Here is a 72,089-nt window from a genome sequence, read left to right as displayed (position 1 = left end):
ATTTGATTGTTATGAGTAAAGATGAGCAAATTAATTCTATATGAATCAGAATCAACTCGCATCCGAATCCAAATTTTTGGGTGATTCAGTTCGGGCGAATTTCTGGGGAGAGAGTGAGAGAGATAGGGAGAAAAACTTATAAAAACAATAAAGAAAAATAATTAGAGACTAGAGAGAAAAAGTATAATTTTTATGAGAGCTCCCTCATTCAGGGGAGAGTCATACATAGATTTTTGATGATGTCATCAAGGGCCACACGAGATTGCTGTCAGATGCCGCAATCATCTATGCACAAAGGGGTACAATGGCGGGAAGTGGTGCAATCGCTGTTCCCTGTCATTGCACCCACTACTTACAAAGAAATACCCTTCGTGATAGAGTAATTCATCACCAAGCAAATTTTTTTATTTATTCGGCAAAGCAGCCAAATCACATTTTTTAATACTTCGCTCATCACTACTCATTATTGCTTGAAAGGAAGTTGTCACGAGTTGGAGGTCCCAGGAGAGACCACTGCATCGTCATGCAATAAACAAACGGAAATCAGGTACAGACACATAAGAGTTTATTGCACAAACAAAACAGGGAAGGCAGCACAGACAAAACAAGAGCTCTATGTACCGTCAGCACAGTGGGAGAAAACCCCCACTGCGCCACTGTCTAGTAATACTCCAGAGGGGCGTGACTAAGCAACTCCTGGTATTCACTAGAGCCCTAGATTGTAAGGTTAGACTTTGCCGCAGGAAGTTGCCAGGGTCCACTCTGGAGGGTGAACTAGACAGTGACAGCAGGAGCGAATGGACACACAAGGGAGCAGGAGTGGCAATGAGCAGAGAAGGACTTGCTCCACCAGTAGTAAACTGCATGGCCTTGTCATGCCACTCTGCTGCAAAGGCTTGCTGAACACAGACATCAGAATAAACACAAAGTAACTAAAACATAACAGGCAGAACAGATAACAGACAGACGACGTTAATGAACAAGTAGGGAAACTCACAGAGCACAGACAGACAGACACAGATCCCATGGGTCAGCAGCATGGGAGAGAGAGTACAAACCAGGAGCAGGACAGACAACACACACCAGGAGAGCTGACACAGAACTGAGGAAACCTCAGCCTTATATACAGGTTCCATGGGTGCAGCAGAGAAGCCACACCCATGGAGCAGACAGAGGAGTAACTCCTAATAGGCACACAGGGGAGTTAACCCATACAGAACCACAAATAACACAAAGGAACAGAACTTCAGCGAGGAGCGCCAAACGAGCAAGAACGGAAGGTCACAGCCAGAGATAGTGGCTGTGACAGAAGTAGCACTGTAGTAACGGGGCATGGCCACCACAAAATGTATAGAACAGTGTAGCTCCAGTGCCTGTTTCCAGTGCCTCAGCTAGTGAAAATAGCTAGGTTATCAATAGGTAAGTTTTGGAAAACTTCTCTAACACTTTAATGCAAAATCACATATATCATTTGCAAGGGATGAGCCTGCTCCATACACAGTGGTTGACAGCTATATTATACAACTCACACTAGAAGTGACTGGGATCAGAGATGACTCTGATCCCAATCATGTAACCTCTCACAGCATCAGAGACATTAGACAGACATTAGACAGAGGGAAGGGGCCTTCTCGGTCCTCAGCCTGGGGTTCACTGAAGGTTCTGAGGCCTGCCATGGCAGACATTGCATGAGTGGCCTAACAAGAAGACTTTCCGAATCCCATTAGACTTCCATAATAATCTATTGAAGTCTATGGTACAAGCAAACAAAATGAAGATTGCATATTCAAGTCCCCTAAGGAGGCTACAAATTACAGTAACAAAATGGTTTTAAAAATATAAAAAAAACTCAAACATATTACAAATTAAAATCACCCCCTTTATCAATTTTACATCTAAAAAACCCCAATAAAAAAACAATATAATTGGTATTGCTGCATCCGAAAATGGCCAAACGGTTAAAATATTGAAAATATTTATCATGCACTCTGAACACATAAAGGTAAAAAATGGCTGATTTGCTTTTTTGCAACTTTGCCCTCAACCGAAAAAAAAATTAAATTCATGAGCTTATTCAAAAGTTTGCATATACCCACAAAATGAATTAATAAAAACTACAGCTCACCCCACAAAAAAAGTAGCACTCACACAGTCCTATAGAGGGAATTATTAAAAAGCCATGGCTGTCAGGGCAATGCAAACAATAAAAAATAGTAAAACGGAACAGAAACCAGGTAAACTGGTAAATGTTTTTGCTATAATCGTACTAATCAGCAGAACAAGGTTGTCATGTAAATTTTAGCGCACAGAGAATGCCGTAAGAACAAAACCCAGAAAACCATGGCAGAACTGTATATATAAAAAAAAAAATATTCACCTTTGAAAGAATTTGTTTCTCATTTTCCAATACAAAATACAACTTGTACCACAAAAAATTAATTGTCATATGGCTGGAATCCTCATCTGAATGAAAAATGTAAAAATGTATGGTCCTTGAAAGGCAGAAAGGAAAAGAAAAAAAAAAAGTGCAAAAATGAAAATTGGTCCAGTCCTGAAAAAGTGGCATGTTCCACTGCATGTTGAATTACAGAAGTGTCATATGGTGCACATGGAAAGACTACAGGTGGGTAATATGGACCTGTAGGGACCCTGCAGGGCCGTCTTTAATATTCATTGGACCCTGGGCAAAAATTTACTTGGGCCCCCTGGATCCCGCTTTCCCACACCTTAGCAGGCAATCACGCCTTCCACCACAACACACACACAAAAAATCCACACACCTGGTAGAGTCCAGTGAATGACTGTAAATACTTCCAGTTCTGAAGACTCCAGCGGCTCAGGGTCAGTGCTCTGGGCAGCTGGGCTCAGGCTGGAAGTGGGCACCGCTCTGCAGGAAGGAGACCGGGGCTCGGCTCACCCTAGTGTTCCAGTGCACCCAGCACCCCACAGTATGCAGTATAGCACCCTATAGTATACAGCAACCCACAGTATGCAGTATAGCACCCTATAGTATACAGCACCACACAGTATACAGTTTAGCACCCCACACTATACAGTACCCCACAGTATATAGTAGAGTAGTATAGCAGCCCACAGTATACAGCACCCCACAGTATACAACACCTCACAGTATACAGCACCCCAAACAATACACGATACAGCCCCCCACACTATACAGTACAGCAGTATAGCCCCCCCACACTATACAGGCCCCCACACTATACAGCCCCCCACACTATACAGGCCCCCCCACACTATACAGCCCCCCACATAGTATACAGCCCCCCCCCCCATAGTATACAGGCCCCCCCCATAGTATACAGGCCCCCCCCATAGTATACAGGCCCCCACACAGTATACAGGCCCCCACACAGTATACAGCCCACCACACAGTATACAGCCCACCACACAGTATACAGTTCCACACAGTATACAGGCCCCCACAGTATACAGCCCCCCCCATAGTATACAGGCCCCCCATAGTATACAGGCCCCCCCATAGTATACAGGCCCCATCCCCAATGGTATACAGGCCCCCACACATAATACAGGCCCCCACACAGTATACAGGCCCCCACACAGTATACAGCCCACCACACAGTATACAGCCCACCACACAGTATACAGCCCCCACACAGTATACAGTCCCACACAGTATACAGGCCCCCCACACAGTATACAGGCCCCCCACACAGTATACAGCCCACCACACAGTATACAGTCCCACACAGTATACAGGCCCCCCACACAGTATACAGGCCCCCCACACAGTATACAGGCCCACCACACAGTATACAGCCCACCACACAGTATACAGCCCACCACACAGTATACAGGCCCCCACACAGTATACAGCCCACCACACAGTATACAGCACCCCACTATACAGTAGTTTACAGTATATTAACATAACAGCCCCTGTCACCTTTTTCTGATGTAATCTTCACACAAAAAAGCTCCACAGTTAACTTCTGCAACAATCCACAGGACCTGTGATGACCTCATAGCCATGTGACCAGTAATTGCTAGGTTACTGGTCACATGGTGATGATGTCATTAAGGTCCTAAATGACAACTTTAACACAGTACGATCATGATGCCTGGAATCCTGGTAGAGCTGACAGCCTGACACCCGGGGCAGTGGCTAGCAGGGCTCAAGATGCAGCTGCCTTGGGCCCCCCAGGAGCAACTGGGCCCGGGGCAGCTGCCCCTTTTGCCCCTAGGTAAAGACGGCCCTGGGACCCTGTGGACCGCTATATGGGATCCATGCACATTCTACTGCCTGCATTCCTGAGCTCAAGCAAAGTCCCAACATATTTAATAGACTGAAAATGTGGAAAAAGCAATACTGGAGAATATTTCCACTACACTAAAATGAATATACCAGACTGTTGGTAGGACCCACTTATCATTTTACCTTCCAAATTCTGATTGGAAAATATAAGAAAAGATCCCAGTAGAGGAGGATTTTTTTTATTATGTATTTTTATATTTACATTTTAATAATTTATGTTTTCTTTATTAAGGGAGACGGCTCCTTGTCTTCATACTGGGATCCATTTTGCAAAAATTTAAAGGGGGTTTCCAGTATTACTATCATGTACATATTCCCTTGATCTTTTGTTCCAATCTGGCCTCACCATGTAAACCAATCCCTCTGGTTTGCTTACATCCTGTATGTAGCACTTCCTGTTGCTATATCCAACCAAACCCATGATGTACCTTCACTAGACTGGTGCATATCTGCTCAGCACAGTAATTCCAATCACACTACCTAACACACTGCACTGGATCAGCTACACTATATCACTATCTAACCTACACTGACTATCTCCCTCTAACTATCTAATGTAATTGGATAAGGAATAGGATCCAGATGAAAACACAGAGCAAAGCAATGTCACTGCTCTCTCTCTCAGAACTGCAAAAAAACAGCAGAAAATGGCTTCTGGGGAGTTTCCTATAAAGTAAGGGGTAGGCAACTTTCCTATTGGTTGCTAGGGATGCTGCTAAGCTCAGACAAAGACATTGCAGCCTTCTCATTGGCCCACAAGCAAGAACCAGGAGGTTATTGAGGAAAACAAATCTAGAATGTTCGCGATTCCGAAGATATAGAACTGTATTCTAGATCTTCGCAAATTCTCGAAGTGCCGATATTTGCGATAAAAATTTGCAATTAGAATATTCGCGATAAACACTACTCTGGACACAGAATCACAGTAAAACTTTACAAAAGTTAATAAGAAAATCTTTTTTCTCATAATGTAACATTCTGTTAAAATTACCGAGACTGGAGTTATTATTGGCATTTAGTAATGAGGCCGTACGGAGCAGAGAGGCCGCTTCTAGTCTATAAAGCTGTTTTGCTGACCTTAAATTACTGTAGTTTCAGTTATATCGATACCATCTAGGTTTCTAAAACCCGCTGGCAGAATCTTTTCAGCTTTATTAATGATTCACATGGCAGTTTTTGAAGAGACAAGCCCCACAGAGAAGGAGCATTTGATTAATGACCTGGAAGCACTTTTCCTTTTCAGCTGATTAAATAAAATTGACTGGATTTTTACATTTTTATAATAAAATGACCTATGGGGCCGGGATGACACAGTGAAAGCAGCATGTTCACTCTTCAGCAGAATTTTATTTTGTCACTTGTAAAAATGAAAGGGCTACCCACCCAAGCAGAAAAATGCACTTTATCACCGTCCATTGGCAACACGCAGGCAATTGCTGCATACAAATCAGATCAACATGGAGGACTCTATTTACATTTACATTATGTTCTCACATTATGTTGTACTAAAAGGGAAAGTACCCCGGAAGGCATCGTTCCCTCTTACTTTGTTATTTTAACCCTTAACGATTCAATGAAGCTAGCTATATTCACAGCTATGTGTATAAGGAATCCAAACACCCTTTATTACACGCACATCAAATTTAAAGGAGAAATACTTCTCAAGAAAATCTGTTCAAAAGTATACAAAATAAAAGTTACTTTATGTGGTAATGTGTTTGGAATGCTTCTACTTAGACTACTTTCACACTCGCGTTTGGTGCGGATCCGCCATGGATCTGCACAGACGGATCCGTTCAGATAATACAACCGTCTGCATCCGTTCAGAACGGATCCATTTGTATTATCTTTAACATAGCCAAGACGAATCCGTCTTGAACATCATTGAAAGTCAATTGGAGACGGATCCGTTTTCTATTGTGCCAGATTGTGTCATAGAAAATAGATCCGTCCATATTGATTTACATTGTGTGTCAGAACGGATCCGTTTGGCTCAGTTTCGTAAGACGGACACCAAAATGCTGCAAGCAGCTTTTAGGAGTACGCCTCCGAAGCGGAATGGAGACAGAACGGAGGCAAACTGATGCATTCTGAGCGGATTATATTCCATTCAGAATGCATTAGGGCAAAACTGATCCGTTTTGGACCGCTTGTGAGAGCCCTGAACGGATCTCACAAACGGAAAGCCAAAACGCCAGTGTGAAAGTAGCCTTATCCAAGTCATTCTGATATTTTTTTTCTCGTGGCATAGTGTACTTGATGTTAGGGGTAAATTTGAATCAATATGTTTTACCTTTATTTAAGAAAAAAAAATTCTCAGCTTTTAAGATGGTTTGTGATACCTCATAAAATAGATGTTAATTGACATTCACCATACTATATTCCTACTGTTTGCATCATTTTGTAAATGTCATTTGATGTTTTGGACGTGACAAGGCTTAATATTTTAGAATATTTTTTTATTTTTTTTAAGAAAATTTCCAAAACCGACTTTTCTAAAGACAATTCAGTTATGGAGCCTCACTTTGTGGGCCTTCCGTAGAAGAAAACACCTAGTTTTTAGAAAGTACTCCCCTCAAATATTCAAAACTGATTTTACAAAGTTTGTTAACCTTTTACATGTTTCACAAGAATTAAAGAAAAATGGAAGCGAAATTTAAAACATTTTTGCAGATTTTACATTTTAATCCATTTATCCTTTAAGGCAGCAAGGGTTAACAGCAAAACAAACCTCAATATTTATTAGGCTACTTTCACACCTGCGTTTAGGTCGGATCCGTCTGGTATGTGCCCAGACGGATCCGCACCTATAATGCAAACGCTTAGATCCGTTCAGAACGGATCCGTTTGCATTACCATGAACACGGATCCGTTTTGACTTTACATTGAAAGTCAATGGGAGACGGATCCGTTTGAAAATTGAGCCATACTGTGTCAAATTCAAACGGATCCGTCCCCATTGACTTACATTGTAAGTCTGGACGGATCCGTTTGCCTCCGCACGGCCAGGCGGACACCCGAACGCTGCAAGCTGCGTTCAGGTGTCCGCCTGCTGAGCGGAGCGGAGGACAAACGGAGCCAGACTGATGCATTCTGAGCGGATCCGCATCCATTCAGAATGCATTAGGGCTGGACGGATCCGTTCGGGGCCGCTTGTGAGCCCCTTCAAACGGAACTCACAAGCGGAGCCCCGAACGCTAGTGTGAAAGTAGCCTTACCGATCCTAAAGTTTTCAGAAGCACTCCTGTATGGGCACACTGCAGAGCTTAGGATGCAGGGAGCGCCATATGGTTTTTGCAGGCAGATTTTACTGGAATAGCAGTAGAAACCTCTTAGAAGTGACCCTATTTTGGACACTACACCCCTTAAGAAATTTATTGAGGGGTGTACAGACCTCTTTGACCCCATAGGCATTTTATAAAATTTAGAGACACTTGGCTGTGAAAATGAAAAATTACATTTCTTTCAATAATATTTTGCATAAGCCTCCCATTTTCACAAGGGGTAACAGGAGAAAAAGCACCCTAAATTGTATTAAGCATGATCGCCTGAACACGGAAACACCACATGTGTGGGCATAAACTTCTTTTTGGGTTCATGGCAAGGATCAGAATGGAAGTAGTGTCATATGGTTTTTGGAAGGCAGATTTTGATGGAATGGTTTTTGGGTGCCATGTCACATTTGAAGAGACCCTAAAGTACGACTACAGTGGAAAACCCCAAAAAGTAACTCCATTTTCGAAACTACACCTTTCTAAAAATGTATTAAAGGGTGTACTGACCGCTTTGATCCCATAGGCATTTCATAGAATTTTGAAAAGATTGGCTGTGAAAATAAAAAATTTAATTTCTTTTAATAAAATGTTGCATAAGCCTGCATTTTTCATTTGCACAAGGGGTAACCGGAGAAAAAGTACCCCAAAGAAATTTCTACTGAACACGACAACACCCTATGTGTGGTTGTAAACTGCTGTTTGGGCACATCAAAGGGATCAGAAGGGAAGGAGTGCCATATGGTTTTTAGGGCAGATTTTGGTGGAATTATTTTCGCGTGCCATGTCCCTTTCAAAGTGACCCTGAGGTACCCATAGAGTGGAAACCCCCAAAAAGTGAGCTCAAGGAATCTATTTAAACAAAAAGTGAGTGCTTTGACCCCACGGGTGTTTCATAGAATTTAGAAACACTTGGCTGTTAAAATGAAAAATTTCATTTTTTTCCAATAAAATGTTTGCAGTGATGCAGTTGGATACAGCAGGGGCCCCTGCTGCTGGTCAAGTGGGCACAGTTTGTGCACCCACCCGATTAGCGAGCTCTACATGTATGGCACGTGTTGGGAAGGGGTTCGGAAAAAATTATTACTGCAATAATTTATTAGAGCAAAAGAAACACACAATGCAATAGCATTAAATACATGAACAATTGCTATACAGGGAGTGCAGAATTATTAGGCAAGTTGTATTTTTGAGGATTAATTTTATTATTGAACAACAACCATGTTCTCAATGAACCCAAAAAACTCATTAATATCAAAGCTGAATATTTTTGGAAGTAGTTTTTAGTTTGTTTTTAGTTTTAGCTATTTTAGGGGGATATCTGTGTGTGCAGGTGACTATTACTGTGCATCATTATTAGGCAACTTAACAAAAAACAAATATATACCCATTTCAATTATTTATTTTTACCAGTGAAACCAATATAACATCTCAACATTCACAAATATACATTTCTGACATTCAAAAACAAAACAAAAACAAATCAGTGACCAATATAGCCACCTTTCTTTGCAATGAGACTCAAAAGCCTGCCATCCATGGATTCTGTCAGTGTTTTCCCTCCTTGTAAATCTCACATTTGATGATGGACCACAGGTTCTCTATGGGGTTCAGATCAGGTGAACAAGGAGGCCATGTCATTAGATTTTCTTCTTTTATACCCTTTTTTGCCAGCCACGCTGTGGAGTACTTGGACGCGTGTGATGGAGCATTGTCCTGCATGAAAATCATGTTTTTCTTAAAGGATGCAGACTTCTTCCTGTACCACTGCTTGAAGAAGGTGTCTTCCAGAAACTGGCAGTAGGACTGGGAGTTGAGCTTGACTCCATCCTCAACCCAAAAAGGCCCCACAAGCTCATCTTTGATGATACCAGCCCAAACCAGTACTCCACCTCCACCTTGCTGGCGTCTGAGTCAGACTGGAGCTCTCTGCCCTTTACCAATCCAGCCACGGGCCCATCCATCTGGCCCATCAAGACTCACTCTCATTTCATCAGTCCATAAAACCTTAGAAAAATCAGTCTTGAGATATTTCTTGGCCCAGTCTTGACGTTTCAGCTTGTGTGTCTTGTTCAGTGGTGGTCGTCTTTCAGCCTTTCTTACCTTGGCCATGTCTCGGAGTATTGCACACCTTGTGCTTTTGGGCACTCCAGTGATGTTGCAGCTCTGAAATATGGCCAAACTGGTGGCAAGTGGCATCTTGGCCGCTGCACGCTTGACTTTTCTCAGTTCATGGGCAGTTATTTTGCGCCTTGGTTTTTCCACACGCTTCTTGCGACCCTGTTGACTATTTTGAATGAAACGCTTGATTGTTCGATGATCACGCTTCAGAAGCTTTGCAATTTTAAGAGTGCTGCATCCCTCTGCAAGATATCTATTTTTGACTTTTCTGAGCCTGTCAAGTCCTTCTTTTGACCAATTTTGCCAAAGGAAAGGAAGTTGCCTAATAATTATGCACACCTAATATAAGGTGTTGATGTCATTAGACCACACCCCTTCTCATTACAGAGATGCACATCACCTAATATGCTTAATTGGTAGTAGGCTTTCGAGCCTATACAGCTTGGAGTAAGACAACATGCATAAAGAGGATGATGTGGTCAAAATACTCATTTGCCTAATAATTCTGCACACAGTGTATTCAGTATATAAATGAATATGAGATCCTTGGCAAATATATGTTGATCAAAAAAATCATTTGTGTCCATCTACTATGGCAAGGAGACTTCTTTAGATTAGATCCTACTATATAATGGTACCTCACTTTGTGCTAAAAGGCCTCAATGAATTTAGGGAGAGTGGGCTCCAGCTATATAATGCACTGCATTAAAAAGAGCCCATGGGAAAGATGGGTTTGTTAGGAGTGCACAACTAAAAATGGAGGAATCTACATCGCCAAATGCAAACTGTTCTCACTGTTTACCAGCTTGCCATGTAGTGAGCAGTTGTAATTAAAGCCCCACTGTGCTTGTTCACTTCAATAGAGCTGCTTCTTCCTAGGTATCTAAGGATAGGTTATAAGTACAACAAAAGCAGACAACCACTTTAAGAATGAGCAATTCCATTTTGGAATTAACTTCAGATGAACCAGAGAGACCTCTAAAGTAAGTAACTGAAAGATAAGAAAACTAGGACATTCAACCAACTGTAACTCTTCTCTAAATAAATCATACAAGCTTCTTTGAAGAACAAGAGAGCCAAAAAGTCTGACAAGAAACTTGTTTTGCTTGGTTCGCGGTGCTCTTTATCATTAGGAAGACCGAAAAAAATGTGCATGAGTGTTGTATGCCAGGCAACGCTACTCTTGGTTTCTAGGAAGAGTATATGCAACTTTGCATATTTAAATTTAGCTGGCATGAGAAAAAAGATTATCATTCTTGTCTGTTTTGGAAGAAAAGCTAAATCTTTCCCAGAAAGCCAAAAAGTATGCAGATTAGCTTGCCTAACAATAACAAAAGAGGGGGTATCCTATCTAATGCCAGAAGAATTATGAATTATGAATGTAAATTAACATATGTTCCTCCCAGAAAGCATATTGTTGATTGGCATGCATTTTGGTCTCCTTAATTATAAAGAGCACCCCAAAGAGTACCCCACAAGGATAGCCAACCAAAGCAAGGCAAATTTATCTCTCTTTTTTCTGTCTGCAATTTGACTGAAAAAAAATCATAAGAATCTTGGTTTCATGTCAATTTCAACTTTTGGACAAATTTAGAACAAATCTTGAACTTGTAGAATCATGTTGTTTCTACTTACTTTATACAATATTTATGTATGAGCAATTTGTATTATTGCGGATGTAGCAGAGTTAATAACACGTCAATTAGATGTGATAATTCACTGAGTGTGTATGCTACATCTGCTGAGTTTGCATTTGCATATATTTATAAGAGGTACATACGTAGATATATTACTATATACAATTTAAACTAACACTTCCATCAGAAAGGGAATTTTTTTTTAATTGTTGTTCTTAGAAAACAACTCATTTTAGATTGTTTGGTTGTTTTGTTGTGTTGTTTAAGGAGCACTGTGCCATTGAAAATTAATTACAATTTTGGAGAGAGAAGAGAGCAAAATTATCTCAGTTTATGACACTGCTGCCATTGGAAGAGTATCTGAAAGCTCTATTGGTCATTTGATAGGCTTAGATAATCATGCAATCTGAGCAATGCATTAGCAAGTGTGCCATTAGAAGCCCTGATCAGCCATACTATTGGAATACCCTAGATGACCCCTCACTCCACCCTGGTCTGACTGATGGTCTAAGAGAGAAAGTTAAGTCAGACTCTATGCTGTGCTAAAATTCCAGATGCAAGAAGGAATTGGAAAACCAAGGGAAGTTAAAGACTCTAAACAGGAACTAGTATACATGGAGTAAATATAAAATATTCACATGCATTCAAGATGAATGGAACTGATCTTTAGTTTCTGCATGGAACCAAAGTTGTTTGGTGTTTACAAAGGATATGGAATATTCTCAACACTGAGGTCAAATATGGTCTCTAAGCATCATCTAGATCAGGATTTCTCCAGTCCTCGGGACCCACCTACCAGTCAGGATTTGAGAATATCCCAAAGAATGAATACCTGTGGTAAGTTCTGATGCATGGACTAATTATATCACCTGCTCAATACTAAAGAAATTCTGAAAACATGACTGGTAGGTAGGTCCCGAGGACCAGAGTTGAGAAACCCTGGTCTAGATCAATAAGGATCCAAGTCAGGAAAACAAGTATTTACCTGTGATAGAGATTCACTATTGGACATTATAATTATACAAAACACATTCTACTCTTTTTGAATGTTATAAAATTGAATGCAAAGATTTTTTTTTTCTATGCCATTTTCCTTCACTAGCTCTCTAAGTCTTCAAGTTATATCCTTTTTAGACTTCACAAGCACACGTATCCATTACAGTACTTCTAGCACTCATTATTTGTAGATTTTTGCCATCTAAGTTAATGAAAACCATATTATACATGCTTATATAACATTAAAGTACAGAGTGACTAGCCAAACCAACAATGGCTTTTATTGAGTATATGTATAAACAATAAAGACGACGCTTGAAGGAAAGAAGTCAGGCTGTTGTGAAGAGCCTTGTACAGTGCATACTGGCAGCATGATTACACCCATTTAGTTGCTGTAATCGTACATCTTTGTGTGACCTTCCAAGGAGAAGTGAAATGGGCACTGACCTATTTTTCAGTCATACATTGTCTTTAATAATAGAAAATTTTCAGTTGGAAGGAACTGCCATATCAAATAAGATGCAATTGTAACAGAAGAAGATCGCAAGGCTACAGATGAAAATAATACAGTTCAACTCCAGTATAAAGTACTCACTATTGAAAGAGTTTCACAATATAAAAAAATATATTTATAAAACAGAGATGCAATTATGATTTTTCACTTTTTTTTAAAAAAATAAGGAAATTCAAGGTAGGGAATTCTAATCTATTTCTTTGGATTTGAAATCATATTGATTATTAGATTTATCATAAACATCATCATCAGAACCATTATCAGACCAATAATTTCTAGACCATTATAGGACCAGACACTGTATATCATCGTATATGACAATCAGAACTGCACTAGACCTTCATGTTTCTTCCAGCGTTGAGCCAATTGTTGATAGTTACAAATTGTCTCCTATATTTTACCAATCTTTGAGATGCTGCCGCAATCCCAGTGGTTGTCATTGTGGACATCAATGTCTTTAAAGGGGTTATGCAGTAATAAGTAATCAGGATAGGTCATCAATATCAGATTGTTGGGGTCCAACTCGCTGCAGCCTCTTTATAGCCTACAAAGCACAGTGCTATGCATTGTATAGTGGCTGTGCTTGGTAATGCAGCTCAGCCAAATTAACTTGAAGGGAACTGAGCTGCTTCTAGGCCACTTCACCAATGTTCGGTGACGTCACTGGCCTAGGAAGAGGCCTACATGCTCACGTAGTGCTGGAGACTCTTCCAACAGTTGATCGGTGGTTGTCACAGGAGTCTGACCCCCGCCGTTCTGATGTTGATGACATATTCTGAGGATAGTTCAAAAAAGCAATAGCTTACTTGAAAAAGACTCAGGAGAGTTGAAACGTCTCCCTGTATTGATGCCTAATGAATAAATAATCACATTGCTTTGAATTGAAGGAGTGCTACAGTTTTACTTTTTTACGTCGTCTGGGACCATAGGCCAGGGTGCACCCCTTTTTCCCTAAAAAACAAAGAGGTTGATTCCAGCTTTTAACGTATAAAAGGTATTCTTTATTCGGCTTGCAGTATTAAGATCCAACAAATGTTACATGGAGAGACACAAATTGATTGTGACGCGTTTCGGGCTATGGTATTGAGCCCTTCATCAAGACAATACAAAGTGTACTAAAAACAAATGCTTTATATACAACACAAATGGGTTCCTCCTCCTCTAATTGGATGAAGGTTGCGTCCCAGACCCAGGTGCTCCCAGATTAGGAAATCCTCCCAGGAATACGTGGGTGGGGACGCAGCAATTCAAAGAATTACACATTCAGAAACATATACTGGTGCACTACATATACTGCAAGGTTAAATCATGCTTTCTGTTCAAACCCTTCGGTATACAAGTATCTAAAATGAACATCCAATTTTTCCCTGGATGATTACTTTTCTGGACAACACCCATTCCGGTAAATGTAGTGCTGCTCTCCCCTGGACTTTCTACATTCTGAGGCTAGATCATTAATACCAAATTCCTGGATAATTCATCTAATATTATGCTTCCCTACTGTGACAACTGGGGAAGCTTTAGACTGAGGTGGTCCCTACATTTTATGGACTCGAAATTAGAGGTGAACACAGTGTAAATAAAATAAAGGTAGGGCACAGTTGATGTTATTAAGATGATGATGTCACTCTCTTCTTTGATGATAGGGAGCTGTGGGGAGTTACTTTTTCTTTTTTAATTGCTTAGTCTAGTCTATACAGGTGTGCCTGTGTAGAAAGTCTAGTCCAGAGGTGGGACAGTTCATTTAATAATTCAGCCATTTTAATAACAGGGTCATCTTGTTCCTATGAAATGCAATGAGGCTGAAAATGTTGAGGGTCTATACCAATAAGTGCAACCAATTTTTCTGCCCTATAGCATGGAGGTCGAAAGATGTCAGTAGCTGATGGGGCAAAATGTATTTTTCTGGTAAAATGCTTTTATTTGGAAAGATAAAGGTATGTTCACACACAACTTATTGCAGATATTTTTGGGACTTAGAATCTGAGTAGGATATTATATCTACAGCATGTGTATGGATATTTGTAAGCCCCATGCAGATGACTGGGAAAACCATAGAAATTTCTACAATAACATGCCCTAAATGTCTGCATGGTAAATAATTACAAACCAGAGAGACATTGCCTTAATCAGCAGGCTATTTTCTGTATGAACAGCCATACAGTTTTTTATTTTATTTTGTAAAACAGTTTCTAAAGTTCATAGAGTTATTGACAACACCCCAATAGCTTACAGTACAGTAAATTCTGACTCAAATAAGTTGTATATTACTAAAAGATAACAGGTAGTTACAGCAAAAGCAATACTGCAATAATGCCATTGTTAAACCCATGTTATTGAATGCATTTTTATTTTTACTCTCTTCTTATACCTGTGTTATTTAACGTATTCTATTACTGCAACATGCCATGCAGTTCAAACACATTTTACTGCAAAAACTGCATTCTTATACCCAAATTAGTGAATGTATTCTATCAATGCAACATACCGCTTAGTTCAAACACATTTACTGCAACAACTGCCTTGTTATAGAAACATAGAAGATTGACAGCAGAAAAAGACCACATGGTCCATCTAGTCTGTCCTTATATTATTACTTATCATAGGATAGACATGTATTTATCCCAGGCAGGTTTAAAGGAAATCTGTCACCAGGATAATCGCTATTAAAGTAAAGCCATAGCCTAATAGCACTTAGTACCTTATTTCCAGATGTGCCTTTGTTTCAGCAATAGATGTTTTCTATCTTCTGAGATAGAAATCCAGTTTATTTGGTATGCAAATGAGCCAGTAAGGTGCCTAGATGGGCGTCACTCTTGCAGAAAGGGGCCCAGGCACGCCTCCTGCTATTGCCCAAGCCTTCCCTCATGCTGGGAGCAGGGAAAAGGGGGGCAGAGTTATGGCTTAAATGTGATGTAGGAGGGGTGCCTGGGCTTTCAGATTATGAGCAGATCATAATTTAGTAAAAATTATATGTGTTATTTTATGTGGTAGTAACTTGAAATGAAAATGTGTTTACTTATCTAACCGATTCTCATAGGGGGGAATTTATCATGAGGAGAACATTTCAAGTCAGTTTTGCTTCAGTCTGTGTTGTCATATTTATCAAATGTCACAGGCTGTTTGATAAATTTGGCTTGTCCTTAAACCTAACACTTCTGTCTAAAGAAGCTACTCCAGTTTTCCTACTCCACCCTCCTCCTAGAGTGAGATCGCTACTTATTTGTGACTTTTTTATATAGTCGCAATGAGAAATCTGGAGTGAAACTCATTAACATAGCTAACCACACCTACTTTTCCACCCATATTACAAAACTGGAGTAAGTTGCAAATGTTTTCACAATCGCTTACATTTTGCACAAGTGAATGCAAAAAAAATTGCAAAAGCCCTATATTTTGCGACCTTTCGATGCCAGAATTCTGGAGTAAAGTTATGATAAATCAGGGCCATAGTGTTTTCTCAAAGCATATTGTACTTTATGTTAGCAGTAAATTTAGTCAATATGTTTTACTTTTATTTAAATAAAAAAAATCAAAATTTACCAAAAATTTTTAAAATTTGCAATTTTCTAAATTCTAATTTCTATGCTTTTAAGACATACCACAAGCATAGTCATTCATTAACATTCAACATATGTCTACATTATGCTGGTATCATTTTGCAAATGCCATTTATTGTTTTAGAATGTTAGAAAGCTTAGAATTTTAGAAGCAATTTTATAAATTTTCAAAACCCACTTTTTTAAGGACCAGTTCAGTTTTTTTTTAACAAATATCTGTTTATTGGTTTTTCAATATAAACATGTATATCAAATTACATCAAGTCTGTAAAAAATATGAGCAAGCATTACAGCATTTGTAGAGCACAGTTGCATATATCCAGAGAACATAAATGCATGTTTTTTGTTCTCCTAAGTACTTCTGATTGCGTTTTATATAGCAAAAAGAAAACTTAAGAACATACTCTATACATTAGGTTTGATCCTGTTGCTTAGTTAAGACGGTGAGATAAATCACAATAAGGTTTAATCAAGCTGTCTTTGGTGAAGAGCTTTAGATCACAGATATCCTAACAAACAAGTGGAGGTTAAGAACATCCTCCGAACATTACTAAGTTCGCAAGTCCTTTTTAGGTCTTTTGTCTCATCCAGACGGGATGAGAGTTGAATGTGATTGAAGATTAGCCACATCATTAGAGTAGGGAGTAGGGAGTTCCACCACCAAGGCAACCACTTTATCGTAAGGGTCAGATATAAATATCTTATATCCCTCCAACATCATCTCGATATTGTCCGAAAATGTAGTGAAATTAAGCGATGCTAGCAAGTAGAGCTCTCTTGTTGACTCAGGTGTTCATTAAATATGGATATGTAGTTAAAAGAGTAAATGAGTTAGTAAGTTGTTCTATCATGTGAAGTGAAGTAAACTAGATTGGAAAAAACCTGTGGCATGGTTAGGGATTTCTACTTATCTCTACCTGTTTTCCAGGGGTGCCATAGTTTTAGAAACTTGGAGTGGGACCTATTAGCCCAGCTGCTGAGTTCTTCCATGAGATATAATTGGTCCACTTTAGCTTTCCACTGGGAAATGGATGGAGGATCTGGGCTAAGCCATAGTAGTGGGATTAGTGATCTAGCTGCCTGGACAAGCCATGTGGGCAGATCATATGATTTAGGGGACCAACCTTTAGAGGGCAACCACAAGAGAACTGATGTTGCAGAAAGCCGAAGGGAGGAATTGCATATCTTGTTGATCATTTTCTCAATTTGAGTCCAGTAGCTGGTAATTAACGGGCAAGACCAGAATATGTGACCAAGCGTGCCTTTACCCTGAAAACAACGCTAACAGACATCCGAGTCTGATAAACCCATTCTATGAAGTTTATTGGGGTCTTTGTACCATCTGACCATCGTTTTGTATGAATGTTCTTGGATTTTTACACATCTAGAGAAGCCATGTGATCTTAGATGTATGAGGTCTATATCTGCTGGGCTAAAAGATATTCCTAAGTCATCTTCCCACTGGATAATGTAATCCGGTTTATTTATTTTCAATGAACCTATCAGATTTTTATAGATATCAGAGGTTATGTGTTTGAGTGATGTACGCTTAAGGAACAGCTGTTCGAACCAGGTAGATTCGTCTAGAGTTGCATATTTATCCTGGAGTCTGAGGCAGACATCTTTGAAGATTTTTATATCTAGGAAGGTAGCTTGTTTCATACGTTGAGAAAAGAATGCTTCGAGTTCAGTTACTGTTTTTGTGTGGGTCAATAGGTCTCTAACTTTTAAATCTTTAAATGTGTTCCAAAAATCGGAGGGGTTGGTGATATTAGGGAATATCAGGAATGGGCTGAGTGAGGAAGGCATGAGTTCAGAGGGTACTGATATAAGATGTGAGTGACTCGACAAGGTGTTGAATACTGAGTATATCCCTTTTGTTAAACCTCCTATGGGAGGATGAGGTTTACGAACTCCCCACAATCCCGCAAGTTGACAGTTAGTTAGTGTGTCTAGTTCTATATCTGTGCCTGAAGTGTTGAAGTGCGGAATGCATAACTGCAACCATCTTTTCAGTTTAATTGCTTTGTAGTATGTCTGGGCGTCAGGAAGTCCCATACCACCATGAGTGCGGTTTCTTGTTAGTTTATTGTATGCTATACGCGATTTTTTACCCTTCCACAGGAAAGATGAAAAAAGTGATCTGGTGGTTCTAAAGAAGGAATTTGGTAAATGGATAGGAACCATTTGAAGGAGGTATAGGAATTGGGGCATAATGTAGGTTTGTAGAAGGTTTTTTCTGCCTAGCCATGAAACATATGGAAGGGACAGAGAGTTCAATTGGTCTCTGACTTTTTTCAATAGAGGGGCAAAGTTTATGGAGTATAACTTCCTTGGTGAATTTGTAAGATAAATGCCTAGGTATTTGATTTTTTCTTGTTGCCAAGTGAAGGGGTAAGAGATGCGTAGCTTGTTAAGCAGGGGCAGTGATGTTAAGAGCTTCTGATTTAGAGTAATTAATTTTGAAGTTCGAGAGTTTTCCAAATTGTTCAAACAGGGCCATTAAAGGAGGGAACGCTTACGTGGGGTTCGAGATCATGAGTAGCAGGTCGTCCGTTTTGAAGTGACTTTAAGGGGCTTACATAATAGAAACCATCCACAAAAATTTTTGAAACTTAACCACTCAATTTATTCAATACTGATTTTAGAAAACTCCGAAAACCCTTTAGATGTTCCACAAGAATGAAAGTAAAAGGGAGATGGCATAAAAAAAAAATCCTTTTCGTGCAGATATTACAATCTAATCCAAAATTAGTTATACATTTTCTTTTGAATATGGCAACAACCCATGCGGTTGTAAGTTGCTGTATGGGCACACTGTAGGTCTCAGAAGTGAAGGAGCACCATTCTTAGGTGCCATGTCACATTTGCAGAGACCCTAAAGTGCAGTGCAAAACCCACCAAAAGTTGCTCCATTTTGGAAATTAAGGAATTCACCTAGGTGGTATAGTGATTGCCTTGACCCCACAGCTGCTTTATACAGCCCTGGGCAACAACTGCAGAGGCTCTGAGGTAAAATAAAAAAAGAAACTCCCAAGAAGTGACCCGATTTTAGAAACCTCACAGAATTTACCAAGAGCAAAAAGTAATGCACATCAGATGGTGCAAAGTGAAAATTGCATTTTCTTTCCACAGCTATCTATTTCTGTGCACAAAATTGTGTGTCCAGCATTCAAAACATGGTTTTGAAACCACCCTACATGTGGCCTTAACCATTTGTGTAAACATTTGGGGCCCAATGTTATGATTACCCCGCTTATACTGACAACTAGTGTTGGGTGAAGTGAAGTTTTCAAAGTGGAAATCGGTCCGAAGTTTAGGAAAACTAATCCAAATTTCCTCGCGTTTCATGGTAACGAATCAGTTTTTCTTAAAAGAGTGGGTGCACATGTTATAAACTGAAAGTAAGAATCCCAGGAAAGAGAGATCCCCCATAATGCCATGCAGACAGACAAACCGCAGGTAGCCATCCCCTATTTTGTCAAAGCCCTATAAATCCTTCATCCCATGCGGTCCCAGCCATTGTCCTGTGAGCTCAGCATAGGGACAGATGTGGCAAGCGCTCATGCGCTAGGGATAGTGTTTCTGCAAAGTGTTTTATAAATAATATTGGAGAGGGAGAGTGTATCGTCGTGTGCATCACATTCTAGTGCACCGACATTCACAGTTAATCCATTATTTTAGTTATACTGTTACTGTGCTTCAGTATTAAAGGCAGTTGAAATATATCACCATGTGGATCACATTCTATCTAGTGCAATGACATTTAGAGTAAATCCATTATTTTAGTGATACAGTTATTGTGGCTCAGTATTAAAAGCAGATGTAATATATCACTGTGTGCATTATGTTCTAGCGCGCCGACATTCAGAGTTAATCCGTTATTTTAGTGATACAGTGACTTTGCCTCAGAAGTGCCACATGCCATGTGCATCACGTTCTAGTGCACTGACATTCAGAGTTATTCTGTTATTTTAGTGATTCCGTTTTTATACACTGTGGTCTACTGACTGGGGCCTCCAAAGGAAGTCAGTGGCAAAAATGATGCTATAGCCAGCACAACTAGCAGCAGAAGAAGGGGGGGGGGTTAGCGGCCGCAGCAACAGGCCAGAGCTGCCGATGTCGACTATGATCATGACTCACTCTTCACAATCATCTCAAGCAACGAAAGATACAAACAGCCAGGAATTTGTGGATTCCTCTGACACCATGCTTAGTTGACATGGCCCAGGAACTGCCTCTGTGCCCTCACCTGTCCTGAACCTGCCTCTTGCTTCTGCTGCTCATTCTGCTAGCCAATTAATGTATGCCACCAGCTCTGCAAAGCTTTTGAGAGAGGATGAGTTTTGTGAGGACAGTCAGCAGTTACAGGCTAGCCTAGACTTGGACTACAAGTCCACTGCTGACTCCTCTAGAAGTGCAACTACTGATGATAACAGTTGGTTGGGAGCACATGTTGTTAAAAGTCAGGGACGTACGAAAGATACAGGTGAGGGTGACACCAGTGACAAGCAAACATATGTAGATGATGATGAAGCCCATCGTATGTGGGAGCCGGGTGAAGAGGGTGCATCTCCATCATCAGGGGGAAAGGGTTGCAGCGTGGGAGATCTGAAGCCAAACACAGGAGGGGTACATTATTTTCTACTCGGAAGACTACCTGTGAAGAACATACTGTGCTAGCAGTGCACTGGTTCATAAAAGTAGCAAGCAGGCATCAAGCAGTCGTGGATGGAAAATATGATACTTGGTAGTGTGGGAATTTTTCACCAAGTCTCTGGGGGATGTTAGCATGGCAGTATGCAGGATGTGTGGACAGAAGGTGAGGTGTGGCCAGGGTGCTAACGTTGGCATGACAGCTCTGCATCAACACATGAAGCATCACCATAAAGTGGTGTGGGAAAACTGTGGCACTAATATAGTGTCACAGCCTGACACAGAAACCGCTGAATCTCCCAGCAGCCTGCACGCCTTCTCCAGCAATCAATGCTTCTCACCCTTAGCAGAAGGAAGCTATCGTTCCTTCCCATCAACTTCAATGTCGTCTATTGCTCCTGATGCTCCTCCTCCTCCTTGTCACTTATTTTGACAGCAATTGATCACAAAGGTGATTTCAAAAACACAACAGAATGCAAGCACTCATCCAGTGGTGTAGAAGCTGAACATGCCGGTATGCAGGATGTGTGGGCGGAAGGTGAGACGTGGCCAGGGTGCCAAGGTTGGCCCTGCGTTAACACATTGAGCATCACCATTAAGTGGTGTGGGAAAACCTTGTCACTAATTTATTGTTACAGCATGATCCAGCAACCACCCCCTCTCCAGCAGTCAGGGCTCAACATCATCAGCAGAAGCAAGCTATTGTTCAATCCCATTGATTTCAATGTAGTCTTTTGCTCCTTCTCCTACTCCCTCTACTTCTTGTCACTTGTTTCTACAGCAATTTATCACCTAGGCAATTGCAAAGAAACAACAGTAGGCATGTACTCATCCAATGGCGCAGAACTGAAAGTGCACCTGGCCAAGTTTCTGGTACTACAATCTCTCCCTTTCCATGTAGTAGACTGTGCACATTTCAGAGAACTGATGGCTTGTGCCCACCCAAGGTGGAGAGTCCCAAGCCGACATTACTTTTCCAAAAAAGCTGTACCAGCCCTGCACACGTACGTTGAGCAGAAAGTGGGCCAGTCCTTGGGCCTCTCTGCGTCTGGTAGAGTTCACACCAGATCTGACATATGGAGTTGTAACTATGGTCAAGGAATATATATGTAATTCACAGCCCACTGGGTAAATGTTGTTATGAGCCAGACACACCAGCTACTTGGCCAGGTGATGACAATGCCGCCTCCGTGTTTTAATAGTGGGATTTCTGTGCTTATGTCCTCCTTTGCCTTCACATCCTCCATCTTTTCCTCATCCTCCCCTCCAGTTCACAGTGATCTTCCATCATTCCACCTATGCAAAACTAGGCATTGTCACGCAGCTCTGCACCTCGTTAGCCTGGCCGAACGGAGCCACACCATGGAGGAACTGCTTGGCATCATCAATAAAGAAAAAGAAATCAATCACTGGCTGTATCCTCGCCAACTGGAGATAGGAACTATGATTACTGATAACGGGAAGAACATTTTGTCTGCGCTGCATCACTGAAGAGTGAACCATGCGCCCTGCATGGCACGTGTCTTCAAACTTGTTTTCACCCGGTTCCTCAAGTCTTCCACTGAACTGCAAGAGCTGTTAAAAATGTCCTGGAAACTGTGCATACATTTCAGCCACTATTACTGTGAAAAGCACACCCTCTTTGAGCTGCAAACGCAAAATGCTCCATATTTTACACTGGTAGGATGAGCCGAAGAAGGCAGTTAACGATTTCTTAATGCTGCAGATAGACAGGTCTACTCCCCAGGGTAACTTCAACGTTAACCAGTGGTAGCTCATGAGTGACATGTGCTATTTGCTCAGGCTCTTTGAGGAGGTCACTTTATTTGTCATTCTGGAGGTCTAATGGGGTTCTGATTGGGGGTCTGGAGGTCTAATTGGGGTCTGATTGGGGGTCTGGAGGTCTGACTGGGAGGTCTGGAGGTCTAATGAGGGTCTAATTGGGGGTCTGCAGGTCTGACTAGGGGGTCCGGAGGTCTAATGGGGGTCTGATTGGGGGTCAGACCCCCACTGTGTGGTACCTATATTTTCAGGGGGACTGTTTCTGCAGAAAAGTATTGGGGAGCACAGTGGACACAGTATTGGAGGTGGCAGGATGGGGTGCAGAGAAGGTGGGAGGATGATGGAAAAGTAAGATGTCTGTTTGTTAAACTCTGCAGAGACGAGGCGCGGCTGAAAGAAGTCACCATTGTGGTCTGGTCTAACAGAAAAGAGGAGAGAGAATATCTACATCAGAGAAGAGAAGTCACTGGATGTAAGAGGTATGTGGTGCTGTATGACCCTGTATGTTCTGTAGCGCTGTATGCAATTTTTCCAAGTATGTCTTTAAAGGGGTTGTCCGCTTTTTTTTTGTATGAGCACTGCCTTCTCTGCTCTGTTTGCCTGCTCATCACTGCAAATGCTACGGCGAGCAGGTGAACAGAACACAGAAAGCAGCTCTCATATGAGCGCTGCCCTCCCTTCAAACAGCTGGGGGCACACAGGGCATTACTACTATGGAGGGGGCACAGAGGGCATTACTAATGTGAAGGGGGCACAATGGGCATTTCTACTATGTAGGGGGCACAGAGCCAGAGGGCATTACTACAATGAAGGGGGCACAGTGGGCATTATTACTGTGAAGGGGGCACAGTGGGCATTATTACTGTGAAGGGGGCACAGTGGGCATTATTACTGTGAAGGGGCCACAATGGGGAGTTCTACTATGGAGGGGGCACATAGGGTATTACTAGCACAGTGGGCATTATTACTGTGAAGGGGGCACAATGGGCATTATTACTGTGAAGGGAGCACAGTGGGAATTATTACTGGGAAGAGGGCACAGTGGGCATTATTACTGTGAAAGGGGCACAGAGAGGGCATAACTACTGTGAGGGGGCACAATTTGGGCATAACTACTGTGAGAGGGCACAATGTGGGCATAACTACTGTGAGGGGTCACACATCTGTACAAAACTACTGTGAAGGTTGTACAATGAGGGCAATACTACTGTGAGGGGGTACGATTTTTTTAAAGTATTGTGGGGGTGCCAGAGAAAGGACCCGCCCTGGGTGCCAAACACCCTAGGCACACCACTGGCGAAGACCTTTGTATCTGCAATCAAATCACACGATTCCCACAGGCTCCACACTACGCCAGCCATAACAAAGGCTTTTCAGTTCTATTATGCCAAATTATATGACCTTTCAACATCTGAGATCATCGGCAGTGAACAAAATGAACCACAAACACCAACAATAACCTCCTTCCTACACTATCAAGTCCCCCAGCTTGACCCCTACAGAACAAGAAGCACTCATAACACCCTTCACACTTCCAGAACTGTAAAAAGTGCTTAACTCAATCACATCGGGGAAAAGTCCAGGCCCAGATGGGCTACCAATTGTATACTATAAAAAACTCAAAAAACATTTGATGCCACATTTCTTAGAGGTGTGTAATTCCCTCCTTAAGGGAGCATCCTTACCGCCACAAGCCTTGAGGGCACATATTACAATCCTCCATAAGGAAGACAAGGATCCAGAATATTGTGAGACTATAGACCAATATCACTATTAAACTGTGACCTTAAATGGTGGTCAAAATTACTAGCTCACAGAATAGCCCCTGTTCCACATAAACGTATAAACCTGGAGCAGGTGGGATTCGTGCCAGGAAGGGAAGGCAAACATAACTTATGGAGGGTTGTACATGTAATTCACGCTGCAAAGCAGAAGAAACTACCCCTTGTACTTCTCGGTACTGACGCTGAGAAGGCCTTTGATAGAGTAAGTAGGGATTTTATGACTGAAACTTTGCTGAAACGTAACTTACCCCAACAGTTTATCGCAGCTATACTCTCACTATACTCTGAGCCCACAGCATAGGTCTTGGTAAATGGCTCTCTTTCAGATGAGTTCCCTATTAAGAATGGGACTAGGCAGGCGTGTCCCCTTTTCCCCTCTTTGTTTATATTATGTTTAGAGATGCTCTTACTTAAGATTTGACAGACGGAGGAGATATAGGGCTTTTCCATAGGCCAATACACGCATAAAACAGCTGCTTTCGCAGATGATCTTCTGCTACTAGTTTCAAACCTAATTGAGGCCTTTCCAGTGATCATGAAGATATGGAAGTTAACTTCACTAAGTCTGAAGCATTGAAAATATCCCTAGCCCCACTCCTCCTAACTGACCTTAAGTCCTCCTCACCTTTCAGATGGCCATCCACGACCTTAAAATACTTAGGCCTCCAAATACCTGCAGATACAACACACCTCTTTAGCTTAAATTATACCCCTCTCATGTCAAAGATTAAGTCTTACCTAAATAATATCAATGTCCCATTCATGTCATGGTTTGGTAGAAAAAATTTATTATCGACTTATGTCTTCCCATATATTCTGTATGTAATGCAGTCATTACCAATATATGTACCTTCCATCTACTTCTCCCAATTTAGAAGCCTTTTCATCTCCTTCTTGTGGAGAGGAAGAAGACCTAGGCTAGCATACTCGCTACTCACCCAAAAAAAAAGAAATGGAGGAATTTCTATCCCTGACTTGGCTCTTTATCATAAGGCCATTCACTTGGCAAGATGGTCGTCACTGGCCAATGTTAGTCTTGACATTCCATATCTAGATATAGAGTGAAGTCTGATGGGTCGTTATTTACACCCACTCCTTTGGTTGAGCCGCCCAGTACCCAGCTCACAGATTGTGCTGAGTGACATGACCAGGGGGACGATCAAAGTTTGCCTTCACACCAATATATTATCACATTCTGAAGGTAATGTTTCCAAATTAGCTCCCATGAGTATCATACCTAATTTTCTGGACCGTGGGTTGTTGAAGGTGACGAGTTGGTGGCACAAGTTGGGCAATATGAAAATAGTGAAGGGACTTCAATTTAATACTATTGTGCCATTACCAGAAGACTTCAAAAAAGTGCATCAAGGTCACCCTTCACCTATCTACTGCTTAGATTATATACATACCTGTGAAAGATTCCGTAGACAGATATCAACGCCCCTCCTAGAATAATCCTGGTTGGAAAATCTTACACTACTCCCAGAACTGCCTAAAAAATAATATCGCTGATCTATACTAAGTTGCTGCGAAACCAAGCATCAACCAAAAACTATTATTCAATGCAATGGAAGAGGGAGCTGGAGAGGAGCTTTACAGAGGCTGATGTGCAATATTTTATGGTTATTATGCTTGTGGATTCTCTAGATGCATTTGCTTCCAGGAAAATTCGTACAAAACTATCACCAGATGCTATAATACGCCCGTTTTTCTTTTTTCCTTGGGCTTATCACCTAGTGACAAATGTTGGAGATGCAATGGAGTAAGGGGCACTATGCTCCATATATGGTGGACTTGTCCAAATATCTCCAAATACTGGAAAGATATTAAGAATAATATAAACTCTATTTTCTCCACCTCTATCACATTAACCCTGGAATTGGTCCTCTTGTGGTTGCCTCTCCAGGCCTTCAAACCCTCTAAACATAATATGCCTATACAGATGATAGCTGCAGCAAAACTACTCATTCCCACTAAATGGAGAGATACTTCTGCCCCTTCCCTAGATATGTGGAAAATGAATATGAACAAAGTCAACAGAATGGAGGAATTGGCTGGATGGGAAAATAACAATAGAAAAGGATATCTCAAAGTGTGGCAGCCATGGAGAGATTTGCAGAGTTAGATAGGGAGGGAGGGCTGAGACATACCCCAACTACCCTTAATAATATTAACGAAAGTATACACCTAGCAGTGTACCACAATCAGGGCCGTCTTTAATATTGATTGAACCCTGGGCAAGAATTTACTTGGGCCCCCTGGATCTCGCCTCGCCACCCCCCCCCGCACTTTGCTGTACTTGCTATACAGCAGCACTTACCTGTCACGTCCAGGGCCTCCAGGTGACGTCTCCTCTCTGCTCTGTCATCATCTTCTCTGTAGATCTTCTCTCTCATCATCTTCTCCACTCGGTCTGGACAACTTCTCTCAGCCGCCTCATCTCTGCAGAGTGTGACACACAGACATCTTAGCTTCCTTACATTCTATCATTATCCCCCAACTAGAGTCCCCACAGTGTTATCCTGGTGCTTGCTGTACCCCCCCCCAGGGGTGTAGCTATAGGGGGTGCAGAGGTAGCAGTCGCTACCGGGCCCAGGAGCATGAAGGGGCCCAAAGACACTTGTGCCACATAAGAAGACACACAAAGCACTGAGGGAAGGGGGGCCCAAGCTGAACTCTTGCACCGGAGCCCATGAGCCTTTAGTTACGCCCCTGCCCCCCATAGTAATAGTGCTCCTCATAGTCCCACCAATAGTAATTCCCTTCTAGAATGCCCTCATTAGTAACACTGCCCCAACCGTGATAATGCTCCTCAACAATGCCCCCATTATTAGAAGAGCCCTCCCATATTAATAATACCCTCACAGAGCCCCCCAGTAGAAATAAGGCCCCCTATTGTTACCCCAGTGGTAATAAAGCTCCCTACAGACCCCTCAGTAGTAATAAGGCCCCTATAGTGCGCTTAGTAGAAAAAAGCCAAATCTATAAGACCCTCCTATAGAGCCCCCAGTAGAAATAAGACCACCTATAATGTCCCCTGGATCTGCAGTGCCCCCTGCAGTTATAATCCTCCCTCCACCATACAGTCCCATGTAAATAACATCACCTCCTCCCCAGTCGCCTCCAACGCACAATCCCATGCCCTAAAGCTACTTTCACACTTGCGTTTGTGTGGATATGTCCTGTACTTGTACAGGACGGATCCGCACCGATAATACAAACTAATGCATCCGTTCAGGACCGATTCGTTTGTATTAGATTTGAATTTCCCAATTGAAGTCCCAATACGGATCCGTATTGAAGTCCCAATACGGATCCGTCCTGACTTACATTGTAAAGTCAATGGGGGACGGATCCGTTTACAATTGCACCATTTTGTGTCAATGCAAAGGGATCCGTCCCCATTTACTTACATTGTAAGTCAGGACGGATCCGTTTGGCTGCGCACGGCCATGCGGCACAAAAACGCTGCTTGCAGCATTTTGGGGTCCGCCTCCAAAACGGAACGGGGGGCTGTACGGAGCCGAACGAATGCATTCTGAATGGATCCGCATCCATTCAGAATACATTGGCGTTAAACTGATGCATTTGGGGCTGCTTGTGAGAGCCTTGAAACGGATCTCACAAGCGGATCCCCAAACGCAAGTGTGAACGTAGCCTAAACATTAAGTCCCATGTACATAAACATCATTCCCCCCCACCATCCACTTTCAACATACAGTCCCATGTAAATAACATCACTCCCTCCCCCAGCCACCTCAAGCACACAGTTCCATGTCAATAACATCCCTCCCTTCAGCCCTAGTACATCCTAGTTAAATAACTACAACCCCCAGCATTGTTCTGCCTCTCCCTAGTCCCTTAACTTACCTCTCCTCATGTACAGACATCAGCATTAGGCTCCTTCTCCTTTTCACTCCGGTCCAATCCTGCACTGGTCACATGATGGTGACATCATCCAGGTCATCCTATCACAGCCTGTTTTGCTGATCACATGACCTGTGATGTCACCACAGGTCCTTCACCTCTTCCCAGACAGTGTATATTAGATTCAATTGTATTGCCGTTTTGTGTACGGCAATACATTTGTATCTAGCAGGCAGGCAGGACATTCGGGGCCTGGGACAAAACATCAGGGGCCCAGGCCCCGAATGTTTTAACCTAGTGACTAGTGAATGGGAGTCGGGAAATGGAGCTCCCTTGGGCCCCCAGGAGCAACTGGGCCCGGGGCAGCTGCCCCTTTTGCCCTGCGGCAAAGACGGCCCTGACCACAATAAAGGTTTCAAGATAACTTTCCACTCTCACTTCAACAAATATTATAATAAGCATTCAATCATAGGCTCTTGGTTTATGTTATTTGTTTATGTTCATATTTTATTTTTTATGATGGACATTATCTAACTCAGAGATGCCCCTGCGGCCCTTGGGGGTGATCAAAATGATGATATATTATCCTCTGATTTGCTTAGAGCAGTGGTTCTCAACCTTTCTAAAGCCGTGTCCCCTTAATACAGTTCCTCATGTTGTGGTGACCCCCAACCATTACATTTTTTTCCTTGCTACTTCATAACTAATTTTGCTACTGTTATGATGACCCACCAAAAACATGCACAGACACCAATACACCAAATGTTAATTCAAATACACAAGTATTCATTCATAACCACAGAACTTTAGCATAAATACAAAATATTTGTAAACCAAATAAATAACTTTAAAAAAATAAAAATAAACAACAAATACCCCCTAAAAAATAAATCTGTGGTGCGCACAGTACCCCTCAAATAAATAACTCAGTGGTGCTCACAGTACCCCCCCCCCAAACAAAATAAAATAAATCAGTGGTGCTCAGGGTACCCCTCAAATAAATAAATCAGTGGTGCTTCAAGTCCTCCCCAAATAAATAAATCAGAAGTGCTCAGGGTCCCCCAAATAAATAAATCAGCGGGGCTTCAGGTCTCCCCCAAATAAATAAATCAGCGGTGCTCAGGGTCCCCAAATAAATAAATCAATGGTGCTCAGGGTCCCCCAAATAAATAAATTAGAAGTGCTCAAGGTCCCCCAAATAAATAAATCAGTGGTCCTTCAGGTCCCCCCCCAAATAAATAAATCAATAGTGCTCAGGGTCCCCCAAATAAATAAATAAATCAGAAGTGCTCAGGGTTCCCCAAATAAATAAATCAGTGGTGCTTCAAGTCCCCCCCCAAATAAATAAATCAGAAGTGCTCAGGGTCCCCCAAATAAATAAATCAGCGGGGCTTAAGGTCTCCCCCAAATAAATAAATCAGCGGTGCTCAGGGTACCCCCAAATAAATAAATCAGTGGTGCATCAGGTTTCCCCCAAATAAATAAATCAATGGTGCTCAGGGTCCCCCAAATAAATAAATCAGAAGTGCTCAGGGTCCCCCAAATAAATAAATCAGCGGTGCTTCATGTCCCCCCAAATAAATTAAGCCTTGCTCAGCCAAATAATTAAAATAAAATTAGCCAGGCTCAGCCAGGCTCAATTAAATCATTGGTGGCAGTGGTGCTCAGCAGAGGTGTCATTAACGAAAAAACTCGGACCTCAGCAGACAGGCGGCCCGACTTACCCGTCCAGACGTCAGGCTCCTCCAAGCACAGGCAGTGATAGGACATCACTTCCTGTGCGCGAGGATAAGGGGCCGCTGCCGTTGTGCGGGCGACCCACAATAGGAAGCCTCAGGCGACCCCCCGGAAAGGGCCGATCGACCCCCAAAGGGGTCGCGACCCCTAGGTTGAGAACCGCTGGCTTAGAGAGACTTGCTCACAAACAGGTGATTCTGAAGACTTTACTAAAATCTCATGCTCTTCTTGGATATGACTCAGAGGTTGTTTTGCCTTAATATCCTCCTGATGATTGTTTGGGTATTGTACATTCTACCCTGTGTATGTCCTTGTTTTATTGTTATACTTATTCTTTTTCTTATAACATAAAGAGAATACATAAAAAAAAGTGTCCTATCTGACCTAGGAAGAAGTACAGCAGCGTCTTAAAAAGATTAAAATAAACAAATCGGTGAGACCAGATGGCATACATATACTTAGAGAATTAAGTAATGTCATAGGCAGACCTTTATTTCCAATATTTAAGGACTCTGAATTGACAGGGAGTGTTCCACAAGATTAGCTCTGAGTGAATGTGGTGCCAATATTCAAAAAGGGGTAAAAAAGAGAGCCGGAACTATAGGACGGTAAGTCTAACATCTGGTATGGATAAACTGTTTGAAGGTTTTCTAAGAGATGCTATCTTGACCGCGGGTCAACGCTGCGGTATCGGTGGTAGCCGTGCACTGCCGTGCCAAATTTAGAATAGGTACCCACTCATAGAGGCAACCTTGGCGTGGTGAGTGGGCTTATGCCTTTTGATCAAAATGTACACTAATGCCTCATTCAGCATGTAGCATAGGAGGCGGTACACATGCGCTGTTTTCTGCTAAGTAGCAGTTATGAGATCGAAGCATAGCATGTGGATGTGTGATCCAATTCTTTTTCTCTTTTTGTTCTTGCTGATATCATATATCTTGACTTATCCAAAGCATTTGACACTTTACCACATTAAAGGTTAGTATATAATATAAGAATGCTTGGACTGGAAGAAAATGTCTGTATGTGGGTAAGTAACTGGCTCAATGATAGAAAACAGAGGGTGGTTATTAATGGTACAGCCTGATATTGTATTTGTACATCTCCCCTGATGAGTTTGTCTTGAATGAAACGTGACACATCGAGAGTCTACCTTTATAGGGTCTACTAAGGATTCCGTCCGTTATTAGGGATAGGTATCCGGACGGGGACGCTCCTTGCGGGGCAAGTAGCCCCTACCCCTTTACCAAGGTTGATAAGGGATTCATTGCTCCCGTTTCCTGCCTTGCTGAGGTCTCTATGTTGGAATCATCTCCGTTGGTAACACATCTATACAATCCATCGTATGGGAGGCCGTATGCATTCAAGTGACTCCACCATCTACGCCAGGGCTGGCCAACCTGCGGCTCTCCAGCTGTTGTAAAACTACAACTCCCAGCATGCCCAGTCTGCCTACAGGTATCAGCCTACAGCAGGGCATGGTGGGAGTTGTAGTTTTACAACAGCTGGAGAGCCGCAGGTTGGCCAGCCCTGATCTACGCCTACAGCACCTGATGGGTGAGAACGTTTCTTTTGTGTCTGCTTTTCATCAGTGTTACCCATTTGTGTTTGTATGTCCTGGCCCCATTGGGCTGTCTTCATGTTAGTCTGTTTAGAGGCCCTTCAGGCCAATGCTTTATGTTAGTGCTTAATTTTTTTAGACATAGGAATAAATGTTAAGTTTTACCCCTCTGTCCCCTAGGGGATCAGTACATTATGTCACATATTATTGGGAGTAACCTGTCAAGTGAATTTACTTGGCGTTATAGATTCGTTATTAATGGTACACACTCAGATTGGGTCACTGTCACTAGTGGGGTACCTCAGGGGTCAGTATTGGGCCCTATTCTCTTCAATATATTTATTAATGATCTTGTAGAAGGCTTGCACAGTAAAATATCAATTTTTGCAGATGACACTAAACTGTGTAAAGTAATTGACACGGAAGAGGACAGTATACTGCTACAGATGGATCTGGATAGATTGGAGGCTTGGGCAGAGAAGTGGCAGATGAGGTTTAACATTGACAAATGTAAGGTTATGCACATGGGAAGGAATAATGTAAGTCACCCGTACATACTAAATGGTAAAACACTCGGTAACATGGACATGAAAAAGGACCTAGGAGTTTTAGTGGACAGCAAAACTGTAGAAACCAGTGTCAGGCAGCTGCTGCCAAGGCAAATAAGATAATGGGTTGCATCAAAAGGGGCATAGATGCCCGAGATGAGAACATAGTCCTACTACTTTACACATCACTAGTCAGACCACGCGCGGAGTATTGTGTACAGTTCTGGGCTCCAGTGAACAAGGCAGACATAGCAGAGCTGGGAGGGTATAGAGAAGGGCAACTAAAGTAATAACTGGAATGTGTGGACTACAGAACCGAGAAAGATTATCAACATTAAAGTTATTCAGTTTAGGAAAAAGAGGACGGAGGGGAGTTCTAATGCTTTCTCCTATAGCTTGCAAGCACGGCCACCGCTGATGGATTGCAGGGTGGTCGTAACCATGGAAACTAGCAAATTATAATGTGATGGAAAAATGAAACCAGCCAGCCAGCAATAGGGATAATACCAATACATTAGTAAGTGGCTTGTATTAACTGTTTCTACATAATAAGTGCTATTTGCTGATGTGACACAACCCCTTTAAGTATGGGTACCCCATTTTTGATAAATGTACCTCATTTTACTGCAAAAACTGAATTCTTATACCATGTTAGATAACTCATTCTATTACTGCAATATACAGTGTAGTTCAAACACATTTTACTGCAAACACTGTCTTCTTATACATGTGTTAGTAAAAGCATTCTGTTTCTGCAATATACCGTGTACTCAAACACATCTACTGCAAAAATTGCATTGTTATACCTGTGTTAGCAAGTGTATTCTATTAGGGTACGACCACCCGGTGCGGTCCTGTGGTGTTCAGGAAGCATTTGTGCCGTGATCAAGAACCACACAGCCATACAGGCCAGTGCAGCCCTTTCGGCCACATGATTCTTGATCGCAGCCCAGCTGCACCCCAAATGCTGCAAGAGTGCTCCATGTGGTCATACCCTTACTCCAATATACTGTATTGTTCAAAAACAATGTACTTTGCCTTCTTACCTGTATATCCGTGTTAGTTAGAGATGCAAAAAGATTTAAAAAAGGCTATTTCCTGGCTGCTCAGAGCCTTTATAGTGGTGTAGAACACTGTACCTTGCAGTAACACGCATAGGGAGTCTGCTGTGGTAGTGAAATAATACTGAGTCCGTATGACATGCAGATGACAGGTATCGCTCTTAGAATCACTGCACACTTTACTTATTTGGGCAGTCACGGGGCCAAAACTGACCAAATAACTCAAGTGTGAACTAAGCCTTACAGGTCGATGTTAGCGTCAAGAAGAAGCGCACTCTTTTTACACCGTCGTCAGCTGATTCCACATAGATGCCTACAGATCCTGTTCTTTTAAACACTTATACAAGCCGAGCCCCCCGACAGAGTGGAGAGGGTGTCAGCAGTAAGTTTGTGTTGACGTCACTGATTATTTTGCCCTTCCTCTGATCCATCATAACAATAACCCCAAAAAAACGGATCCTGTCTGTGGAGCATCCGCCTTCACTCGGTCAGCATTTGGTCAGTAGTCCATCAATATTTCTAATGCCAAAAAAAACAGTAGTGGATCTAAAACAGAGATGACACGTGAATGGAATATTTGCATGTCTTCTGTGTTTTGCACTGTGTTTTGTATTATTGACTCCCGAACTCCCACTACTGCCACCCTGCTGACTCCCGGCCACGCTAGCAACTTGCTCGCTCCGCTGCTTCCTCACAGGCAAGCTGCCACCCTCTTCTCCCGATGATGATGAAGCCCCTTCGTCAACCGGCTCCCAAGTGCGATCAGCTACATCATCATCATCGAATACTGTCTGCACGTCACTGATGTCCTCCTCAACCATCTCTGGGTCAGGACTCAGGAGCCCGACCGCTCACAACACAAGCTCCCACACCACTCTGCTCATCACTATTTGCCCGCCTAGTGGAGGAAGCGGCGGATGTCTCCTCCACATCTTGTCTTGCCAGTAGCTGCTGACTGTCTTCTAGTAGCTCATCCTTGCTGCATACAATACTTCTCTGGCTGAGGGAACAGGGCCTGGTTGAGGACAGGTGAGACAGGTTGAGGACAGGTGAGGGCACAGGGCCTGCTGAATGGCAAATATATTTTTATTTTGCCACTAATACACGACAAAAAGGGCTGTACTTCTTGCACTTCACCACACAACGGCTAGTAAGCCCTTTTTTCCCACTAATACAAGACAAAAAATGCTTTAGAACATATAACTGCACCTCATAATGGTAAATAAGACGTATAAATATTTCTTTGTAATAAACCCTGTAAATGGCTGCAACACCCCAATAACAAGAACAATTTGCTGGAATTACAGAGCTGTATAATGGCAATTTGGATCCCCAGTCAGTGCAGCAAGGTGTAATAGGATTGTTCCTATTACTCAGGCTGTAACCTCCCCTACTGAACCCTGTTCTACATAAATTCTGTGGAATGATTCCTCCCTATCCTTTCCCTACACCTTGAATAATCTTTCCCTGCACTTGTAAATCGTTTTTTTAGCACAATGAAGTCTTTGCTAGCACTTTCCCTAGCACCTGCTGACGTCTCTCCCTGCACTAAGTACACTGGAAAATGGCAGAATCCAAGATGGCTGAGGCTATTTATAGGGCTGTGACATCACAGGGCTGGCTGGCTGCTGATTGGCTGCATACATGGCATTATGGGTGATCCCGCCTTCCCAGAGTTCCTTGCTCTGTGCAGCAGCCATTTTTAGGACAAAAGGCGATTTGTTACCACAAAGCATGAGGAAATTCGAAGCAAATCAAATTTATCAGCTTTGATTCGCTCATCTCTAGTGTTAATAAATGAATTCTGTTACTGCAGAGTAGTTCAAAAACATTTACTTTAAAAAAATGCCTTGTCATACCCGTGCTACTAAACGCATTCTGTTGCTGCAATATACTGTATAGTTCAAACACAATTTTACTGCAAAGTCAATTATCAATACAGTGCAGTACAGTGTGTTTGCATACAGGGGGAAGGGTGGCATTTAATTGAGCTTCTCTTAAAATAAAAAGAAAATAAAAAAATAAAAAACTTGCAATTTTGCTACTACCCCTCAATAATCTGTGTACCAAACCAATAACTGAGGCCTCATAACAAAATGTCCGGAAAACGGAAGAGTGGAGGTCAATTTGTTTTATTACCAGGAAACACTGTATACACAGTTTGCTGCAGCTTTCAGGGAGCAGACCTCTGCTGCCCACATCTCTGCGGTCCATCTCTGCCCCCTGCAAAGTCACCCATCTCCTGTCTCCAGTAGCAGTCAGTTTAGTATCACCAACATTTTGGGGCAGGTGCAGTACCCCAAAACAGAGTACTTGCAAACTGTTCTTGTTCTGTAATGTTTGTGATGTTACTTAGTGTTTGTAATGTATCCAGTAAAGTTCTGTATGGATCTGTCGTGGTTATTAATCTTGACTGATTCTTTACTGCAATGAGAGGGTCATTGGTAAAACCCTTCACCTTTAGACATGGTCCTGGCCAACCATATCTTAATCCTGCCCCCCTTAATCCGTCATTGCAAGAGTAATATTGCTAGCCTTAGATTCTGCAGATAGAGACTTTGGGAAGACAGAGAGGAAGGAGAAGTACAATCCTCATCCTGGCCTATGGTCATATATTGCTATCTGGGAAGATTTGCACTGGGAATTATTTTAAACTGTGTTTAAATACTGTTGGATGCACTACAACTCTAATTCTGCACTTTAGTAAACAGAAATGTTTATTTTATCAACTGGCCTGGATACTTAATCCAGCATCATATGGTATGATGGCCACTGCACCTACATCCCCTGGTTTGCACCTGCACCAAACCCGCAACACTAAGGGGACCCCAACTAGCATCAGGCAGGAGCCCCAAAATCAGGGTGTGCCCCAAGGGAAAGATAGGGTGCCCTCCTGTCACTGCACTGGCCATAGAGACCATCGGTGTGAGAATTACCACCGTGCATAACTGTTCCCACCAAAGCCACTACCATTCCCATCCTTCACTCCTTCGGGCTTGCAGCACAAGCCACGACAGACTGATGCAAATCAGAAAACAGAGACGTACCGCCTCAACACCCAGGTTCAGTCCTACCTGTACTCTCAACTTTCTGCAGTGCCTACCGTGTCTCCTGACCCCATGAACTTCTCTGAGACAGACTAGAACAGTGGCCAGAACTGACCCAGTATGCTCTCTCTGTTCTCTACAGCCTCCAGTGTCTTCACAAAAAGGCTATTCTGCAACGCAGGGGGTGTTGTGATATCCAAACGGATGAAGTTGTCTTCTTCCAGTGTACAAAATATGACTTTTGTCAAACTGAACGAGGTAGAACCGCCGACAAGGTGACGTTTTTTTGTTATGCGCGATCTTTCTACTTTGTGTGAACAAACACCAACCTTGCAAAGAGTGTTTTTTGTTTGACCTTATGTATGAATAAACACGGACATTTGAATTACGAACTTGTACTTTGCCTCTGTACTGCACCCGCTTATCCCAACTACCAGAGCGAATCCCCACACACTACACCATTACGTTACCATTACTCTACTATCCCTAAACAGCTGCAAACACATATACTGCCTTGTCTGTTCCATGCTATGCTGTTATTGCTTCCACTATTGGTATTACCCTACCCTTTCCAAATCCACAATGTAGTGCTGCTGCTCCCGTTTAGAACAAACCACTTTTTCTTCTGACAGTTAACACTTGTGCGTGTATAAATAGAGTCAGGAATTCTGCCACCAATAAGGCATAATTTTCAGATGCTTGTGCAGAATAAGCCACTCTTTCTTCTCACTTTGTGTGTGTGTGTATAAACAGGGACAAGGATCTGCCCTCGTTTAGGCATAATTATTGGAAGCTTGGTCCCAAAAAGCAATTTTTTCGCTTAACACTGTGTGTATTTGAACATCATCTGTCCCCAAAAAGGGACAATTTTTTGAAATTTTCTAATCTGAAAAAACATAACATGCGAAGGTACAGTGTGCTTTTAAACACGCTGTTTGTCATCTGTTTGGTATAGCTATATATAACAGTAACACTCTAACATTATTTGCTATTGCTGTCATTGCATTCAAAGGCTTAAAGGGGGAGCTAAAATTTGTAAAACTATATATAACATATAACATCTTTTAATTAAAAAAAATCTGAATCCTAAGAGACTAGAGGGTGTTATATACCAATTTTCAGGGCAATTGGGACAACTTTGATTTGTGACGAATCAATTCAGGCACGAATCAAACTTTTTGAAAAATTTGGTTAAACGGACATGAAGCGAATTTCAAGAAGTTTGCTTATCTCTAGTCTGAATACTTTCTGAATGCACTGTATGTGTTTTGAACATTTCTGTCAAGATTTCAAAGTATTTCTAAAGCAGAGTGTAGTTAAAAACAAATTTTCTTTTGAATTCTTTCAATGACATAAAAGGATCTACTCATTTGAAAAATTAGCTCAGCAGGAGGGAAAATACTTGATGTTGAAGCAGCCATTTCTTTTGGAAAATGTGCGAGACTCTCATTGATACACAGAGAAGTATTTAAAGATCATTCCATAATTGCTGTGCATACCAGCTGGAAATATGCAGCAGTCATGAGGTACCAGGGGTAATGTGCAGCGCAAAACCCATTCTCAGTTTCTCAAACAGTTATACAAATTCTGTATCCACTATTTAGATGTTCACTTGAAATAAATTATGCCCTAACCTGAAAGAAGCAAAGTAGCAAAAACTAAAAAAAAGTAAAACAGAAAAAAAAAATGAATCGTAAAATCAAACTAAAAAGCACACAATAATTTTAATCTTTTTTACAAACATTATTTTGGATGTATTTAGTTTTTTTTTACCTCTCTCTCTACTATCAAACTATATTTTATGAACTATAAAGTGGTGCCTGGCCATATTGCATTCTTATTTTTTTAAATGCTGTGCATGGTGTTGCAGCGTCCCACTACGTGTGTGTGGGCACTGCTTAAAAGCATTTTTTATATTATTACAAGCATTTGGTTGTTATGTGTAACTTCGCATTTGTGTGTCTGCAAAATCCCTGTTAACAGGCCTATTAGGGACAATTTATACATCCCACCACTAGATGGGGATAAAGTGCAGGTCCTATATATATTCAGGTCAGGCCTAGTGAGACAGATTAGTCAAGGCAGATCAGATTAACTAGGATGTAGTCAGCAGAGATCAGATCTGAGGTAGTCAGATCAACTTAGTGGGAGGGAAGATAGAGTGAAGACTTCGCAACACAGATTAGTGAGTAGAGCCAACTTCGCTAGAAGGTGTTTACTCAGATGTTTAGGTGCAGAAGAGCATTTTCCTTCTGTAGCTGGACTATAGACTTGCATCCCCGACCAGTAGGAGAAGAGTTTGCCTCCCTGGAAAAGAAACAAGCATTCCTAGGAATTCATCGGTGATAAGAGCCATTATTTAGGGCCACAGACACCATTGCATGGTGGAGGTTTATAGCTTCAGCCAGCCACACCAACCTTTTGAGGGACAGTTGAGTGTAGGGGAAAGTCAAGGAATAGGATCAAAGGCATCTAAAGAAACCAGGTACACCTAACCCACTGCTCCAAAACCAATCAAGCACCTGACAAGACCTAAACAGTGGATTTGCAGTATCTTCTCTGTACCATCTAAAGACTGCATAAGTGTACCACAGCAACTGAAAATCCACTAAAGTAAAAGTTGTGAGTTACATCTTACCACTGTCTGCCTCATTATTACTACCTATGGTTGTACCACCATTAACGGTACTGGCGTCACGACAAATTTCATCAAAGGACTCAGCCGCAACAAGCACCCTAAGCACCCTTAATATCAAGGGCACCTCAACCACCATCTTGGCTGATGCTTCCTACCACAGAGCGTGCCCCGGAGGATTTCGTGCTGTCCACCTCAACACTGTGCTGCCAGCCCAGGGAGGCTTTCTGCTAACCGTGAGTAAACTGATGAACTGTGTGTTATACCATTTGACCCCTCATCGGTCTACCGTGAACCTCACGTGTACCCCCTGCGACTGGCTGGTTGCAGTGTAAAATAATAAATTAAATTATACTCTTATTACTGATTCCCTCTTCTCCTGTTCAGATGGCCATTTCTTGCTTGTTGAAAGGGAGCAGAAAGAAGAAAACAGAAAACTTCAAACTGAGAAGCAAGCAGGGAGTGTTAAAGGAGTTACCTGGGCTATAGATATTGATGGCCTATCCTTACTAAAGGTCATCAATATCAGATCTGTAGGGCCCACCATTCGTCATCACCTGTTCGTGGTAGCTGCTGGTGCCAGAACTAACATAAAAGTAAAGAGAGAACCTTTGTCACTCCAAAATAGTCTTTGCAATTTAAAATGTTATTGATATGAAGGCATTTCCAGGTTGGGATATATGAGCACTGTTTATGACCACTTGAAAATTATAGTGGTCGTTTTGGTCCACTAGAGACCTTTTTAAACAGTTTCTATGAGCGTTCAGATTTTAAATTTTTTTCCAAAGGCTGCAGAAACACTATTGAAAAAGGTCCCTATTGCACCAAAACATCATGTATAATTTACAAGTGGTCATACACAATGCTCATGTAGCCCAACCTGGACATGCTTTGATATCAATAAAATTCAAAACTAAAATGCAAAGACTAAGGGGGTCATAATACACAAATATTTGGCGTATTTCAGGTGCAGATTGCAGGGCAATCGTTAGTTGTGGCTCAATATTAGTGATGAGCGGCAGGGGCAATATTCGAATTCGCGATATTTCGTGAATATTTGGGCAAAAATTCGCCATATATTCACGAATTCGCGAATTCATAATCTCCAGGCATTATTTTCTTGATTGCAAAAATTCGCATAAAATTCGCCTAAATTATTTGCATAAAAAATTAGCATGAACTGGTATTTTTTAAAAAATCTAATATTCGTGATTACGAATATATTTTGCAATATTCTAAATATTTGCGAATTCTCGAAGTGCCTATATTCGCGATTAAAATTCGCAATTCGAATATTCGTGATCAACACTACTCAATATGCGACTTTTCCCGGCTCACGCTAGGTCTAAAAAAGTGGGCGTAGTGTGAAAGGGGAAGGGGGCGGGCTGGCAGGCCCATCTCATTCATCATTTTCTACTCCTGGTTTAGGCATAGAATATTGTCTAAATGTAAGACAGCTTGGAAGCTGACTTACATTTAGAAGTGGCGCTGGATGCACCGAAGTTGTGTAGAGGCCAGCACCTCTACATAACTTTGGCGATCCACCGCCAGAGTCTAAAATGCTGGTCTTAATAGATGACCCCTAAGTTTGGTCCAAACATTGCTATTTTTCGGACGCAGCAAAACCCAAATATTTCCAGATTTGTTTCAGACGAATCCACTATAATGACACGTAGCCACATATAAGTGCACATGTCTGCATGGAAAAAAAGCACTATGGAGAAAGAAGAAGGGTTCTCACATGACCCCGAGAGGAAGTGGGTAGGAGGCTTGCCCTGATTGGCTGCCAAGCTGCCATACAACCTGGATGAGCCAATCAGTGCTGCAGCAGGCAGGGAGGTGCCATAGCAGAACGGGCAGAACTCCATTCTGTGCTGGGCTGTGAAAGAGGTTGGGTGTTATAGTGTCTGCCAGGGGAACATTCTTAGGGAGTCAAGGACAGTGAAAAATCAATCAGGAACAGTTATTGCTAGGGACAATAAAGGGAAAGGCTAGGATTCCCAAGAAGAATTGTTTGTGTTGTGTACAATAGAGAGAAGCAGGGCAGCTGACAGACAGGGAGATGAGACAAGACCTGCGGCTGTGCCTGCTATCAGAAGTGCAGGTGCACCTAAAAAGCAGCCACTTGCAAGCAAATACTTTCATTTTGTTTCTCCCTTTTTCACACAAATACTTTTTTTGTGATGTTCAATATAATTAAGGCATATATATTGTGACACAGTGAGGGGTTGTGTCTGGCAAGGTATTTTCCTCCCAGAATGTGCGGCTGGGCTGGTTTCCAGCCAGGTGAGATCAAATACCGGAACAGAGTTTAAGTGCCGGTCTGGATTTTGGCAGCACCTGGCATTCCTTAAATAGGCAGTTGGGCTCAGCAGAGATGTCTCTGTATTTGGGATCTGAGGCTTTGTGCAGTGCTGGAGGGCTGAGAGCCGTATGCTGGGGAAATAGGCCCCCTAAGGCCTGCTGTGGACTACTGGAGGCAGAACAGCCAGCAAGGTGATGAACTTTCCATTGTGTGTGAATTAACACCAAGACTGCAAAGTTATGTGCTGTTTTGTGCAATTGCCTCAAGTGTGAATAAACACTGACGTTTTGAGTTAAGAACTTGTATTTTGCCTCTGTACTGCGCCCTATTACCCTATCTACCAGAGCGAAACCCCACAATATTATATATATTATGTATTTTCAGTTTTCACGTGGTCGCAATTTTTTTTTTGGGGGGGGGGGTAACTCTTGATTTTAATTAAGCAGCAAATATATACATGATTACTGTTGCGGTGTGGCAGCAATCTACCTGTGTGTGTCAATTTGAAATTGAGCGTTAAGCCTCAGTGGTTCTTTTATATATTTTCAGTTTCCACACTGTAACAATTTATTTTTTTTTCTGGGGGGTGCTTTTAGTTTATTAAGCAGCTCATATATTGTATTACTGCAACAATACTCACAGCATGCCAGTAATCTGCCTGTGTGTGTTAAGTTGAAATTGCAGGTCAAGCCTCAATTGTATGTTTATGTATTTTCAGTTTCCACACGATCACAATTCTTTTTTTTTTTTTTTTTTTTTAGGGGGGTCTTTAAATTTAATTAAGCAGCATATATAAGCACAAAAGCAATGCAACAGCACTCTGCAAACACAAATAACAAAGTAAATACAACAGTGCCATACTCACTATAAAAAATTTAAAATGCTAAGGTTCTGTTATAAATGTGAGATTTTTGGCAAATACACTTTGTACAAAATTATTTGTTCCTATCTGCCAGCGTCAAGGCGATCTGTTTAGGACAGGAACTTAACACTAAATACCACATTCATTGATGCCATACTGGCCTCCATTAAATTCAGTGAATGTAGGTTCCACATGCATGCTGAACCCACACTATACTGTATCTCTTTGGTGCCACACTGGCCTCCATTATGTTCAGGGAATTTTAGGTTCCACAGATATGCTAAGCCCACACTGTATTCCACCAATCCTGGTGCCAAATGACCTCCAATAAATACAGGGAGAGCAGGCTACAGCTTTATACTTGCACTAATTAAAATCAGACTATGAGGCAGACAGGTTAATCAGGAGTCCACAACAAATGGAGTCAGCCACACCTCCAATGCAAACTGCAAAAAAAATTAAATTGGGGGTTAGTCAGCAAATCCCAGTGCGCAGGTGCACATCACCATGGCTGGAAGCACAACAGCAAAAAACTAACAATGCAACAGCACTCTGTGAAAACAGATAAAAAAATTAAATACAACAGTGTCATACTCACTCTAAAAAATATAAAATGCTAATGCTGCGTCATAAATGTAAACCTGCATTCCCTGAATTTAATTGAGGCCGGTATGGCACCAGTGAATGTGGTATTTAGTGTTAAGTTCCTCTCTTAAAGAGATCGCCTTGATGCCAGCGGACAGGCACAAATAATTTTGTACAAAATGTATTTGCCAAGAATCTTACATTTATTTTGCAGCATTAGCATTCTACAATTTTGATAGTGAGTATGGCACCATTGTATCTACTTTGTTATTTGTGTTTTCAGAGCAGCAATATACCTGTGTATGTATTAACCCCTTAACCGCCTCACGTCCGCCCATAGGATATAAACGTCCTATGGGTGGACGTCTATTTCTGACAGCACGTTTTAAAACGTCCTGTCAGAAATAGCAGCTGCACGCTAATCGTGCAGCTGCTGATCGGGTTGCCCGCTGTCAGTGACAGCAGGGCAACCCTAAGACAAGGCAGGGACAGTTCCCAGGTGTCCCTGCCTTCACGATCGCTGCAGACACAGCGCTCACCGAGCGCTGTGTCTGCAGAGAAGGAAGCGCTGTGCGCTTCCTGTTCCGGCCCGGCGGTCATGTGACCGCCGTGACCGGAGAGTGCAGGAGCTGTGTGAGGTCTCTCAGAGACCTCGATCAGCCCTGCTGTGAGGCTGTACAGCACTGGATTGCTGCTGTACAGCCTCTATAGGGGTGCATTTGTCCTGTAACTGGGGCTACTATCTCAGCCCCAGTTACAGGAGAAATCAACTGTGAAAAAAAAAAGAAAAAGTGAAGTAAATGTCCCCCAGAGGTCTTGTATGACCTTATGGGGGACGAAAAGTGTAAAAAAAAATAAAAAAAATAAAGGGTTGAAAAAATAAAATAAAATAAAGTTTCACATGTAAAAAAAAAAGTTCCCAAGTTAGGAATAAAAAAAAAAAAATTAAAATAGAAAAAATAAAGTAAAATAGACATATTTAGTATTGCCGCGTCCGTAAAAACCAGCTCTATAAAAATATCACATGACCTAACCCCTCGGGTGAACACCGTAAAAAAAAAAAAAAAAACGGTGTCAAAATAAGCAATTTTTGTCACCTTGCATCACAAAAGGTGCAACACCAAGTGATCAAAAACGCGTATGTCCCACAAAATGGTACCAATAAAACCGTCACCTCATCCCGCAAAAAATGAGCGCCTACATAAGAAAATCTCTCAAAAAATAAAAAAACTATAGCTCTTAGAACATGGAGACACTAAAACATAATTTTTTTGGTTTCAAAAATGCTATTATTGTGTTAAAGTGAAACAAATAAAAAAAAGTATACATATTAGGTATTGCCGCGTCCGTAAAAACCAGCTCTATAAAAATATCACATGACCTAACCCCTCGGGTGAACACCGTAAAAAAAAAAAAAAAAAAACTGTGTCAAAACAAGCAATTTTTGTCACGTTGCATCACAAAAGGTGCAACACCAAGTGATCAAAAACGCGTATGTCCCACAAAATGGTACCAATAAAACCGTCACCTCATCCCGCAAAAAATGAGCCCCTACATAAGAAAATCTCTCAAAAAATAAAAAAACTATAGCTCTCAGAACATGGACACATTAAAACATAATTTTTTGGTTTCAAAAATGCTATTATTGTGTAAAACTTTAATAAATGAGAAAAAGTATACATATTAGGTATCGCCACGTCCGTAACAATCTGCTCTATAAAAATGTCACTTGACTGAACCCCTAAGGTGAACGCTGTAAAAATAAATAAATAGAAACTGTGCTAAAACAACCAATTTTTTGGTCACCTTGCCCCATAAAGTGTTATATTGAATGATCAAAAAATCATATGTACCCAAAAATAGTACTAATAAAACTGGCACCTTATCCCCTAGTTTCCAAAATGGGGTCACTTCTTGGGAGTTTCTACTGTAAGGGTGCATCAGGGGGCTTCAAATGGGACATGGCATCTAAAAACCATGTGGAGTTCCTTTCCTTCTGCGCCCTGCCGTGTGCCCATACAGCAGTTTACGACCACATGTGGGGTGTTTCTGTAAACCGCAGAATCTGGGTAATAAATATTGAGTTTTGTTTGGCTGTTAACCATCGATGTGTTAGAGAAAAAAATTGATTAAAATGGAAAATCTGCCAAAAAAGTGAAATTTAAAAATTTGATCTCCATTTTCCTTTAATTCTTGTGGAACGCCTAAAGGGTTAACAAAGTTTGTAAAATCGGTTTTGAATACCTTGAGGGGTGTAGTTTCTACAATGGGGTCATTTATGGGGGTATCCACTATGTAGGCCCCACAAAGTGACTTCAGACCTGAACTGGTCCTTATAAAGTGGGTTTTGGCAATTTTCTTAAAAATTTGAAGAATTGCTTCTAAACTTCTAAGCCTTCTAACGTCCTAAAAAAATAAAATGACATTTCCAAAATGATGCCAACATAAAGTAGACATATGGGGAATGTTAAATAATAAATATTTTATGAGGTATCACTTTCTGTTTTAAAAGCAGAGAAATTGAAATTTAGAAAATTGCGATTTTTTTTAAATTTTTGGGTAAATTTGGGATTTTTTCATAAATAAAGGTGAAATATTTTGACTCAAATTTATGACTATCATGAAGTACAATGTGTCACGAGAAAACAATCTCTGAATGACTTGGATAAATAAAGGCGTTCCAAAGTTATTACCACATAAAGTGAGATATGTCCGTTTTGCAAAATTTGGCCTGGTCAGGAAGGGGGCAAAGGGCCCAGATGGGAAGTGGTTAAGGACTCAGCCCTATTTCACCTTAAGGACTTGGCCATTTTTTGCAAATCTGACCAGTGTCAATTTAAGTGCTGATAACTTTAAAACGCTTTGATTTATCCAGGCCATTCTGAGATAGTTTTTTCGTCACATATTGTACTTCATGACACTGGTAAAATTAAGTAAAAAAAAAATCATTTTTATTTATAAAAAAAATGCGAAATTTACCAAAAATTGCAAATTTCCAAGTTTCAATTTCTCTACTTCTATAATACATAGTAATACCTCCAAAAATAGTTATTAATTTACATTTCCCATATGTCTACTTCATGTTTGGATCATTTTGGGAATGTTACAAGGCTCAGAAGTTAAGAAGAAAATCTTGAAATTTTTACGAAATTTTCAAAAACCCAATTTTTAGGGACCAGTTCAGGTCTGAAGTCACTTTGCGAGACTTACATAATAGAAACCACCCAAAAATGACCCCATTCTATAAACTACACCCCTCAAAGTATTCAAAACTGATTTTACAAACGTCATTAACCCTTTAGGTGCTCCACAAGAATTAATGGAAAATAGAGACACAATTTCAAAATTTCCCTTTTTTGGCAGATTTTCCATTTTAATAATTTTTTTCCAGTTACAAAGCAAGGGTTAACAGCCAAACCAAACTCAATATTTATGGTACTGATTCTGTAGTTTACAGAAACACCCCATATGTGGTCGTAAACTGCTGTACGGGCACATGGCAGGGCGCAGAAGGAAAGGAATGCCATACGGTTTTTGGAAGGCAGATTTTGCTGGACTGTTTTTTTTGACACCATGTCCCATTTGAAGCCCCCCTCATGCACCCCTAGAGTAGAAACTCCCAAAAAGTGACCCCATTTTAAAAACAAAGGGATAGGGTGGAAGTATTGTTGGTACTAGTTTAGGGTACATATGATTTTTGGTTGCTCTATATTACACTTTTTGTAAAGCAAGGTAACAAGAAATAGCTGTTTTGGCACCGTTTTAATTTTTTGTTATTTACTAAATTCATCTGACAGGGTAGATCATGTGATATTTTTATAGACCAGGTTGTCACGGATGCGGCGATACCTAATATGTATACTTTTTTTTATTTACGTAAGGTTTGCACAATGATTTAATTTTTGAAGCAAAAAAATGTTTTAGTGTTTCCATAGTCTGAGAGCCATAATCTTTTCAGTTTTTGGACGATTACCTTGGGTAGAGTATGATTTTTGCGGGAGGAGTTTACAGTTTTATTGCCAGTATTTTGGGGTGCGTGTGACTTTTTGATCGCTTGCTATTACACTTTTTGTGATGTAAGGTGACAAAAAATTGCTTTTTTTACAGCGTTTTTATTTTTATTTTTTTACGGTATTCACCTGAGGGGTTAGGTCATGTGATATTTTTATAGAGCAAGTTATTATGGACGCTGCGATACCTAACATGTATACTTTTTTTTATTTATGTAAGCTTTACACAATGATTTAATTTTTGAAGCAAAAAAAATCATGTTTTAGTGTTTCCACAGTCTGAGAGCCATAATTTTTTCAGTTTTTGGGAGATTACCTTGGGTAGGGTATGATTTTTGAGGGATGAGATGACAGTTTTATTGGCACTATTTTGGGGTGCGTGTGACTTTTTGATCGCTTGCTATTACACTTTTTGTGATGTAAGGTGACAAAAAATGGTTTATTTAGCACAGTTTTTATTTTTTATTTTTTACGGTGTTCATCTGAGGGGTTAGGTCATGTGATATTTTTATAGAGCCGGTAGATACGGATGCGGCGATTCCTAATATGTATACTATTTTTTTTTTATGAAAGTTTTACACAATAATATCATTTTTGAAACAAAAAAAAATCATGTTTTAGTGTCTCCATATTCTGAGAGCCATAGTTTTTTCAGTTTTTGGGCGATTATCTTAGGTAGGGTCTCATTTTTTGAGGGATGAGATGACGGTTTGATTAGCACTATTATGTGGTGCATATGACTTTTTGTTTGCTTGCTATTACAGGGAGTGCAGAATTATTAGGCAAGTTGTATTTTTGAGGATTAATTTTATTATTGAACAACAACCATGTTCTCAATGAACCCAAAAAACTCATTAATATCAAAGCTGAATATTTTTGGAAGTAGTATTTAGTTTGTTTTTAGTTTTAGCTATTTTAGGGGGATATCTGTGTGTGCAGGTGACTATTACTGTGCATAATTATTAGGCAACTTAACAAAAAACAAATATATACCCATTTCAATTATTTATTTTTACCAGTGAAACCAATATAACATCTCAACATTCACAAATATACATTTCTGACATTCAAAAACAAAACAAAAACAAATCAGTGACCAATATAGCCACCTTTCTTTGAAAGGACACTCAAAAGCCTGCCATCCATGGATTCTGTCAGTGTTTTGATCTGTTCACCATCAACATTGCGTGCAGCAGCAACCACAGCCTCCCAGACAGCCTGTTCAGAGAGGTGTACTGTTTTCCCTCCTTGTAAATCTCACATTTGATGATGGACCACAGGTTCTCAATGGGGTTCAGATCAGGTGAACAAGGAGGCCATGTCATTAGATTTTCTTCTTTTATACCCTTTCTTGCCAGCCACGCTGTGGAGTACTTGGACCCGTGTGATGGAGCATTGTCCTGCATGAAAATCATGTTTTTCTTGAAGGATGCAGACTTCTTCCTGTACCACTGCTTGAAGAAGGTGTCTTCCAGAAACTGGCAGTAGGACTGGGAGTTGAGCTTGACTCCATCCTCAACCCGAAAAGGCCCCACAAGCTCATCTTTGATGATACCAGCCCAAACCAGTACTCCACCTCCACCTTGCTGGCGTCTGAGTCGGACTGGAGCTCTCTGCCCTTTACCAATCCAGCCACGGGCCCATCCATCTGGCCCATCAAGACTCACTCTCATTTCATCAGTCCATAAAACCTTAGAAAAATCAGTCTTGAGATATTTCTTGGCCCAGTCTTGACGTTTCAGCTTGTGTGTCTTGTTCAGTGGTGGTCGTCTTTCAGCCTTTCTTACCTTGGCCATGTCTCTGAGTATTGCACACCTTGTGCTTTTGGGCACTCCAGTGATGTTGCAGCTCTGAAATATGGCCAAACTGGTGGCAAGTGGCATCTTGGCAGCTGCACGCTTGACTTTTCTCAGTTCATGGGCAGTTATTTTGCGCCTTGGTTTTTCCACACGCTTCTTGCGACCCTGTTGACTATTTTGAATGAAACGATTGATTGTTCGATGATCACGCTTCAGAAGCTTTGCAATTTTAAGAGTGCTGCATCCCTCTGCAAGATATCTCACTATTTTTGACTTTTCTGAGCCTGTCAAGTCCTTCTTTTGACCCATTTTGCCAAAGGAAAGGAAGTTGCCTAATAATTATGCACACCTAATATAGGGCGTTGATGTCATTAGACCACACCCCTTCTCATTACAGAGATGCACATCACCTAATATGCTTAATTGGTAGTAGGCTTTCGAGCCTATACAGCTTGGAGTAAGACAACATGCATAAAGAGGATGATGTGGTCAAAATACTCATTTGCCTAATAATTCTGCACGCAGTGTACACTTTTTGTGATGTAAGGTGACAAAAAATGGTTTATATAGCACAGTTTTTATTTTTTATTTTTTACGGTGTTCACCTGAGGGGTTAGCACATGTGATATTTTTATAGAGCCGGTTGATACGGATGCGGCAATACCTAATATGTATACTTTTTTTTATTTATGTAAGTTTTACACAATAACAGCTTTATGTTTTAGTGTCTCCATATTCTGAGCCATAGTTTTTTTTCTTTTTTAGGCGATTGTCTCAGGTAGGGGCTCATTTTTTGCAGGATGAGGTGACGGTTAGATTGGTACTATTTTGGTGGGCAAACGCCTTTTTGATCGCTTGCTGTTGTACTTTTTGTGATGTAAGGGGACAAAAAAATGGTTTATTTAGCACAGTTTTTATTTTTTATTTTTTACGGTGTTCCTCTGAAAGGTTAGGTCATGTGATATGTTTATAGAGCCGGTCGATACGGACGCGGCGATACCTAATATGTAAACTTTTTTCACAATTTTTTCCCAATTTTTTTTTACTTTATTTGAGGAAAATGACATTTTTGTTTATTTTTACTTGAAACTTTTAATTTTTTGGGAGGAAATTTTTTTCAACTTTTTTTTTTACTTTATTTTTTGTCCCACTTTGGGACTTCAACTTTTGGGGGTCTCATCCCTTTTACAATGCATTCCTATACTTCTGTATTAGAATGCATTGGCTGTATGAGTAATACAGTGTGTATTACTCATACAGCTTCCGACCTGTGAGATTCAGGGGGCTGGATCTCACAGGCTAGTCACCGGAAGGCAGCGCAGATGCCTAAGGAAGGCATCACGCTGCCTTCCATGCCATCGGGTCCCCCCTACAGCCGCATGGGGACCCGATGGCACCGCCGCCTGCAGGATAAGGTAAAACCGCAAACCGCAGGTCTGAATTGACCTGCCGTTTGCGGAGATCGCCGATGCGGGGGGGGGTCACATGACCCCCCCCCCCCCGGCGTTGTGACAGGATGCCCGCTGAATGATTTTAGCGGACATCCTCTTCTAATTAACCCCCGCCGCAATGACATTTTAAAGTTAGGACGTACCGGTACGCCCTGGGTCCTTAAGGACTCGGCAAACATGGCGTACCGGTACGTCCTATGTCCTTAAGGGGTTAAAGAAGAAATTGAGCGCCAAGCCTCAGTTGTCAGTTTACGTATTTTCAGTTTCCACGCAGTTGAAATTTAACATTTTTGGAGGGGAAATAAATTTCATTAAGCAGCATATGTATGTAATTTCTGAATCAATATGATATTTTATCACAGTCCAGGCAATCCTAGTGCTTGCATCATGCCACTAATGCCTGAGGGTCAGTTTCTCTTGGGGGGAAAAAAAATCTTAAAAAATAAACAAAAAGACATAATAAGTTTTCCTAAAAAGGAGGCTAGAGGGGGTTATATACCAAATTTCACGTCAATTAGAGCAACTTCGGCCTCAATCGATTTGGGTCCAAACCAAACTTTTAAAAAAATATGATGAACAATCTGAAATTAATCTCAACTGGTTCACTCATCTTTATTCTCTGCAAATATGACTAACTACCCCTATGGTTTTTGTAATTGTTAAAGGTGGCCATAGACATATGACTAAAATTGGTCAAAATAAGCAATTTCAACCAAAAAACTGTTGGGTGTCATTTAAAAATGAACAATCTTTTTAGCAGACCAATGTAATTTTTGCATTTTTTGTCAAATAGTTGCTAGTCCTTGAATAATGAGAATTTCTTGAAATTCAATTGAGATTCAATGTCGATTTTAGATTCAACGGTCTTCAAGAACTCACTTCTAGTGATGAGCGGCAGGGGCAATATTCAAATTTGTGATATTTTGCGTATATTTTGGCGAATATTCATTGCAAAATCGCAAATTCGAGAATTCGCCATTATTTTCTTGATTTCGAAAATCGGCAATGTAATATGCACATATTGTGTGCGCAATACAGGCATGGGTCACTTTTGCTACATTTTTCAAGCTGCTAGAAGTTTCCTGAGACTGGAGAAAATGGTTGGCACGGCAGAACATTACAATAGCTTTATATGCAGATAGAGTGCTCCAATATATTCGCTATTGTGCAAATCGGCAATTATTTGCACAATAATAATTGCCGATTTGCAGGTCTGACTGCTGTAAGAAGGTACAAGGAATCATCGTAGATGATAGGTTCCTGGTCTCGGTGGAGTAAGAGCCGGTTTTTATGTGTCAGCAGCAGTTGTTGTTTGACACCTTGGTACTAGCATGGTTGTAATAGCTGAATCGGGACGGCTCTTACTGGGAGTAGTCAAAGTGCTGGGTGGGTGATTACTCCCCACGTTCCAGGCCGGGTTTTGCCAGGGCATAAAAACCAGCCGGCACTGCCAGGTGGAGAGGATTACATCCGTCTGACAATGGAGCTCAGGAGGTCTGTGTGCTGGGATCGGAGGCCTGTGCTGGGCTGGAGAGCGGAAACTCATGTGTCAGGGGAACAGGCTGCCTAAAGCCTGTATTTGAACTTTCTGAGGCAGAACTGCCACCAAGGTGACTTTTGTTTTATTAACTTGCCATTGGGTGTGAAGTAACACTAACATTGCAAAAGTGACGTTTTGTTTTTGGCATCATGTGTGAATAAACACTGAAGTTTGAATTACGAATTTGCATTTTGCCTCTGTACTGCACCTGCTTATCCTAACTACCAGAGCAAATCCCCACACTACATATTACTAATTAGGGCTCTAAGTATTGTTGTGAACTTGTGACATCATAGCACGATGTCTGTAGCATGTATGTATGGACAGCAGAACCTATCAGCTACACTGTATCACTATCTAACCTACACTGACTATCTCCCACTAACTATCTGCATTATATATATATATAAGCTAACTAACTATCTAATGTAATGACACAGCAATAACACTGCTGTCTCTCTCAGAACTGCAAAAAAAAAAAACCTGCAGAAAGTGTCTGCTGGGGAGGCTATTATATAGTAAGGCTACTTTCATACTAGCGGCAGGACGGATCCGACAGGCTGTTCACCCTGTCGGATCCGCCCTGCCGCTATTTCGCCGTGCCGCCGGACCGCCGCTCCATCCCTATTGACTATAATGGGGACGGGGGCGGAGCTTAGACGCAGCATGGCAGTGTACGGCGAAAGGCCACCGGACTAAAAGTACTGCATGTCCGACTTTTTAGTCCGGCGGCCTCTCACCGCAAACTGCCGTGCTGCGCTGGAGCTCCGCCCCAGTCCCCATTATAGTCAATGGGAACGGAGCGGCGGTCCGGCGGCACGGCGAAATAGCGGCAGGACTGATCCGACAGGGTAAATAGCCTGTCGGATCCGTCCTGCCGCTAGTGTGAAAGTACTCTAAGGGGTAGACAACTTTCCTATTGGTTGCTAGGGATGTTGCTAAGCTCAGACAAAGACATTGCAGCCTTCTCATTGGCCCACAAGCAAGAAGCAGGGAGGGATCATGGGTTCAGATGAAAAAAAATCTAGAATATTTGCGAATACGAATATATAGCACTATATTCTAAATCTTCACTAATTCTCGAAGTGGCAATATTCGCGGTTAAAATTCACAATTCGAATATTCGCGCCAAACACTACTCACTTCAAGCTAGCTTTAGTAATCTTAAAGTGACACTGACATACAATGCATTCAGAAAGTCTTTAGACCCTTTCACTTGTTATGTTGTGGCCTTTTGTTATGTTGTGTGAAAAGTACTTATTTTTTCCCATCATTCTGCACTCAGTATCCCATAATGACAAACTGACATGGTTTCAAGCCAGGGATGTTGATGGGCCACTTATGAACATTCACAGAGTTAACTCTAAGCCACTCCTGTGCTGTTTTGGCTGTATACTTAGGGACTCTGTCTTGTTCGAAGGTGGACTCGGACAAGTCTGAGGTCCATAGCACTCTGGATCATGTTTTCATTAAGAATATCTATTTTCTTTGCTTCATTCAGCTTTCTCTAATAATGTCTGAACAGTCTCCCTGTCTAGCCACTGAAAAATACCCCCACAGGATGATCCCTCCACTACCATGTTCCAATGTAAGGATGGTATTGGGCAGGAGATGAGCAGTGCTTGGTTTAGGCTACTTTCACACTAGCGAAAAACTCTTCTTTTTTGTCCCCATTCATTATCAAAGGGGACAAAACATAACTGAACAAAACGGAATGCTCCAAAATGTATTCCATTCAGTTCGGTTGCATTTCCATAAAGGAGAGCAAACTACAGCAAGCTGCGGTTTTCTTTCCATCATGGGACGTGGAGCAAAACGGCATGACCCACAATGCACGTCAATGGGGATGGATCCGTGTTCTCAAACACAATAGAAAACAGATCCGTCCCCCATTGACTTTCCATGGTGTTTATGATAGCTCCGTCCTTTCTTTGTTGAAGATAATACAACCGGATCCGTTCATGACATATGCAGATGATTGTATTATCAGTAACGGAAGCGTTTTTGCTGATCCCTGCAAGTTTGATAGTAGCCTTACTTCAAACAAGAAGCTTACAATTTAGGGGGGAAAAAAACTTCAATATTTATAAGACCAGAGAATTTTTTTTTCTCAGTGTGAGGTGCATCTTTGCAAACTCCGGGTGGGATTTCATGTGTCTTTTACTGTGGAAAGGCTTTTTTTCTGGCCACTCTGCTCCGCCATAAAGCCCAAATTCATGGATTGCTGCTATGATGGTTAACCTTCTGGAATTGTATCCTATCTGCTCACAAGATCTTTACAGCTCAGCCAGAGTAACCATTGAGTTCTAGGTCACATCTCTTACCAAGGCCATTCTCCCTCAATTACTTAGTTTGGTGAGGTGTCCAGCTCTAGGAAGAGTCCTGGTTGTTCCAAACTTTAAGGATTATGGAGGCCAATGTGTTCTTGGGAACTTTCAATGGAGCAGATTTTTTTGTCCCCTTCTCCAGATCCGTGCCTCCACACAATCCTGTCTCTGAGCTCTACAGGCAGTTCTTTTCTCCTCATGGCTTGGTTGGTTTTTGGCTTGGTTTTTGCTCTGATTTGCATTGCCAGCTGTGCGACCTTATACAGACATGGTTGTGTTTCCAAAGGATGTTCACTCAATTGAATTTACCAAAGGTGGACTCCAAAGAAGATGTTTCATTTTTCTAGAAACATCTCAAAGATGATAAAAAAAAATGGGAGGCCACAATAACTAAATTTTAACTGTCATAGCAAAGGGTCTGAACACTTACTGTATGTCCATGTGAAATTTTAGGGTCTGAAGACTTTGTGAATGCACTGGATATGGTTATGGGTAAATACATGACTGCTGGTGGTAACAAACAACTTCTTTAAAAACTAAATGCATTGTATAATTTTGTTAAAAATTTAATAGAAAAAATAAAAAAATGTTTTTTTGGTGGTAAATGACTTCTGGGACATCTGCCTGGGGTTATGTAATCTTCTTCATCTTTAATGTCTTCTGGTATGAAAAATGGCTGATGCCATTTTGAGAAATTCAGTCGAATCAAATTGTCGAAAATTTGGATGAGGATTTGACCAGAATTTTGAAAAAGTTTAGCTTGGATTAGATGTATTTAGACTATATTCACTCATCTATTTCAATGAATGACTTTTCTATGAAATGCCATTCCTAGATCATTCCCAGTGTGTAAAACTGTTCATCCTTCTGCTTGTGTCATTGAACATGTATGGCCAATTCAACGACTGTAAGGGTGATGGCACACAGTGCAGTTCTGACATGTAGTTAGGATGCAGTTTTGTTATTGTAGCTAGCTGAAATTACTCAAATCATTCCCACAATGCAGAACACCAGGGCCTAACAAGGCTGCTAAACTGGCTAAATTGAAAACTGCATCCTGTATGCATGTCAGAACTGCACTGTGTGCCAGCAACCTAAGGTTGAATCAAAATAAAATGTTCATGGCTGCATTGGATCACAACCACTCATCAAACAATGTTTTATTCAATGGTTGTTTAACCAAAAAACGACTTCTAACTAATGTGTATGGCCTTCTTAAATGGGTATTCCATTTAGACAATAGTTGTATTGATGTCCAACATGGTCAAGAGGTTCTGGGTAAGAAAATAATGTTCAACCATGATTCCAATAGTGTTCTGTAACCACCAGACAGGAGGTAATTGCAGTCAGTTGCAGCCAGGCAATAACCACAGTTTGCAATGGCAATGATAAGAGTAGATACAGTTACATCCGACACCGTATCAGACCGAGGGGACGGTTGAGGGAAAATGAAAATGAAAAAAAAAAATTAAAAAATGGACGAAATTAGATCTTTTCATTTAAAAAATCTGTGTTTTAGAGGACAAGAAGAGGTTACATACCAATTTCCATGGCAATAGGAGCAACTTTGGTTCAGAACAAATTGATTCGGACCCAAATCAAACTTTTTGAAAAATGTGGTGAATCCGAAACAAACCGAATCTTGGAAGATTCGCTCATCTTGGAAGATTCGCTCATCTCTAATCCTGATGTGTTACACTACACAGCTGGATTCAAATTCCTGTGGGCTTCAGAGTTAAAATCTTCTTAAATTTGCAACCATGATTGCAGCTAAGAATTATAAATAATACATGTTTCTGCTCAGGATCAGTGCAAGACACACAATACAATGCTTCCACAAAGGTACTCAACCTGTTCTGTGATTTATATCCCTAAATAAACTGCCAATCAGCGCTCAACAGTGGACATATCCTTTTGTGCCGCGTTTTGTACAATAAAATCCCATAGTTACCCTGAGTCTCTGCCAGAAAATATAATTAGAAATATCTTTTTTTTCATCCCCTTTAATCACAGCACCTCTTTACTTATCTATAATAATGGATCAATATTTAACAATACATTAGTTGCCAGGTTAACCTGGTGGCAATGTAATGTCAATTCATAAAATGTAATGCAAACACCCAAATCATGACTTGCTTTTAAACAGAGAAAAAAAAAAGTTCTTAAAAGGAAATAAAACTCGTATTCGTATAGCCACTGCTGCCATATTCTAGTGGTTGGAGTGCTCTGCTGCTGTGAAACACAAGAATGTCCCTGTTGTAAATGCAGGCGGATGGTGCATGATGGGCAGCTTTACCATCTGATTTTACTCTGGTCACTTAATGGCATCTACAAAACAGCTGGTAAGTCACCTGCAAATATTGATTCAGCATATGGTAATCTGGTATCACACCGCTGTTGTCTCTAGGCAAACAGCTTGTATAAACAGAGGCGGCATGATCACGCCATCTGTCCACCACTCAAGTGTTTTAAATCCACATTTTGGGGAGAAAGATTGTTTATTAGGGATGATTTATAATGTTCCTTCACTTCCTCTAGATATAGGCCCATGAACTGTGTGTACATCACACGCGTTTTGGTGTCCAGGATCATAAGAATTTTGGTTAATTGTTAACTCTGAGAAAAAATCTCTGTTGTGTGATCAAGACAGAAAAACTTCAAATCGGCTCAATGCAGATCTGGAGAAGGAGGAAGTGAACATCGTGGACATTTCATGCTTTGTCAAGCTACATTTAGCGCACATTAGCAAAAGCAAACACATTGACAAAGGGTTTTACAGGGACAAATAAACACAGAACCTTCTGCAAACATCAATAACAGTTTAAGTGCTACGGATGCCGGCAACACAGGAGCTTCAGCGTCGGCGGAATTCAGCCATAACCCGGGGAAAGTTGTTTACATTCCATCTTCACCAATTTCTGACATAAGAGAGACATGCTGCATTTTCACGGGTGATTAACAAGACTGGATTTTACGTGTGTGCATATACTCTAATGCATTATTTACACTCCTTTATACTATGTGTCATTCTTTACAAAAGGACGTTTTGTGGCTACAGATATATTCTATCTATCTATTTATTTATTTCTGTTTTATTCGCTAATATATTCCACAGCGTTGTACAACGATTGTCACTACTCACATGGATATATCTATCACCTATCTATCTTCTATCTATCCATTTATATCCTATCTATCATATTTTTTTTAAATGTACTTGATGATAAGATGCAACTAGATGTTAGAGTAGGAAAATAAGAAAACATTTTGTTTCATCAGGCCTCAGATCAAACCCCCAATCTTCATCAAACCCTCACATTAGACCCCCAATCCTCATCTGACTTTAGATTGGACCCCCATATCAGACCTCAGATTAGACCTCCATATAAGATCAGACTCACATGTCAGGCTTTAGATCAGCCCCCCATGTCAGACCTCAGATCAGACCCCCATATCAGATCAGACCCCCATGTCAGACCTCAAACCAGACCCCTATATGAGACCCTCATATCAGACCTCAGATTAGACCCCATATAAATCAGGCTCACATGTCAGACTTTAGATCAGCCCCCATATCAGATGAGACCCCATATATCAGACCTCAGATCAGACCCCTATATCAAACCTCATTTCAGACGCCCGTGTCCAACCTCAGATCAGACCCCCATATCAAACCTCAGATCAGACCCCCATATCAGATCAGACACCCATGTCAGACCTCAAATCAGACCCCTTTATGAGATCTCCATATCAAATCAGACCCCCACATCAGACCTCAGATCAGAATCACCATATCAGAGCAGACCCCCAAGTCATACCTCAGATCAGACCTCCATATCAAATCAGACCCCCATGTCAATCCTTAGATCGGGAAGGGGGGAGGGGGACAGGGGGTGTGGCACTGTAAAAGGGGTGTTGCTTTTCAGAAAAAGGCATAGCCTAAATGCACCTCCATGCACCAAAATTGTGGCCCGTATTTTAAGTAAAACTACAACCATTTATGGGTAGCGTAAAATTAGACTAGACACTTTGGCGCACAAACAAATTTCTTTGGGGCATAGACAATTGTTTGGTGCAGGGACACATATTTGGCTCACAGAGAAACTTTTTGGTGTACAGACCAGAATTATAACTAGAGATGAGCGAATTGTAGTTGACGAAGTGGAATTCGATCCCAATTTCAGGAAAAATTTGATTCACACCAAAACCGAATTTCCTCATGCTTCATGTTAACAAATCACATTTTTTTCCTAAAATGGCTACTGCACATGTTAGGACATGGAGCAAAGAACTCTGGGAACAGGGGATCGCCCACAATGCCATGCATGCAGCCAATAAGCATCCAGCCAGCCCTGTGATGTCACAGCCCTATAAATAGCCTCAGCCATCTTGGATTCAGCCATTTTCCAGTGTACTTAGTGCAGGGAGAGACGTCAGCAGGCACTAGGGAAAGTGCTAGGAAAGACTTGAAAACTTTTATTTTGCTGAATAGAAGTTCAGGTAAAGAGTATTAAAAGTGTATGGAAAGGATAGGGAGGAATTATTCCACAGTATTGAAGCAAAACAGGGTCCAATATGGGAGTGTACAACCTGGGTAATAGGAACAATCCTATTACACCTTGCTGCACTGAATGGGGATCCAAATTGCAATCATACTGCTGCTGTCAGGTTTGCAATAGATGATACCTCTGTAATTCCAGCAAACCGTTCTCTTTATTGGGGTGCAAGTGCTGTGTGATACAGCCATTAACAGGAAATATTTCTATGTCTTATTAGTCGAGTTGAGCGGACACCTGGATGTTCGGATTCGGGTTTGAAGTCAATGGGGACCCGAACTTTTGAGCACTAAAATGGCTCTAAAAATGTCATTGAAAGGGCTAGAGGGCTGCAAATGGCATCAAAATGTGGTTAAGAGCATGGGAAGTGCTCTGCAAACGAAAGTAAAATACGTAAAAATAATAATCTTGATCTAGGAGGACGAGGTCCATATGGAGTAGGAGGTTGAGGGGGCAGTGGATGTCGCAGTGTAGGTGGAAGCGGCGGTGGAGGAGGAGGAGGTAGCCTACACTGCTTTTTGGTTTTAAATGTATTTTTATTTTTTTAAATTAGGGTTCACCCCAAAACATTAAGAAATATAACCTGTTATAACCCCCTCCAGTCGTGCTAAACACACGTTCAGACAATACACTGGCTGCAGGGCAGGCCAGCACCTCCAAGGCGTAAAGGGCAAGATCAGGCCATGTGCCCAATTTGGAGACCCATCAGTCAGTTCCTGTAGGTGTGTGCACACATACTGCCCCCCCATGTCGCACGTCCCAGTGATGTTCACAATCCAATTGCTCTATCAACTTTCGATGTTCTTTTCTGCACCTACCATGTTGATCACGGTTAGCAGCGAATAAGGGTTCCACGCCGGAGAGGGAGCGTGAGAATGGGACACCACATCCAAGGGAGGTCAAGGGTTGCAATGTAATTGAGCAGAAATATGGGAAAAGTTATTAAAGCAGAAGGATTGAATGAAAGGGCCAATTAAAGAAAAAATTTAGAAATTTAAGTCCCTGTCACCTATGCAGAGCAGGGGTTTTTCATCAGCAAAAATAGGTTAATGTCACCCACCAATGGAACAGACGATTTAAAAAAAATTCCGGGCCCTGTCAACTATGTAGAGCAAGGGTTTATTCACGCCAAAACTGGGTTCATGTCACCCACCAATTGAACAGACGATTTTACAAAAATTAGGTCCCTGTCACCTATGCAGAGCAGGGATTTGTTTACGGGAAAATTGGTTTAATGTCACCTGACAATGTAACAGACAAATTTTAGAAATTTAATTCCCTGTCACCTATGCAGAGGTGCCCCCCTGACGTCCACCATCCTTTTGGATATCTTCTCTATAAACTTTTGATGTTCTTTTCTGCGCCTACCATGTTGATCACAGTTATCGGCGAATCGGGGTTCCACGCCGGAGAGGGAGCGTGAGATAGGGAAACTACATCCAAGGGAGGTTAATTGCTTCAAATTAAATATGATCGAGCGGACAAGTGGGACAAATTATTGAAGCGCAAATGTGGGACAACTTGTTAAAGTTTAAGCATTGAATGAAAGGAGGTGGCGCGCATCAATTAAAAAAGAATTGTTGAAATTTTATTTTCTGTCACCTATGCAGAGCAGGGTGTCACGAGACGCCGGGGCGCTCGCTCTCCTCAGCGCCGCCGGCATCCTGTTTCTGTGCAGGAGCGAGGATGCGCACAGCGTCCTTGTCTCCTTAGTGATAGGGGGTGGGACGGACCAGCCGCGCATGTCTCCTCTGCGCGGCCGGCGTCCCCAGTTCTACCAGCAACCCGGCGAGGTCTGAGCACCGAGCTGGGCACTCGGTGCTCAGCTGTACTTCCTGGGGCAGGTCATGTGACGGTGCAACGTCACATGACCCCAGCTAGCTAGTATTTAACAGGCAGCCTGCTGGCCACAGGATGCCTGTTAATTTAGGTTCCTGGCGATTAGTTTGATTCCTGTATGCTTAACTGATCCTATTCCCTGATGATCCTTTGCCTGCTCCTCCTGTACTGCGCATCCCTGCTGGTATTTTGACCTCGGCTTCCACCTGACTATTCTTTGCGGACTCCTGTTGTACTTCTCTACTCTCCTGGTATTTGACCCCGGCTTCTCCTGATCATTCTTTGCTTATCCCCCTGTACTGTGTTGCTCTCTTGGTTTTGACCCGGTCCGTTCATGATCCGTTATTTGTCTTGTCTGTCCTCCCAGCACATATTCTAAGTTAGGGACTGCCGTCCAGTTGTCCCCTGTCATCAGGACTCGTGAGGCAAGTAGGCAGGGCCAGGGGTGAGAGTGGAGCGCAGTGGTCACTATCCTCCCCCTGTGTGTGTGTGGACGTGGCCGTTACAGATTAACAGACCCAATAACCACTGTATATTGAATCCTCTGGTGACCTTGACTGACCATGTCTCTAACCTGACGCAGATGGTGCAGGAGCTAGGGGAAAAACTCTGTTCTTTTGAGTTAGGACAAGGTTCTTCCACTCCTCAGGCCTCCAGTCCGCATTTTGAACCCCAGATTAATCTCCCAGAACCCTTTTCTGGAGACCGGGAGAAGTTTCTCTCCTTTAAGGAGGATTGCAAACTTTACTTCCGTTTCAGCCCCGTGTCCTCTGGCCCCGAGAGTCAACGCGTGGGTATTATCATTTACCGACTACAGGGTGATCCCCAGGAGTGGTGCCAGTTGCTTAACATCTGTGGAGGTTTTTTTTCAGGCCCTGGGTACCCTCTATGATGAACCAGACAGGGCTCTGGTAGCCGAAACGGCTCTAAAGGCACTGGTTCAGGGCAATCTACCTGCGGAGGAGTATTGCACCCAATTCAGAAGGTGGTGTGTTCCCTCAGGATGGAACGAACCAGCCCTTAAGAGTCAGTTTAGGTCTGGTCTGTTTGATAACTTAAAGGATCTGCTAGTCAGTTATCAACTCCCAGAGACCTTAGAGGAGATGATGACCCTCGTTGTCCGACTTGACCGACGGGTTAGAGAGAGATGACAGGAACGACAGTTCTCTTCTCAGATGCTGGTCCAGCCAGAGGCCTATCCAGAAGACAACGCAGAGGTCTCCACCGAGGAACCCATACACGTTGGCATGACCCGAGGGAATCTTCGCCGCAGACGTGGAGAGTGCGTCATCGGCACTGGCCATGTTGGTGGAGTACTCGAAACAGCGCAACAAGGAGTGGTGAAGTGGTGCTGTTCCGCAGAGTGACTCACCCGTGCATGCTGCAGCTGAAACTCCACTATCGCCTGCTGCTGCTGCAGTCTGGCCAGCATGTGCAAGGTGGAGTTCCACCTTGTGGGCACGTCGCATATGAGGCGATAAGCGGGAAAAGCCAAAGTTAAGCTGCAGCGCTGACAGGCGAGCAGCAGCAGGGTGAGAACGCCGAAAGCGCGCAGAGATGGCCCGCACTTTATGCAGCAGCTCTGACATATTGGGGTAATTTTTCAGGAATCTCTGCACCACCAAATTCAGCACATGCGCCAGGCAAGGGATGTGCGTCAAACTGGCTAGTCCCAGAGCTTCTACGAGATTTTGCCCATTATCGCACACCACCAGGCCAGGCTTGAGGCTCACTGGCACCAACCACTCATCGGTCTGTTGTTCAAGCCCCATCCATAGCTCCTGCGCGGTCTGGGGTTTGTCCCCCAAACAGATACGTTTTTAAACTGCCTGCTGTCGTTTTCCCCTGGCTGTGCTGAAATTGGTGGTAAAGGTGTTACGCTGACCGGATGAGGAGCCGGTAGAGGATGAGGAATCGGAGTAGAAGGAGGAGGAAGCAACAGGAGGCAAACTTAAGCGCCCTGCAATCCTCGGTGGTGGAAGGATATGCGCCAAACTGCTACCCGCCTCAGGCACAGCCGCCACTGCATTTACCCAGTGTGCTATTATGGAGATATAACATCCCTGACCCTGCTTACTGGATCATGTATCTGTAGTTAGGTGGACCTTGCCACAGATGGCGTTGCTCAGTGCACACCTGATTTTGTCCCCCACTTGGTTGTGCAGGGAAGGTATGGCATGCCTGGTAAAGTAGTGGTGGCTGGGCATGACGTACTGTGGAACAGTCACCGCCATAAGGCTTTTAAAGCTCTCCGTCTCCACCAGACGGAATGACAGCATTTTAAAGGCCAGTAATTTTGAAATGCTGGCATTCAGGACCCGGGTTCGCGGGTGGGTAGAGGGTTACTTCCTCTTCTGCTCCAGTGTTTGGGAAATGGAGAGCTGAACGCTTCAGTAAGACATTGTGGAGATGCTTGGTGACCCAGGTGGTGGTGTTGCTTCAGATCCTCTGTTTGCGAAGTGGCAGGTGGATGAAAAGGCTGAGACTGCAGCAGAAGAGGAAGCAGGAGGTTTTTGAGGTGTCTACTACACTGCAGCTCATTCTTTGGACTTAGATGCCTAGTCATGCAGGTTGTGCTCAGGTTGAGAACATTTATGCCTCGCTTCAGGCTCTGATTGCACAGCGTGCAAACCACTTGTGTCTTGTCATCATCACATTGTCTGAAGAACTGTCACGCCAGGGAACTCCTTGGAGCTGGCTTTGGTGTGCTCGGTCCCTTGCTGCGGTGGGCAGTAGCAGGCATACTGTCTAGGGGATGGCCGCCCTGCTTTTGCACCCTGCTCCTTCTTATGCTGTGCTGGTGGCTCTGTGCGACCATCGCCTCTTCCTCCGAACTACACAGGGCACTCGCATGACCTTGATTCCATCTGGAGTCGAGGACCTCATCGTCCTCCACATCATCTTCCACCCAGTCTTCACCCCTGCCCTCCTTGTCGGTCTGCACACTTTTGAAAGCCACAGCAGTTGGCACCTGTGTTTCGTCATCATCCGAGACGTGCTGCGGTGGTCCTCCCATGTACTCATCTTGAAACATCAGTGGTTGGGCATCGGTGCACTCAATCTCTTTCACTTCTGGGACAGGGCTAGGTGGATGTCCCTGTGAAACCCTGCTAGCAGAGTCATCAAAAAGCAGAAGAGACATGCCTTGGGGCTCAGACTGCTTGGCTGATTTGCAAGGGGGTGAGGTGAAAGGCTGATGGACATCAGCTGCAGGTGCCAACTCTTATCTTTCAGCAGGAGACTGGGTGGGAGACAATGTAAAGGAACTGGAGGCACTGTCAGCAACCCAATCTACTATCGCCTGTACTTGTTCAGGCCTCACCATTCGGAGAGCCGCATTAGGCCGGAGCAAATACCGCTGAAGGTTCTGTCGCCTACTCGCACCTGAGGAAGGTGTAGCTGGCACAGATCGACCACGTCCTCTCCCTGCAACAGGAGCTCCACCAGCAGCACCACGACTGGGGCCACGTCCCTTATTTGACGCTCTCCTCATATTTCTCAAATTTTGGATCTTTCCCAAAATGGGTGTTTTTTTTATAACAGAATATAACAACAGTATCTAAAGGGTGTATCTCACACTGACAGATGCAGCAAAGGCTGCAAATGAAGTTTTTTGCCCAAAAAGGGTGCTTTTTTAACAACAGATTATGACAGTGGTATCTAAAGCGTGTATCTCACACTAACAGATGCAGACAAGGCCGCAAATTGAGTACTTTGCCCAAAAAGGGTGTTTTTTTAATAACAGAATAGCACAGCGGTAACTAAAGCGTGTATCTCACAGTAACAGGTGCAGACAAGGCTGCAAATTAAGTACTTTGCCAAAAAAGGGTGTTTTTTTAATAACAGAATAGCACAGCGGTATCTAAAGCGTGTATCGCACACTAACAGATGCAGACAAGGCCGCAAATTGAGTACTTTGCCCAAAAAGGGTGTATTTTTAATAAGAGAATAGCACAGCGGTAACTAAAGCGTGTATGTCACAGTAACAGGTGCAGACAAGGCTGCAAATTAAGTACTTTGCCAAAAAAGGGTGTTTTTTTAATAACATAATAGCACAGCGGTTTCTAAAGCGTGTAGCGCACACTAACAGATGCAGACAAGGCCGCAAATTAAGTTATTTGGCCAAAAAGGGTGTTTTTTTTTTATAACAGAATAGCACAGTGGTATCTAAAGTGTGTATCTCACACTGACAGATGCAGCAAGGGCTGTAAAATTGAGTATTTTGCCCAAAATGGGTGTTTTTTAAAACTTTGAAAATTATAGCTGTATTTCTAGCTTAAATTGCACACTGACTATTGCGGCAGAGGCCCCAGATGGAGGGTATTGCCAAAAATGGGTGTTTTTTAAAAGCCAGAAAATTATTGAAGTATGTCAAGCTTGTTTTTAACAATCACAGATGCAGCAAAGGCTGCAATATTAAGTACTGTCCCTAAAAAGGGTGTTTTTTTTATAACAGAATATGACAGCGGTATCTAAATCGTGTATCTAACACTGACAGATGCAGCAAGGGCTGTAAAATTTTGTATTTTGCCCAAAAATTGTGTTTTTTAAAACCTAGAAAATTTTAGCTGTATTTCTAGCTTAAATTGCACACTGACTAATGCTGCAAAGGCCACAGATGTAGGGTCTTGCCAAAAATGGGTGATTTTTTTTAAACCCTGAATATAATTGCAGTATTTCAAGCTTCTATTTGACTGTCACAAATGCACATATGCTGTCCTGTTGCACCAAACTTGCATAAAATGGCCACTGTCGCCCACCTAACTAACAGACGGATAAAAGTTCTCTTTTGTGTCACTGGGCTCAGGGCAGGGTAAAAAGATTGTGCACTGCACCACCAAAACTAAATCTATGTAGATCGCTGAGTTAACTAGCACTTCTGATTAAAGATTCTTTCCTATTCTCTCCCTCACAGCAGCAGCATCCTCTCCCTACACTAGTAACAGCAGAGTGACGTGCAGCGCTATGTGACTCCAGCTTATATAAAGGCTGGGTCACATGCTGCACTGGCCAATCACAGCCATACCATTAGTAGACATGGCTGTGATGGCTTCTAAGGGCACAGAGTTAAACGCTTGTTTATTTGCTGCACTGCAGCCTTTAAAAAAGCGCCATAAAATAGCCGAACACCGAACCCGAACCCGAACTTTTACTGAAATGTTCGGGTCCGGGGACCAAAAATCTTAAAAGTTCGGTTCACTCAACCCTACTTATTAGCCCTTGTGTGGTGCAGGTATATGTTCTAAAGTCTTTTTTTGGTGTGTATAAGTGGCAAAAAAAAGTATTTGCCGTTCAGCGGTGCAGTTATGTTCTAAAGGCTTTTTTGGCGTGTATAAGTTGGAAGAAAAAGGGCTTATTAGCCGTTGTGTGGTGAAGTGAGAAAATTACACCCCTTTTTGGCGTGTATTAGTGGCAAAAAACAAAGGGCTTATTAGCCGTTGTGTGATGAAAAGAGAAAATTACAGCCCTTTTTGGCGTGTATTAGTGCCAAAAAAAAATATTATTTGCCGTTCAGCGGTGCAGTTATTAGTGATGAGCGTCAGGGTCAATATTCGAATTTGCAATATTTCACGAATATTTGGGTGAATATTCATCATATTTTTGCAATTATTTTCTTGATTGCAAAAATCGGCAATATGTAATATGCGCAAGCAATACAGGGGTGGGTCACTGTTGCAAAATTTTTCAAGCTGCTAGAAGTTTCCTGAGACTGGAGGAAATGGTTGGAATGGCAGAACATTACAATAGCTTTATATGCAGATAGAGTGCTCCAATATATTCGCAATTGCAAAAATCGGCAATTAATGATGCGCATATTTTTGCGCAATACGTGCAACTTCACATTTTAGCAGGTCTGATTACATAATACTGATTGGTGCACAAGTATTGTCACACTACCTAACACCCTGCACTGGAACCTATCAGCTACACTATATAACAATCTAACCTACACTAATTATCTCCCACTAACTATCTTTATTATATATATAAGCTAACTAACTAACTAACTAACTAACTATCTAAATGCAATTTAACAGTAAAGCACAGAGCAATGATACTGCTGTCTCTCTCAGAACTCCATAAAACTACATAAAACTACATAAAATGGCTGCTGGGGAGGTTCTTATATAGTAAGGGGTAGGCAACTTTCCTATTGGTTGCTAGGGATGTTGCTAAGCTCAGACAAAGACATTGCAGGTTACTGATGAAAAAAATCTAGAATATTCGAGAATACGAATATTTAGCACTATATTCTAAATATTCGCGAATTCTCGAAGTGGCGATATTCACGATTAAAATTCTCGATTCGAATATTCGCACCCAACATTAGCAGTTATATGTTCTAAAGACTTTTTTGCCATGTGTTAGTGGGAAAAAAGGGCTAATTAGCCGTTGTGTAGTGAAGTGAGAAAATTACAGCCCTTTTTGTCATGTAGTAGTGGCAAAAAAAAGTATTATTTGCCGTTCAGCGGTGCAGTTATATGTTTTAAAGGCCTCATGCACACGACCGTTCCATTTTTTGCGGTCCGCAAATTGCAGATCCGCAAAACACAGAAGCCGCCCGTGTGCCTTCTTCAATTTGTGGAACGGAACAGGCGGCCCATTGTAGAAATACCTATTCTTGTCCGCAAAACGGACAAAAATCGGACATGTTATATTTTTTTTGCGGGGCCACGGAACGGAGCAACGGATGCGAACAGCACACGGAGTGCTGTCCGCATCTTTTGTGGCATGGCTCGGATGCGGACTAGAACAATGGTTGTGTGCATGAGGCCAAAGCCTTTTTTGTCGTGTATTAGTGGCAAAAAAAAGTATTATTTGCCATTCAGCGGTGCAGTTATATTTTCTAAAGCCTTTTTTTGATATGTATTAGTGGCAAAAAAAGTATTACTGTATTTACCGATGTGTGGTGAAGTGAGAAAATTACAGCCATTTTTGGCATGTATTAGTGGCAAAAAAAGTATTATTTGCCTTTCAGCGGTGCAGTTTTATGTTCTAAAGCCTTTTTTGGCGTGTATTAGTGGGGAAAAAAAGGCTTATTAGCCTTTGTGTGGTAAAGTGAGAAAATTACAGCCCTTTTTGGCATGTATCAGTGGCAAAAAAAAAGGATTATTTGCCTTTCAGCAGTGCAGTTATATGTTCTAATGCCTTTTTTTGGCGTGTATTAGTGGGAAAATAAAGGGCTTATTAGCCGTTGTATGGTGAAGTGAGAAAATTACAGCCTTTTTTGGCATGTATTAGTGGCAAAAAAAAGTATTATTTGCTGTTTAGCGGTGCAGTTATATGTTCTAAAGCCTGTTTTGGCATGTATAAGGAGGAAAAAAAAGGCTTATTAGCGATTGTGTGGTGTAGAAACTCCTAGTCTGAATGTGTCTTTATTTCCATCCACAGGCAGCATTCTAGTGCACATGTGAGGCCCGGGCTATATCAGCCAGTCTTGGTTGGGGCTCAGAGCTCTCTGCCTCCTCCCATTGTATGCATGGTCACATGCTGGAGGTTACTAGGAGATTGCTTCGAGTCGGACCTTGCGCTCCTGTAATTCGCCCACTGGCTCCTGGTATTGCCCATACGGCCCAGATAGATTTAGCGTCAGGTCCCGAGCTACTTGAGAAACCTTGGCGCGGTGCTTGAGCTCAGACATGTCCTCCAAGCAGGATATGTTGGCTAATTCTCAATTTAACACCAGTACGAGGGTTAGCAAGACCGCAGAGTGCAACTGTCTTTGTTTTTGTTATATTAGTTTTACTGTTTATCACATCCACACATTTGCTATCCTGTCTAGGATGTCCATTTTGGTACTTGTGGTCCGCTGCAGGCATCCTCCATTGTATGCATTTTTGCTGGTGATTGCCATTAACAGCGGACCACAAGTGCAGGATCTGCCCCCCGGTATAGATGAACCACTGCATATGGGGTTGAGCACTTCCTTCTTTTTAATATCGTGCCAATTTGTAGTTCAATTGTGTGGTGAAGTGACAAAATTACAGCCTTTTTTGGGGTGTATTAATTTCCTTTTTATTTACTTATTTGATCTAACAGTATGTCAGACAGAGAAGTGACAGGCCCTGCACAGGGGAGGGGCAGTGGTCTAAATGTTTCTGGTGCATGAACAGTTCGCAGCAGAGTAAGGGGGCGTGGCAGCAGGGGTCACTTCGAGAGGCCTGAGCTTCCGGTGTCATCTAGCGGTCGTGTCTTGGCCAGCAACCCAGAGGTTCTTGAATGGTTGACTTGGTCATCCACTTCATCCCAACTGACATCAGACACCCCCAACCAAGAGTCTGTGGGTTCATCAGATGCAACCCTTAGCTAGCATGGCCCAGGAGCAGGCCCTGTGCCCTCACCTGTCTTCAACCTGCCTCTGTCCTTTTCTGTTCCCTCAGCCAGAAAAGTATTATATGCTGTGGGCTCAGCTCCACTATACAGTGAGGACAAGCTACTGGAGGACAATCAGCAGCTACTGCCCAGCCAAGATCTGGAGGAGACATCCGCCACTTCCTCTGGTAGGCGGGCAACTAGTGATGAGGAGAGTGGCGTGGGAGCTGGTGTTGCAAGCGGTCAAGCTCCTGGCTCAGAGACCATTGAGAATGGCATCGGTGACGTGCAGACAGTACTCGATGATGATTTAGCCGATCGCAATTGGAAGCCGGGTGACGAAGGGGCTTCATCATCATCGGGAGAAGAGGGTGGCAGCGGCGGAGCCAGCAAGTCGGTAGTGTGTCCGGGAGTCAGCAGGGTGGCAGCAGTGGAAGGTCGGGAGCCAAACAAGTCTGAGGTAAACCTTCTGCTTTGCAGGAGTGTACCTGACCGGAAATTAGTGGTGCAGGGGTTCACGGAGGCAGCGGCGGTAGCAGTCAGTCAGTGTGGAGTGTTGGGGGTGAAATCATCTACTCGGCGGTGTGGCATTTTTTTTGTTAAGCCGCCGGAGGAGGTGAACATGGCCATTTGCTGAATCTGTGGGCAGAAGGTGAAGCATGGACAGGGTGCAAATGTTGACACCATGGCCCTGACTCAACATATGCAGAGTAACCATAAAGTGGTCTTGGAGAACCGTGGCATCAATGTGGTGGTCCAGCCTGCTGCAGCAACCCCTGCATTACCTAGTGGCACGCACTCGAAATTAAAGGCAGTCAAGGCTCCACCACCTCAGCCGAAGGGAGCTGTCTGTCCTTCCCATTATCCAATAGTCCTGATGCTCCAATCCTCGCCATCCCACTCCTCATCAGTCATTCGGTAAGCAATCGATCACCGAAGCGATTGCCAAGAGACAACAGTATGCGTGCACTCATTCAACGGCGCTGAACGTGCTCCTGGCCAAGTTGCAGGTGCTGCAATCCCTCCCTTTCCAAGTGGTGGACTCTGTACCTTTCAGAGAACTGATGGCTTGTGCTGAGCCGAAGTGGAGAGTCCAAGCCATCATTTCTTTGCCAAAAAGCAGTACCAGCCCTGCACAAATATGTAGAACAGAAGGTGCGCCAGTCCTCCTGTCGGTGTCTGCCAAAGGGCACGCTAGCGCAGACGTGTGGATCTGTAACTACGGTCAAGGACAATATATGTCCTTTACGGCCCACTGGGTAAATGTGGTTAATGCCCAGCCAAACCAGCAACTTTGCCAGGTGATGCCGCTTCCGCCTCCACGTTCTCACGCCGTTGGTCCTTCGGCAATGTCTGCCTCTGCCTCCTCATCCTCCACTGCAGAAACAATTCACAGTGTCCCACCAGCATACCACATGTGCAGGGCACGGTGGTGTCATGCTGTTCTGCGCCTAGTTTGCCTATGCTAACAGAGTCATACAGAGGAGGAACTGCACCATGTCCTTCGTAAAAAAATCTAATCCTGGCTTTCTCTGTGACAACTGAAAATCTGAACCATGGTGACTGACAACGGGAAAAACATGGTGTCGGCACTGCATCAAGGGGGGCTGAGCCATGCGCCCTGCATGGCGCACGTGTTCAATCTGATTGTCAAGCGGTTCCTGAAGTCTTCCACCCATCTGGAGGAGGAGGACATTGGAGCACAAAAAATGTGTAGCAAAATGGGTGGTTTTTCTACACAGGTGACAGGAGAGGAGGAGCAGGAGCAGCCGGAGAAGCAAGAGGGAGATGAGAAAGACGAGGCAGATGACCCAGGCACACAGTGACAGAATGCAGTCGAGATGGAGGCAGGGAGTCCCTCCAAGTCACTTTCGCAAATGGCCCACTGCATGCTCACTTGCTTGGGTAGTGACAGCCGAATTGTCACCATTCAGAAGAGGGATGACTTCTGGCTCTCCACCTTGTTGGACCCTCATTACCAGTCCAAAATGGGGGCCTTTTTTTCACCCGCTGAGAGGGAGGACAAAATGAACTACTATAGAGACATCCTATTTAGTCAGTTGGCCGCTGCCTATCTGTGCCATCGTCCATCCTCTCGCAGGTCTGACCGGGAGGGCCCTCTGCTGCTATGGCTGCTGTGGCAGGGTGTGGGGTTAGGAGCAGTACCAGCTCCATCATCAGCAGCTTGAGTCTAGAGTCAATGATGAGCGGATTTTTTAATCTGCCTAGTTTAGAAACTACTCACCAGCAGCAGCAGCTAGACCTGGAGCAGAACCTGAACCAGCAGTTGGTGGCATAGTTGGACAGCACCCTGCCACCCTACATCGAAGATCCGCTGGACTGGGCAGCCAAACTGGATTTGTGGCCACAGCTCGCCGAGTTTGCCCTGGAAAAGCTGTCCTGCCCAGCCAGTAGTGTGGCATCAGAGCGGGTGTTTAGTGCGGTGGGGGGCCATAGTTACCCCAAGTAGAACTCGCCTGTCAACCCAAAATGTAGAGAGACTGACCTTTGTCAAGATTATTCAGGCGTGGATCAGCCAGGATTTCCACCCACCAATGCCTGATGCATCAGATTAGATTATCCATGCTGCCTCACCCAAACCTTGACAAAAGAGACCGCTTTCTTCTGGCTAAATGACTCAGCTACTATTCTGATGCTGCCATCTGCCTGATGCCACACATCTGATGCCAAGTGCTCCTTCTTACACCCACCATCATCAGCGGGTACTGTTATTGCCACCCACTTCCCCACTCTGTCACCGGGTCACTCTGTGGTCTCCTCATGCTGCTGCTGCTGCTGCCACCTTCACATTATTTCACCTTGCCAGTCTGTGGCCTCCTCATGTTGTTGCTAACTCAACGCTATGTCACCTTGCCAGTCTGTGGCCTCCTCATGCTGCTGCTGCCACCTCCACACTATGTCACCTTGCCAGTCTGTGGCCTCCTCATGCTTCTGCCACCTCCACACTATGTCACCTTGCTAGTCTGTGGCCTCCTCATGTTGTTGCTAACTCAACACTATCAATGTGAAGAAATCTGCAGCACTCGCCAGTATGAAAAAATCCAATAGTGGTTTAATTCCAAAAACATCAGGTAAATGCAACGTTTCAACCTTACTTGGTCTTTTTCAAGCAATACAGTGAATTCACCAACATGTGCCTAATATAGTGTCAGAATGGGTGGGATTAACCCTCCCCTTAAATAAATACACCTGTGCATCATCTTATACATTCATATATGAGGATCACTTCCGATCCAATTCAATATACATTATATGTGTTAAAACGTTACCTCTAAAGCTGCGATGCCATCCCCGGGGTATTATATCATGACCGCAATATCTCTAAAATGCGCTGCTCTCGGCGTCCCGGAAGCTGCAGTGCTCATGCGTCCCCTTTTCCTCATCGTCCAAAAGGAAAATTTCTTCAAAT

Source organism: Bufo bufo, chromosome 2, assembly GCF_905171765.1.
Source record: "Bufo bufo chromosome 2, aBufBuf1.1, whole genome shotgun sequence".
Classification (NCBI taxonomy): Eukaryota; Metazoa; Chordata; class Amphibia; order Anura; family Bufonidae; genus Bufo; species Bufo bufo.
This window is presented reverse-complemented; position numbering follows the sequence as displayed.